The sequence below is a fragment of the Elaeis guineensis genome, chromosome 5, assembly GCF_000442705.2.
Source record: "Elaeis guineensis isolate ETL-2024a chromosome 5, EG11, whole genome shotgun sequence".
Taxonomy (NCBI): Eukaryota; Viridiplantae; Streptophyta; class Magnoliopsida; order Arecales; family Arecaceae; genus Elaeis; species Elaeis guineensis.
This window is the reverse complement of record NC_025997.2, coordinates 2,324,777-2,385,724: the sequence shown is the minus strand read 5'-3', so window position 1 is coordinate 2,385,724 and position 60,948 is coordinate 2,324,777. Positions and strand designations below refer to the sequence as shown.

At 37.1% G+C, this 60,948-nt stretch overlaps 3 protein-coding genes across 3 annotated transcripts; all 3 read left to right on the top strand.

Moving 5' to 3' along the window:
• Positions 1–7,767: 7,767 nt before the first annotated feature.
• Positions 7,768–17,288, top strand: LOC105044375 (uncharacterized). Its single transcript, XM_019850515.3, has 7 exons — positions 7,768–8,099; positions 8,865–8,961; positions 11,701–11,733; positions 15,181–15,241; positions 15,783–15,862; positions 16,123–16,184; positions 16,839–17,288. The coding sequence occupies exons 1-7, from the start codon at positions 7,915–7,917 to the stop codon at positions 16,924–16,926; spliced, it is 606 nt and encodes a 201-aa protein (XP_019706074.1). The 5' UTR covers positions 7,768–7,914; the 3' UTR covers positions 16,927–17,288.
• Positions 17,289–20,999: 3,711 nt separating this feature from the next.
• LOC105044374 (laccase-10) lies at positions 21,000–24,047 on the top strand. Its single transcript, XM_010922238.2, has 6 exons — positions 21,000–21,228; positions 21,326–21,477; positions 21,635–21,879; positions 22,023–22,148; positions 22,477–23,439; positions 23,601–24,047. The coding sequence occupies exons 1-6, from the start codon at positions 21,118–21,120 to the stop codon at positions 23,729–23,731; spliced, it is 1,728 nt and encodes a 575-aa protein (XP_010920540.1). The 5' UTR covers positions 21,000–21,117; the 3' UTR covers positions 23,732–24,047.
• A 28,608-nt stretch (positions 24,048–52,655) lies between these two features.
• Positions 52,656–55,333, top strand: LOC105044373 (zinc transporter 1). Its single transcript, XM_010922237.3, has 2 exons — positions 52,656–53,862; positions 54,806–55,333. The coding sequence occupies exons 1-2, from the start codon at positions 52,749–52,751 to the stop codon at positions 55,195–55,197; spliced, it is 1,506 nt and encodes a 501-aa protein (XP_010920539.2). The 5' UTR covers positions 52,656–52,748; the 3' UTR covers positions 55,198–55,333.
• Positions 55,334–60,948: the final 5,615 nt, after the last annotated feature.

The window sequence follows — 60,948 nt, the reverse complement described above, 5'->3', positions numbered from 1 at the left end:
CATATTTAACGTCTTCACATCTGAAATTAATTTTAGATCTGAAGCAATCATGATTTATTTTAGATCTAAAATAATTTTAAATCTAAAAAAATCTTATAATCACATTATAACATGCATATCAGATCTGAAATTAAAATTAAAATAATTTAAAAATAATTTTCAAAATCTGTTCAATGTAAACCTAAATCATTTTAATTTTAGATCTAATACTAATCATGACATATTAGATATCAATTTTCAGATCTAAACTTTTAAATTTTTATGTTCAAAAATAATTTTCAAAATCGATCAATCTAGCGCTAAGATAATCTTTTCAGTATAAGAAATTAACCCTATACCAGGACAACCTTATCTTAGCCCCAAATTAAAAATAACTAATCTTAACTTTCAGATCTAAATCAAAAATTAGATCTAAAATTTATTCTATGCATGTTAGATCGACATGGCTCTGATATCACTGTTGATTTTCAAGATGATTCGTATGTAAAATTTTTTTTGATTATCCTAATCACAGCGGAAGTAGATATAAAAATAATTTTTACATCTAAGTATGCGGATTCAAAATCTAAATCATAGCTAGGATTGTCTAACATGCATAAATAAATTTAAGACATAGATCTGAAATAATAAAATAAAAAAAAAATTATACCTGAATATTTTTTCTTTTTCTTCTTCGGATCAGATCCTGTGAATATCCGGGGTTCGCATTTAAGCACACAAATACCCGATCTTTGCTGGTATCTACACAGAGATGATCCCGATTAGAACTTTGAAGCTATCGATATCATCCTTACAAGCTTCGTTTCTCGACTTGGATCTGGATCTTTTTTTTTATATTATTTGAAGCAGTCGTTGGCAGGTTTCTGGGGATTGAACCTGATCACCAAGAAAGAACAAGAACCCTTCTTAATCTTTTCTTCTCTCTCTAAAACCTCCCTTTTCTCTCAAATCTGATCTAGAAGAGGAAGATATGGGGTGTGGAAGGGAGGAAACAAGGAGGGAAAAGGGCGTGGAATATAGGCTTGCGGCAAGAAAGAAAAGGAACTCAAAAACACCACACGCCCCAACACCCTTCTTTTATTTTGTCACACAAATCCCTCTCATCTCATGCCACAACCAAATAAAACCAATCCTAACTAATCACCAATTAAATTTAAAATAAGTTAGAAAAAAAATCTTATCAGGTTAGAATCCTAACAAACCAAGAAAGTGGGCACAACAAACTTTTTCATCCTCCCACGCATGCTTAAAAGAATTGCATGAGTTTTCCATCGCCCTTCCTTCTTTTGTTCAACCAAATTGGAGAGAGAAGCTCAGGGAACTTGGGCTTAGGTGGTTAGGTTCAATTGGATTCAATCTGGATTCAAATTGAGTTCAATTTAAGCCTGATTCAAATTAAATTCAAAAAATTATCAAATCTGATCCAATCATGATTGAAATCCAAATCTAATTTAGATTATTAAATCCAATTATTATTAAATTAAATCAAGCTTAATTAAATTAAATCTGATTTAAATTAACTAGAACTTGATCTATAATTTAATCAATCTCAATTAAATTATAATATTTTCAATTAAGATCCTCTGCTAGCAATTAGCAGTTGCTATATCTGTAATACTTATAAATTATTAATTTTCAAATTTAAAGTATCAATCTAATTGATAATTTGAATATGATCCAAATCATTGATCGAGTCAAGCTCTTTTTATGTGTGATCTCTCAGATTCTATTATGTCTGGTAGTGAGATATACCGTAATTTTTATCGCAGTATCATCGAAACTTCTTTCGATGGGTTGGAATGATTCCAGCTCATCCCAATAATGATCGTTGATCCGAAAATGATCCTAATGAGTTCTTATAATCTATCAGTGATACTTAGCAGCATATAGTGGCAACTTAGTAGAATAGAAGAATGAACTTATAAGTGCAGTTACCGTATGATACAGTCCTTCTATCGTGAGTCCCGATTAGACAAAGATCATGAAAAATTCGTCAAACTCCATCATCAGTCATATGCTAGATTGGATCGACTCGAGTTCATTTGTGAATCTCAAAAATTTTTTTTTTCAATATTCATATTTGCTCTGATCAAAGACTTTCTGAACTCGGTCTCGCAAATCGCATAGAAATACTCTTTTTTTCCAAGATCGATAGATACCATCTAGGTGCCTCCTACTTAAACAGCGAACCTGAACCTACTATAGCCAACATATACAGCAAGAATCCGAATGGCTAGAGACTAAGAAAATATGTAGTCAAATTAAGTAGCCTTGCTGTGAATAGTCAACATACCACAGGTCAAATGACTACTTACACCACTGCAGTATCGAAAAAATCACTAACAAATGAGTAAACATCTAAGTGATTTTTTATCTTGATCATACTCAGTGTAAGTTATTCTCTAACAATCATCTGTACTCTCACCTTAGTATTTTCACACTACAGATTTGAGACTCATCTGCTCGAAAAAAAAGTGATCTGTGCACCGATCTAACAAGATCAATTAATGTTCTTCATGATGATCCTACGATCGGAAGCATTTAGAAATTAACTACTAATGATGTATGTCTCAAATTCTCAATATCTTGAGAATATACAAAATCATCTTTGTTAATTTTTAAGATAAATCATAGACGTATACAATATGATTAAGAACAAAACTTGTCCATCAAGTACAAAAATATGTCCTAGAGATATGGTATACGTCAGCTAAAATTGACTTTTAGAGCATACATCTAATAAGTTATTGGTATTATAGCTTGAGTGGATGTTTGAACCATATTGCAATCAATTCATAACTTTTGGAGTTTGATTGAAAAAATTGAAACACTTAAAGTGTCAGTGCAAATGGCAAAAAATTGAAGAGGTGTTTATATAATTTTGTAGAAGTCTAGATCCATGCCTCATATGATCCAATCGATTTTGGGCATGAGGTGGATGTGAATTGGGCTGGGTCTTGGTTGGATTTAAATCTTTTTAACTCACACACATGGATATGGTCAAAATATAATCTAATCTTTATAGGTGTGGAAATAAATCATGATTTGAATCTAATCTTTCTTTCTTTTCTCTTTTTTTTTTTTTGGATGAGATACACCACACAAGTCATCACATTGAAACAATATAATTGTTGAAATTTAAGGTTGGGGTTAATGTATTGCTAGATGATTAACGTAATCATTTTCACTATAAATTAAAAGTGAGTTTTTTTTTTGGATAAACACAGTGCATTCAAACAATCCTTGTGTGGATACAATCTAGAAAATTAGAAAATAAAATGTTCCTAAGGTAGCCTGAGATTATCTCTTAACCTACAATGACTCTCTCGAGTGCTCTACAATATAGGATGCCATTCAGTTGGCAGCAATATTCGCCTCTCGAAAAGTATGCCTGGCGACCCATACACAACAGCCCAACAATAGAGCAAAAATATCCTTCAAAAGGGGGTGAATGTGACCTCAACAGGTATAGCCCTGAATTCGGATCACCATCATAGTCGAATCTCCTTCAGTGAGATGGCCGGCCCCTAAGGCTTGCCTAGAGTGTAGAATTCTAGCCCAAGCAGCACAAAGCTCCGCCTCAGATACTATAGGTGCGAAGAGATGGCTTCTCCCAATCATTACTAACCTAATGTTAGGTCCACGGATCACGAAGCCCGTCTCACCCCGTTTATCCCAGATATCGCTATCAAAGTTGACCTTCAGGTACCTCAGAGGAGGGGACTCCCAAGCGATAAACATCCGTCGGATCGCTGCACGAGCAGGATAGGAGTTCCAGATCTCCAAGGATCTGAAGGTCACATTAGTCATCTTTGCAGCCAGAATGCGAGCCCTCTCCAGGATAAACCTCATTGAGCTTCTCTTATACTCAAATACCAGATCATTCCTGGTAAGCCAGATGTGCTAGGCTATATACGCTGCATAAGGAACCACTACATCAGGGATAGCTCCTTTTGTCCTCCTACAAAGGTACTCCAAGAATGCCTGAGTAGGAGCTACAGTCTGGATGAAGTATTGATGCAGTTCGGCAAGATGCCAAACCTATCTGGCCCTTGAGCACAAAAACAAAATATGCTCCACCATCTCTTCCTCTAACTCACAGTAAGGGCAAATTGGTTGGCTCTCCATCCCTCGACCCCTCAAGATGGATCTTATCAAAACTCAACCCCAGACCATCTTCCATGAAAGAAGCTCACCTGCAGATGCACCATATCCTCCAAATTCACCTTGCATCCATATACCTAGATGGTCCCCTCCAATATAATTGCTAAAGATCCACCATCACCGCTCTAGAGGAGCAAGAGTGTCTCCAAACCCTGACATCTGAACTATTATAGATTGGAACAGGAAAGGCTAATACCCGCTCGCCCAATTGCTCCCCAAAAAAATATAAGCCACCACCGCTGGATCCCATCCACCACCATCTGCACCGAATAGGTTGCTTACCATCACAGCATCCGTCACCTCATGACTAACAAATGTCGGCCATCAGCTAAACAGAAGGTCGTCAATCCATTGATCATGCACGAGTCGCATAGAGTGACTGTCACCTATCAGCCATCACATCTGAGCAGTGACTTCCAAAGCATGTGTATAGATCTCTATCCATATGAAGGATGCACTCTGGTCAGATTGGATCTCCTCATTACCGTACTCCATATGCTCCCACCATCAATGTTAAATAGATATTGAGCTTTATTGTAATCAATTTTTTATAGTATATTTTTTTCACCAATCATTCGTCATTGGTTGACTGAACTAATCTTGACCACATGCGCCGTACACAAGAAAGCATCATCATTAAAAATATTCTTATATGTTAATTAGCTAATATATTTTCTTACATATAAGGCAGGTCACCAATCTCAAGCACCAACATTTGGTAGTCTACCTTTTTGCACAAATTAATGGTATCATAAAATCCTAATTTTTTTCTCAACTTTTTTCATAAAAAAATTGTTAGAATGGTGCTTAAAATTTCATATGCAAATTAAAAAAATTAATAAAAATTTTGATTATAAAAATTATAAATAACTTGCAATAAATGTGACCGTGGAAGGGATTGTTGGATTAGGTCCAAAGAGAATCTTTTATAGTCAACCTATTCTAACCGTGCCCAATATTCAGAAATTAAAGAGCCCAAGTTTAAACGATCAAATGTAAATGAAAATATTATACCATACCTACTACTCGATCCGACTCATATGCATCTATTGAAGATTTATCTTCAAACCTCTTCAAATGCCTTCAAAGACTTAGACAAATCATTTTCTTATGTAAAGGGTTAAAAAAATCTTTCTATTTTTAATATGGGACTAAAAAATCTCGATCAAAATAGTCAGGAGAGAAACACATTTAAAAAAAATATATATTTTAAAATTTTAAAAATTTTAAATTTAATTTTTTCTCCAATAAAATTATCTCGGAAACAACTCGGGATTCTCTATTATATGTGATCCTACGTCGGAAGCCCTCTAAGAATAGATGTCCAGAACTCTTCCTTTGCATAAAAATAGGTTATTTGGTTATTGCTTTTTTTTTTTTAAATGAATTCTCAAAAATTTAAATATAACAATTTACAATGATCATTTTTGTAACAATCTCTTGCTGTTGTACAGGTGCTCGAAATTATTGTCAGTGAAGCGGCCATAAGGAAACAAAAAGAGTAGTGGAAGTTATACAGTGTACATAGTGGAAGGGGAAAAAACATCGGTGATATAATTTTATCCTTTTTTTTGGTTGTTGATGTATTAAAAAATAGAAAATTTTAATTATATCATCAATATCAACATTCACTTAGTTGCACCAATGCCCGAGCATATCCGGCAAGGATCTAAGGTGAGGAAGGGTGTGTGTGTGTGGGTGGGTGGGGATGATAATGAATATATATATATATATATATATATATATATATATATATATATATATATATATATATGTGTGTGTGTGTGTGTGTGTGTGTGTGTGTTGTGGGGGGGGGGGATGATAATGAAAAAAAAAAAAAAAAAAAAAAAAAAAAAAATATATATATATATATATATATATATATATATATATATATATATATATATTGAATTTAAATATTTTATGTATCATAAAACCATTTGTGAGAGTATATGTATGCATATGTTTAGTTTTATATTGATTGTACATTAGGTAGATCTTAGATATTCATATAGGATTGAGGAATTTACCTTCTAGCTAATTTTTTTTTTGATCATCATGCTAATCATAAAAATAAAAATATAAAAATATATTTTTTTTAAATTATGAAGATATTCTTTCAAATTTAGACTATTTATATTTAATCTCAAAAATTTAAAAATATTAATTAGCCACTAAAACTTCAAATTTGTTGTAGTATAATTAAATTGCCTATTTTTTTTATAAAATATTATCACATGAGTATTGTTTGATAACTTAACTTATATAAAATCCCTAAAATGCTCTTTCCATTAACATAGCAAAAGACTTTTATTTGGCATGAATTAAAAGGATGTGTCGTAAGATTGGTACAGATAAATAGATAATGAAGGATAAAGTATTTTGAGATCTATGTAGATGGATGCATAATAAAGGATAGTGTGCTTTGATATCTATGTGAACAAATAGATGACAAATGATAGAGTGTCTTGAGATATGTGCAGGCAGATAAATGATAGAAAATGAAGTATTTTGAGACCTATGCATGCAGATAATATTGAGCATTTTGAGATTTGTGTAGATAGATGGATGATAGAGAATAAAATACTTTGAGATCTGTACAAGTGAATGAATGATAAAGGATATAGCACTTTGAAATCTGTGTAAATATATGGATGATAGAAAATGAAATGCTTTAAGATCTACGTAGGCATATGAGTGATAGAGAATAAAATGTTTTAACATGTATGCAAGTGGATGGATGATAAAGGACAGAGTGCTTTGAAATCTGTATAAATATATGGATGATATAAGATGAAGGGCTTTGGGTTCCGTACACATAAACTGATGATATAAGATGAAGTGTTTTGAGATTTGTATAAATAAATGTATGATAGAGAATGGAGTGCTTTGTAATCTATGCGAGAATAATTTGAGATCTATGCAGATGGATGGATGACAGAAGTTGAAGCGCTTTCAGATCTTTGTAGGTGAATGAATGATAGAGGATAAAGTACTTTAAGATTTATATATATTGATGAATGACAGAGAGTAGGATGTTTTGAGATCTATATATATAGATGGATGAGAGAGGATGGAATACTTTGAGATGACATGAAAATCATGGTATCACCTCTTCGAATCAAGATTATTTTAATCTTTTTTCTCACTATGTTAATGATTTTGTGTTTGAGATAGACAGTTGGGGCATATTACAAACAAAAATGAGGTTTTGGTGGTTAAGTGAATTTTTTTAAATTTTTGATGTCTAAATATAATTGGCTTAACTTTGGAAAGGTTTTTTATAATTTTTTTCTAAAAATTAAATGGTTATAGAAGGAACTTTCTTATAATATTAGCATGGCCGGTGGTTCCAACTTAATCGGTTTTGATGATACGTCCAAGTTGAGGGGCGCGTCGCCTGGATATATTATCTCACCCCTTTCCATCGTTCCCTCCCCTTGTCCTTCCCAAAATTGGTTTCCTGGTGCATCGCATCCCAGTTCCTAGGATGGAAAGTTTCCTGGGGCAGGTGAGAAGGGGACTCTGCGGTGATGCACCGAGGTTTAAATTTGGTTGTCTCCCGTTCCCTTTTTTAGTTCCCCGGAAATTTCCAAACTGCCGACAATTAATGCAATTCTTTTTCCTATAAATACCAAAAAAAAATCCCCTCTTTCGTCCCTGGGAGAACTCGATCTAAGAGGAAGCATAGGCGGCGAGATCTTTTCGAAGGCGACATCTGCTTTGTTTTCAGTCTGTTCTCGGCTCCTAATGGCGGAATCCGGGAATCCGTATTGGTGTCAAGGTGAGAGCAGCGGGAGTGCTGTCGCGAGTACTAGCTATGCCGTTCCGGGGGCTGCGATGTTCTGCACTTTGCCTTCGGCATTGACGCACGACCCAGGCGTGACGGAGTGGTCGAAGGAGGAACAAGCAACCCTCGAAAGAGGTCTCGTCGAGTGAGTTCTTGCTTTCTGGCTTCCATCTTTTTGAAGCTATTTTTTTTTCATTCTTCTTTTCGGTAAGCAGTTATCGTCCTAGGTATTATCTTGGGTTTGAGCGATGATTTGGTACAAGTCATGGGAGTCAAGTTGCTGGAGATGATATTTTAAAGATCATACCTTTTTCTTTTTTCTTTTTTTTTTTTTTTTTTGGAAAGGGAGGGAAAGTTAGAATTTCTATGCCGTATTTTCTGAAAAAAGAAACCTATTTTCTGTCTTTTATCAACAAGATGCGTAAGAGGTTACTCTTGGATAAGGACTTAAAAAGAAATCAAGGTTTTAACCATTACACCGAGGATAAATCTATGCAATAAAACTTGACGGAATCCCTACAAGTGAGGCCTTCTTATATATAGATCTGTGAAGGTCCACTTGCGGCTTATTGGAAGGAGATAAAAAATATAAGGCCTTAGCTCCTGTCGTTCAAATTGTGATCTAATGGCGGATAGTAGTTGAAAGGACAAAGCATGTACTTTTTGGGCACTAATTACGAAAACCCTGTATTTTTTGAGTGATGCTCCGGTCTGTTGGTTGATGTAAGTACTCTGATCCAGACATATTGCACTGCACCTGACTTTTGTATTTCTTCTTTTGTATGTTTAGCCATGATATTCCATCTATGTTTATTTCTGTTCTTCTCATAGATTTACTCCTTTGATGATAAAATTTCCTATTTACAAGACAAAGCACCATAACATATGGACTGTTGATATACATTGATAGATATGATGGCCATCCACCTCCTCTTCGCTACTTAAATATCTCAAAAGACTTGCCAAATAAAACTGTACGAGAGGTGGCACTCCGAGTTCAATGGATGGTGAGTCCCTCAATTTTTCTTTTTAAAATCTTGGATTGGTACAATAATTATGTAGAGGATGATCTTTTGGAATTGTCTGCATAATACAACACACCTCAATTGATTAGCTATTTCTTTGATATTGGACGTGCTCTATTATTTCATTGTTTTGCATATAGATTTCTCACTTATAATGGCAATGATAATAGATAAATCTTGGACTTAGTTTCTCAGCATAGTTTCAGGTATGCAATTTTATCGTTTCTTTATTTCCCCTAGCCCTTGATGGAGGTGGCTGGTGCATGGAGCGATAGACAAGGCTTATTTCCATGACCATGATCACCATCTATACTTATATTTGTAGCAAACTCCCAAGAGTTGTCCATCGATCATTTGTTGAACCACTCATGTGATGCAAGCAAGATAAGAAATTCTGACAGATGAGTATTTTGGTAATATGGGAAGACTAACCACAAGACACATAAAAGAGGGACTCTTAATAAAATATAAAAACTCCTATAAAAAAATATAAAACCATTGGAAAGTAGGGAGGCAATAGGTCGGGCCCGCCTATATCCATACCCGCCCTACAATTAAACATCCCAGATCCCATATCCGTCCCGTACCCACCTTGGGTCAGGTCAAGAAGAGATGTAGGTCAGGTCAAGTAAATAAGAGGGGCTGGGTTGAGTTGGATATGTATAAACAATACAAAATCATTACAATTTTGAAAGGGGGATATGTATTAAGGTTATATTGGATCAGGTTCAAGACAAGGCATACCATTACGCATATCTGATTTGAATCCGCTTCAGATATTTTTTTGTAGAACCCATATCCGCCATGCATTCTACTTGGGTCGGATAAAACCCGTCCATTTGGTTCGGATACCCGGTGGGTTGGCTAAAACTGCCATCCCTATTGGAAAATTGGTGGAGTCTATGAGGCTAGAACATGTGCATAGAATGTGAAGGATATCCGTCAATAGTAACTTATTTATTTTAACTGTTATGCCTCAATCAATCTTGATGATTATGCTTTCTCTTTCCATTGAACTATCTTACCTCCACCATGAGCCTTTTAAACAATCATGGTGTTATGATTTTTTTTTTTTGAATATGTGTTGACTTTGAATAGGGACCGTGGCACAATGGTAAGGTTGCTCCATTATAACTTGGGTGTCATTATTTCAAAAAATATGGAAACAACCTCTCTATACATGAGGGTAAGACTATGTACACTTGACACTCCCTAGATTCTACATTAGTGGGAGTCTCATGCACTAGGACACCATTTTTATGTTGACAATGAATAGCTTTTGCATGTAGAGTTTGGACAATTATAGTAAGTTGTTTACTTGTTGATACCTTGTAATCTAAATTGGTCTATGCATTTGGTAAACCGCAAAATGATTATTTATCATCAAAGTTCGCCATCTCGGTACTTGATTATTTGACTCCACATCGATACCATTTTATTATAGTTTTAGTATACCTAGTATAGGGGCCGATTGAGCATATTGAGCAGTGTTCATCGTACCACCCTATATTGGATGGTACAGAGTGTATTATACCATACCGGTATGCCAAATTGTCCTGTACCAACACAGTTGTATTATACTGTATTGCATATCGATACTATAATGGGATTTCACTGGTATAGGATTTGGTATCGACATGGCGAACCTTGATACTGAGTGTTTTTACCCACTTGTACTGCCAACTAGTTCGGTATGGTTGCTATGCATCAGTACCAATGGGTACAACAAACTTTGCTAGTCATCATGTCTATTTTTTTTGAATTGCGAGTTTGAGTGCATGTGTATATACACACATGCATATGTATGCATTTGTAGGACTTGAATCAAATGACTAAGTGTTTGCATCTTTATATGAATTCAAATGGATATGTTTGCTTGCATGTATATAGTTATATATAAATGTGTCTTCATTAGATAGGAGTAAAATCTAGTGTAAGGTCAGGGTGGTATCTTACCTATTTATGTTTGTGCATAGGAGATTTAAATACTAGCCTCTCATTTGATTTTCCAGTCTTTGACCTGCTAAAGTAGAGTATAACAACTGCTTTGCCTCTGCTAACTTCGGTGACATGATCTTGAAAAACCAAATTAGACTTGCTTTGTTGCTAGAAGAGATAAAAGTCTGAGCAATACTCTGTGCTTGGCCACAAAAATTCTGGCTTGGCTCACATAGCCCAAGTGAATGAGCTAATCTTAGATTTAATTGTCAGCTTTGATATGAAGTTCTGGCTGGCTTGGGATTTTGAGCTTACCGATTTGATGGAAATTTCTATACATGAGATAAAATTTAGGTGTAATTAAAGGAGGTATATTTCAAGCCCAAGCTCATCCTGGCTGTTAACACCCTTATTTATCACTACCACCACACACAAGAAACAACATATGGATGCACAAAATGTGCAGAGTCTCATGCTCAAGCTATATTACTGGATATTTAATTGTATAATATTTTGTTTATTGCTGATACATAATTTAAACACCTCGACAACCATCATGTTTTGTTTCAGAACTTGGATAGTTGTTTTTTTCATGAGGCATGCAATGAACATAAAGCTTTGCATTATTATGCGCAGAATTTTAATACTTTCACCTTTACCATTATCAAGGAGATCTAAATGCTTCCATTTTATTTTTTCTAGTTTTGAATATTATTATAAATGCCGTTCAAAAGGTTAAAAAAGTCCTTCGAGTAATATCACTCATTACATTTCTCTGTATAGGAAAAGAGATGTGGAAGGCGCATGAAGGACCAGGTAACATCTTATATATATGAATATTTAATGAGCAGCACATAATGATATTCCAGTGAAGGAAAGAAAAGAAATAGTTATTGCAGGTTCTCTGGATGTTTGGATCTTTATTTGCATAATTTTCTTCTTGCATAAGTTTTAAATTCCTGGTTGTGTAAATGATGCATTGTAGTGTAGGAGACATGAAAAGAAAAAAGTTTATTTGCAAGGTTGGCTGCAGTATCAGTTCCAAAACTGAATTGTTTGGTGGTTGAGACAGCTTGAAGTGAGCATTTACTGTGTAATTATAAAAGGATAATGTTAACTTTATTACATGCATGGTTGCTTTATCTCTTATGATTAAAATGATCTTCACATGGATCTCTTTTCAAACATAGCTCGAATGTGTCATCCTATCCAACATACTTTTAATATTATTTATTTTCCTATTCTTAGTTATCTTTTTTCCCCCTTTTTTCAGTCTTATCCTGACCTTAATAGTTTAAAGAGAAATATAAACAAGTGGAAAGCATGTTGTAACTAGGCACATGCGGGAAATATGAGTAGAGTCTCATATGGCTTTGCTGTTTTGTCACAAAGCACATGATGTACAATTTTTTTTTTGAAGCAAAGGGCCTTCAAACTATGTTACAATAAAGGCATCAATGATGGGTATGTTACAAAATACAGCTGGATGGTACATGGTTTGTTGGTTATGGAGCACTTTTATAACTTGGGAATAGCCCAATGTTCTGAATTATGATTTTAAATTGAAGAGAATGATCATGTAGTGTCAGGCCTTTTTCAGCTACACATGTTGCAAGAAATAATACTGGTATCTTTATCTATCCGCCTAGTTTTTTCCTTCCAAATAGTGTGGATTGAGTCATCCAATTGCTCCTGGACTTCCTGCATCCTTAAGACTAATTGTTAGATAGAGATCTAGAAGCTCCTTTTAGCATAGGCAATAAGGAATCATCGTAACTTCCTACAGTCGCTTACAGTTAGAAAGTTGGACATGTTTAAAACTTGCTGAGAAAAATATACATTTTGCTGAATATTCAGAGAAATGCATATGTTGGAGAACTGTAAGTTCTTAACTAGTAGTAGGATATATGACTTTTTTTTTTCCTTTCACTTTGTCAGTGAAGCAAAATCTAAAACTTCATTAGGCGAGAAATTTTTATATATTTATGTGATAAATTGTGCAATTAATATTTTCTTCTAAAAACTTGGAGAACTGCTATAGTTATTTGATGTTTTTATGCAACTTAAAAACTACTTCTAGACCTAAAATTGTCATTGTTATCTGTTGAAATTGTAGATTGATATTATAGGTCCATGTGTAGTAGATGACATGGTAAGTCTTTCTCATGGGCAATAATCAAGATTGCATCATAAATTTGTCATGAAAGGAAATTCAAAGGAAATAGTGACATATTCTGTTTGATTATTTCTAAAGTTCAACAGACAAGTATTGGACTGTATTTTCTTATTTACTCAAGGTCTTATTTCCTTATCTCCTTTCATTTTCATCTAGTTCCAATTTTCTCTCAAACTTGTCCTATTTATCTTCTCATAAAAAAGGTCAGGTAAGTCAAGAATGATTCATTTGCGCTGACCTGTTCTAATTTGAGATACCTTAATTCACAATTTAAGTTTCTTTTGATTCATTGATTTTGACTACTGCTACTATCCAGGTAAAATGATGTATTTTAGTAACCAAAAATAAATAGATTAGAGAACACAACAACAAAGTGGTAACATGATCTTGAGTTGAGAATAAATTAACAACCAGAAATAATAAACAATATAAAGTAAGTAAAAATTAATTAAAAATATAAATTAGTGTAATAATAAGAAAATTGAACCAAAAATAAAAATAGTTTATATAAAAAATAGAATAAGATATCTGATATAAAATAGATGATGAAAATAAAGCTTTAAATAACACCTGATATATGAAAAAAATGAAATAAGTGGGAAAAATTCAAAATTAGAAAGAACAGCACCCTTCTATGCTACAACATGAGATATTTGGATATTGCAATATATTGTCTTGTTTATCCCTTAGTCATGGAAAAGAAAGAGCATGCTTCTGACATTAAAATATCTATTTGCTAAATAATTCAAATCATCTTAGTAAAAAGGAAAGAGAAACTATAAATTCACAAAAAAAATCAGAAAATTAGGAACAGAATATTTAAACTTTAAATGAAAATAAAAGACAAAGTTGATTGAATAGAACTAGTAAGAGAGGAAAAGAGAATATAAGAAATGAAAAATATATGCTAATAAATTGCAGTGTACTGATCACAATATAACACAAATGAAATGTTAGATGTTTATAATCAAAAGGCTATAAAATATTTTAAAAATAATAATATTATAAATAAATGATAAATCTAAAATATAAAAATAAGAGACCATGAAAACTAAAAAAATATGAGACTCCTTAGTTGTGAAAAAGCCAATAACTTCTGATTATTGGTACATCTTGCTCTCACTCCCTGTTTCATGGTGAACTTTTAATCAGCACACTCATAACTGCATGAAAATTAGTACACCAACTAGGAAAGTTTGGGCAAGATAATAATTATTAGAAAAGAGGGGGAGGAAGAGATCATAGTAGTAGCAAGTGGTGGTGCTGTATACGTGCCTGCAATGGCATTTGAAATTTATAGAGAATGTAAAGAGAGAGAGGAGAGACCAATGTCATTACATTTCAGAAAAGGGTTGTTACGCTTACAAACAATCTTTTATACATCTGGCATTACATAAACAGCATAGATAATTGCCCCTTTTGTGGGCATGGGCTTTTCTGTCTAGGAAAGGCTGTAATATTTTTTTTCCTTAAGTAAATTTTGGAATCATGTTGAACATCATTGTTCACAAGATTTTATTGTGGGAATTTATGTAATTCAAAATAAATGTAGATTAAATATAATCATATCTGATTGACTTAAAATGGCTGGAGGAGAGAGAAAATTGGGATGGGATAGATAGGAGAAAATTTTTGTAATTCAAAATGTGGTGGATTAAATAGAAATATATTTGATTCGATTAAGGTGGTTGGAAGAGAGAGGATTCAATTGCAGTTATGTAAAATTATCTTAAAAAATGAAAATCTCACGTAATTGGAAAACTATATAAACTTCAAATTTACCTATTGATAGAATCTTTATAATATAAAGTTTAGAATATAATTTGACTATATTCCCAATATGGGCAAATTTGACAGATCCAAATCTTCCCTAATGCTCTTTTTAATATAGTTATCTTGTGATATACACTGAAATGATATGCACTTATATGCATTAGCCTGGGGAGAGACGTCTGGTATTACTTAATATTATTGTCATTTTCTTGGCTTTCCAACTATTAAATGATTTCTCTATTACTTTTCATTGTATAATAGACAAACCTATTGTCTTATTAAAGCTTGAGAAAATTCTGCTTTCTCTTCCTCAGGAAGGTATACAAATTCCCTCAACAGAAACAATGGATATTACGCAAGAACTTTCCTTGGATGGTAATGGTGATATTTCAAGTAACTCTATGCTATTTTGTTGGTCATCTTTCCCATTGATAAAGCATCTAAGTAGGATACTCACTACATCATTATCACTCACTCTTGAGCTGCCAAAGCCTTGTTTCTAGTGTCAATGCATTATCAAACCTAACCAAGTTGTGAGAGCCACTGGTATACTTCTGCACGTGTATGTTTCTTGTATAGGCTTCATGGTGGTCAGATTGTTAGATGGCTTTCATAATAAATTCTTTAGTAATAGGAACATTTGACATCTTTCCAACACTCGATGTTCCAATCATCATGCCAAAGAAAAACCTTTCACCATCTCCCTAATCCTTGGAATGCTAAAAAACAGACACAAGATAAAGCATGAGCCAGGCCAAGGTTAATTTTTCCAGAAGTCATTATTATGCTTTAGGCAGATAAGACATAATTGACTATGGTACATGTGGCTTTAAAATTGTGGGTCCCATCTTCTTATTCTTTCTTCTATTATTGCAGTCAATTTTGTTGATTCATTGCTCCATATGTTTTCATGCAGAGACTGTACTTCCAGGGAAAGAACTTGTACAAAATGAACAGATCTTTGCTCAAGTTTCTTCAAATCATGCATCTTTGCAGGTAAACTGTTGGAAGTTAAACCACTTGTATTTAGGTGTGAACCAACCTCTTAGCTTTAGCAATATGGAATACCTGAATTCAATCCAAATTCATGAGGTTTTGCCAAACATTTCCTCAGGAGCCTAGGAACATGTGCACCTTCACTAAAAACTTATGTTTATCATGCTTTTGCAAAACATATCAACTTGCATTGTCAAGTATGTTGATTTACCTCTCATCTTATATTATTTTATAAAGCAAGAGTTGCTATTAATATGCAGATTCATGAAAATGTCCAGCTCTTCGCCATCGCTAGGGACAACATCAACAAAAATCTAGACTGGTATGTATTGTGCCAAAACCTTTTGGTTCTCCTGTCGTACATACATACATACATGCAACCTATGAAGCAGGGTATCATATTAAAAGTTGTCCAATCTCAGAACTAGTAACAGATACAGCTTGGAATGGCCTTCTATGAGAGACTTGAGAATTTTTGCATCCACAAACAGTTCTTTCTAGCTTTGAATGTGCATAAAGTATGTGCTTTTCTTGCTGTATAGATATTATGGCCGATAATCTGTCCAATATGCCACCACCGTCCTCTGGAAATAATATAATCGGTCTCAAACATACAACCACCAATGTCTCCTTCATTCTTTATGTGTTTTTTTCCTATTTCAGTTACCTTTCATAGTCTCTAAAATTGTGTGTTTCCAATAAATTATAATGAGTTTCATCCCTAATTACGATTACACCAGAACTTGTACACTTTGATTTGTTCTTAAGATTTAGTAATATTTCTCAGCATCTTCATGTTGTTTTGTGGTTTACTTCAAATTAGTGGAGCAATATTCTGGAGAAGTTATTCAAAGAATGATTATTGTCATACAATTTTCATATACTGTAAGCAGGATTCATAAAAGCTGACTCAAGTTGGTGAGATTAGGTGGTGGGTGTTGGAACTTTTTTTGACATCATTCACTTCATCATGCAGGTCAAACAGAGTGTCCAATTTATGGGAGCGGATGGCACCTATGCCAGTGATAAATGAGAACTTGCTCAACTTTATTCTTAGAAAGTGACCTCTTATGGTTGGCGTGCTTCGCTTCAGATACAAGAACTATTATTTTTTTTGGAGTTCAATACTTGTGTGGTAGTTGTCATGTTAATTGAGCTTGACTAAAGTGATTTATTTGTTTCTTTCGTCACTTCCATTCAGCCATCCATGACTTGTTTGATTGTCTGAATATGACTGATGAACAGCAAGAATCTTGGTATTGAATATTTTTATGAATATTTCTAACCTTTATCTGGCAATAGTCAATGGAGTCATCTATGTGGTAGGAGGTGAAAGTGTGATTTGAAGGTCATGCAAGAGATGTAACGGTCTGGTTTTGGATCATTGTAAATTTGTATACCAAAAGTAAAGTGCAGAGCCTTGTTACATTTTTATCCCCTGTGCTAGCTTGGAGTGTGTGGTTGCATGTGAATGGCCCCCATGCTATTATAACAACTGCAATGGAAGCTCCTTTGTCCTGTTGAACGCATCAACAAGGTCAGCCTGAAAGTCTGCATAATGGGAATCAGACTGATCAATGGCAGTCAGTGGACATATGCCTGAAGATGACCTGGCTCATGTATCTATTTCAATCCACAAATTTTTCAAGGGAAACAGGAATTCAAGAAGAATGCCCACAGGTTCTGGCGCTTGCTTGGTTTTGCTTGGCTCCGCATGCATGAAAACACTCTGTGCAGTGATCGAGGTAGGCTTCATCCAAGTCGGCTGGCTCTATTTTAATGCGGTTTTGCCCATGTTAGCTTTGAAAAACTGTTTTTGAACCACTTACCGGAACATGATTTTGGCCATTGGTTATTGACATACCATGTCATCTCAATTACCATCTGTGGGTGAGCTTTGGAATTTGGACATGCATGAATTTTTGGTGGTGGAATTGTTTGTCATCAGGAAGCCTAGACTCTTCTGAAACTCGAAGAAGGTTTTTAAACCATCTTGTTATTGGGATGTCTGTATTAGAAGCAGGTAGGCTTGCATAATTTGGACTCCAGAATTTGGTGAACTGAACCAAACTGGATCATCGATGCGACCAGGAATCCCATCACTTTATGCAAAAAGTTGGAGGAGGAGTTAGCCGAACATTTGAAAATGCTATCCCAGTCATTAGAAAAAGAAAAAAAAAAGATGCACGGCTGGCAAGGCGGTGAGATGTTGATTTGAAGATGTAATTTGCGTCGACATCGAAATTTTATGTCTCTGTTCAAAAGTTTTATTGATCGAGTGGTCCATGTACCACTGATTGGTAAACCCAGCTGTCTTCCTACTAATGCGCGAGAGTTGCAGGCTTCTCTAACCAACCTGTAAGCAGAGAAGCACCATGTAACAAGCAAACATTATTAGTCCTTAAATAATTTTTTTTAGAACCAATCAGGTGTTTGATTAACACTGCCACTGTGAGTGATGGGCGATACAATTCTGATGTATGCTTGGGGAACCCGTGATCCTTGTCGCATTCTATTTTATGGTAATATCTAACATGCGCAAATGCACATGATGCTTGGACTTGAATAAACTTCTATTTTGTTACAAGTGCTCCCTCTTTTCTTTCTCTATCGCCCTCCAATCACTTTAGAGACCTTTGAGGAAGGGAATGAAAATACTCGAGGAAATGCATATATAATAAAATATGGAGGCACGTCTGTCCAATATCCCACAAGTTTGGAAGTCATGCGTTGGTTTGAATGAAACATTATCATGGAGACTCTTAATCCTCGTCTCATGCAAACCTAAAAGCTTATCTGTCATGTACATCAACTAGTGCGTAGCCTGGAAAATGAACTAACTCGATGCTTTTGATTAAAAAGAATTAATGATAGAGTTTGTTGTACTATCTTATATTATCTGGTATGGAATATATTGTATACTAATATTGATATATCATATTGAATCGCATATCGATATTATAATATGATGATACTAATACAGGGAGTAGTACTGAGACGACGAATCTTGATCAAGGACATGTATGGTTGAAGAAAGTTGGATTCTGAAATGGAAAAAAAAAAAGAATAACTCCCATCCCAGGGAAGAATAAAAATATCTCAATTTTTTAAAATTAAATTCTTATTCTCTTTTAATATCAAAATTTTATTTCGATTTTAATCATGAACCAAATATGTTACAGCAATTCTGATTTCGATTTCTGGTGGCAAACCAAACGTTCCGTAACTCAGACGCTCCAAAGCACGAACTCTCCAATTATATTCCAAGAACATTCAACTTACACGCTCAGTCCGTGGCTGTTCAAAAATAGCAGTTCTACCGAATTGTTAGCATTCGGTTCACCCACTCCCACTGGGAAAGTGCAAGGGGGAGAGCCCTGTCATTTTGGAATCTTTGGATTCGGGTAGGATTTCGTTATCCTGGCAACTACCAACATGCCCAACGGTATATCTTATCACCAAAACATTATGGTGGAGGGCTTCTGTCGGTCGAATACAAGTGATTCATAAAATTCCCTTCCAAGTGACACAACCAAGAGGTAGAAATGGTTATAGAGAAATTACATCAAAAAAAAAAAAAATAGAGAAATGGTTCCAGAGGAAATATATGGCGATCAGGATAGGTTTGGAGCATGGGTTTGTTTGCCTGGTTACTCAATTAATCAAAAGTTGCTTCCTTAATTACTAAGACAAATAAGATGGCTTAATTGGGGGCCCCAAGGAGAGGATGAACAAAAGCGGACGGGAGGGATCCCTTCAGATTGTGGGAAGCGTAGCTGTCTCAGCTGGTCGGATCACCAGCCCAGCGCTGTGCATTTCAAGGCTTCACCTCCAAACCAAAAGGTTTGCTTCGGAATTACAAAAATAACCCACACACAGAGAGAGAGAGAGAGAAAGAGAGAGGAGGGGCGGCTGCACTCTGTGCTTATTCAATGGAAGATTTTAAGATACACATGCAGAGCTTGAATCAAGTCATATATAGGACAAGGAAATTAACACCGAAGGATATGTTGCATCACACGTTATATGCACCACAAGAATAAGTACTGCACATTTATTCATGTTGTAGCTTGATTTTGCTAGCCATCAAGCTACAATTTGTAGTTATTTTCTAATATATATAGTATTAGTTTATGGAAACGTAGATTATCACATTCTAATTTGCGAAACCTATACATAAACAGATAGTCTATTAACTAAAATGCTTACCAGGATCTGTTTTTTGGAACTTTCTTGTTGAAATGTGCGGTCAATTGAACTAATGATTACATCGGTATTCTTAATTATTTGTTTTATGGTTCATATATAACACCTAGATTAAAGGTGAAGCCTAGAATGCTAGTTTGGATGAACTTTTTGCAATAATTATTTTTTGTAGATACACCTAACGAGCAGAGTTGATGAGAACTGGTTCTTTTTAGAAAACTTTTCTTTGCGAAATTAAAAAGTTCTCAGGAGAAATCAAGCTCATGGAAAAGAGTTAGGTGCAATGAAGCTTGTAAGGTCAGACTGCTACTCCTATCGACTTTTTAACATGTGTATATCCATAGCCTGACATATCTCATGGGTCCCTTTGATCATAAGTGAATTGTTGAAACAAAGTGCAATCAGATCCAAAGGTCAATCTATGAGCCCCATCCATTGAGATGCCATGAAAGAAACGGGATGGCAGCAAGGCACCTAACCAGCTTCTAGGGTCAACAACTCGGTGCTTTTTTGTGAACAAGAGCATTAGCTCCAACTGGATCCTTGCGATGTTGAAACTTTAGGGTATATGCCGAAACTAAAATGAATCCTTTATACGAGTGTAGGTGAACGAGCCATTATAAGTGACTCTAGAAGATGTTACCTGGGTTACTAATGGAAGGGAAATCCATGGTTAGATGATGGATTCAACAAGATTAATGATATATTTTAGTATAATAAGGGTGCTTTTGGCAATGCAACCGAGGGAAAAGTCCCCTTAAAAAGGCAATCTTACTTTATCAGCACTCTAAAATTCAGCTCGACCCAACTCTCAGGGCAACCCGACAAGACTCGACTGTTGAGTTAAAAAAAAGAATGCCAAAGTGAATGCATTAGTATTCTATATAATCATGTCATTACCTAATCAACCAAACACACCACTATATATCTGACCTCCAATGCTTCCATGACTTCTGCGCCCATATTTGAAGAAGATTCCAACTAGCATCTCCCAGCCTTTCTAGCTTCCCATTACTGCTAGGTATATAGGGGAGAGGAGATAAGGTGAGATGGATGCTACTTCAACAATATCCATGGCCACCTTACTGCTGGCCTTGTTCACTCTCTTAGCACTCCCGGGGCTTTCGTTTGCGAGCATAACAAGGCACTACAAATTCGACGTAAGTTGCTTATCTTGCTTCAGATGAAGATTTGCAATAATTGCAACGCTGCCAGCAGCTAATGGTTCATATGATTAATTTTGAATTGCTTCTCTAGATACAAAGGAAAAATGTTACGCGACTGTGCCACACCAGGAGCATCGTGACGGTGAACGGAAAGTTCCCAGGGCCTAAAATTGTTGCAAGAGAGGGTGATCGTGTAATCGTTAAGGTCATCAACCATATCAAGAACAATGTCACCATTCACTGGTAATGTATTCACTCAAGAGGTCTATCATTACTAGCATAATTAGTTGTAACATATATAAGAAGATGCATGACAGAATATATATATATATATGTTGTTGGTGACTAATTAATTATGACTTTGGTTATTGCCTCAAATTGTTTGATGGTGGGATGACAGGCATGGAGTTCGGCAGATACAAACTGGATGGGCTGATGGGCCAGCATACATAACCCAATGCCCGATACAGAGAGGCCAAACCTATGTTTACAACTTCACGATCGTGGGCCAGAGGGGCACACTCTTGTGGCATGCCCACATCTCTTGGATGAGGGTCACCCTCTACGGAGCCATCATCATCCTTCCCAAACGCGGCGTTCCTTATCCTTTCCCCAAACCTTACAAGGAAATCCCCGTTATATTTGGTAATGACCTATCTAATTCTTGTCAAATTAACCATGCACTGATGAAATTGATCGACGAGATCATTAACATATGTACTTAGCCTTTTTCTTTGCAAGATTAGTGTACATAACTTTACTAACAAAACCTGGCTTTGGAATCGCAGGAGAGTGGTTTAATGCGGACCCTGAGGCGGTAATAGCGCAGGCTCTCCAGACAGGTGCAGGCCCAAATGTCTCGGATGCTTACACCATTAACGGCCTCCCCGGTCCCTTGTACAACTGTTCAAAAGGTAACACACTCGCATCGCAGCAACAAGACTAACTAATTCTAATCCAGACCTAAAGCGATTTAGCTAGCATGAATTGATCGCTGCAAGGGCTTAACCTGAAGTCCTAGACCACTATATATAACAACTCATCAACAAACTAAATATCAGCCAGAATGGACCTTTAGGACTCTGAATGCATGACAATCCAGGCTAGCTCAACCAAATCCACCCCTTCGACAAGCATTGGATCATTCTTGGAATTAAGAATCGCATTCATCTTTCTAATTAAATATCTCGTCACCGAGGATACAGTGACCATTATTTTTGTTTTTGCTTTCATTCATATTAGTGGATACGTTTAAGCTGAAGGTGAAGCCCGGGAAGACGTACCTCCTCCGCATGATCAACGCTGCACTCAACGACGAGCTCTTCTTCAGCATTGCCAACCACACGCTCACCGTTGTCGAAGTCGACGCCATCTACACGAAGCCATTCAACAGCGACACCATCCTCATCACGCCAGGCCAAACCACCAACGTTCTCCTCAGAACCAAGCCCAGCTTCCCCGGCGCCACCTTCCTCATGGCCGCCAGGCCCTACGCCACCGGTCTCGGGACCTTCGACAACACCACCACCGCCGGCCTCCTCGAATACAAATACACCCCCTCAACTCCTTCCAACAAGAACCTTCCACTCTCGAAACCGACTCTACCATCACTCAACGACACCGCCTTCGCCGCCAACTTCACCGGCAAGCTACGTAGCTTGGCAAACGCTCAGTTCCCGGCGAACGTGCCGCAGACCGTGGACAAACGATTCTACTTCACGGTAGGCCTCGGAACCAGCCCTTGCCCCAAGAACCAGACCTGCCAGGGTCCCAACGGCACGAAATTTGCCGCCTCTGTGAACAACATCTCCTTCGCGCTGCCGAGCACCGCCCTCCTGCAGGCCCACTTCTTGGGGCAGTCCAAGGGGGTGTACACGACCGACTTCCCGAGCAATCCTCCGTTCCCGTTCAACTACACGGGGACTCCCCCGAACAACACCTTCGTGACCAACGGGACCAAGGCGGTGGTGCTCCCCTTCAACGCGAGCGTGGAGCTGGTCATGCAGGACACCAGCATCCAGGGGAACGAGAGCCACCCACTGCACCTGCATGGCTTCAACTTCTTCGTGGTGGGCCAGGGGTTCGGGAACTACGACCCATCAAAGGACCCGGCCAAGTTCAATCTTGCAGATCCAATCGAGAGGAACACGTTCGGAGTTCCGGCTGGCGGCTGGGTCGCCATCCGATTCCAGGCCGACAACCCTGGTGAGTTAATATATAGTTATATAATCCATTTTTTTTTGTATGTTTATATTTAATGATAACGAGGCCTGTGGGATCGTTGTTTTGGGCTGTGGAAGACCCATGAGATGGTCTGTGGGCTATGTGTCAAAGACGACAGAGAATTAATGACTTCGTTGTGACAGGTGTGTGGTTCATGCACTGCCACCTGGACGTGCACACGAGCTGGGGCTTGAGGATGGCGTGGGTGGTGAACGATGGACCCCTCCCCAATCAGAAGTTGCTGCCTCCACCGTCTGATCTTCCCAAGTGTTGAGACCTTTGACCATCTCTTCCGGATTCACTAGTCTTTTCCAATTTTCCCCCTCGACATTTGTTATGCCTTGCGGTAACTTTTCCCCTCTCGTGGTTACCCACTGATCATCAAAGAGTTTCATTTGAGTGTGGCTTCTGGAATTAACACAGGACAGCAGAGTGAGACGCTGTTTTGAAAGGGAAATATGTTATCGATTGGATGGCATGCGTTTCTTTCTTTCTTTCATCTTTTTTTTTCCCCCCATTATTTCTCGCTTTTCCCCTTCCTTTTGTAATTCTTCGCTTCTCAAACAATAAAACATGCCTTCAATTGTTTCTCTTGTATTCTTTTGATGCACAAATATCTACGGCTAAAGCAGTTCAAAATTTGAACCCGCTAGCTCGACAACACGCTGGGCGAGCCCAGGTCATTAGCATCGCCAGGTGGTTGGGGACATGATGGCACAACTCGAACAGGAGAGAATTGAGGCCAACCTCCTACCTATGTGTCACAACTAGCAAAAGTCTCTATCTATACAAGTATCATTAGGTGCAACAAACGAATCGTATCTATGTGCCATGGTGACATTTCATATACATGCATGATGCATCCTTCCCTTGCATCGATCTTTTTCTATGTCCACATTGGCATGTCTGAGCGTGGCTTGATACGCACACACTCTCTCATGTATAAGCACGTGCAACCGATAAGATTTTTTTTGAATAATGTTTCATTGATACTGTTAAGAGGGCTTTTGCTGCTCAACCCGATTCCCAAAGAATGAAGCTGATGCGCAACAGATATAGCCGTAAAGGCACCCGTAGTTGAGCTCCATAAGAGGAACCCACCCAAGAGAACCTTGAGATTCATGTGAAGGTTAGATTGCCCGCCAAGATGACTAGTTAGAGAGGCACACCACTACACAAAGAAACATGACATGAAACTTGGTCATAGGTGCAAGGGTTCCAGGGAAAAGTCAATATAGACAAAAGTGGGTTGACCTTTCATTGGCATATATTACACACACACATGCATGCATACATAATAAGTGTGTGTAGATGTATCTATATCTCAAGGCCTCCAACGAGAATTCCTAGACAACTTGGTCAGTCTACATATGCAGATTGCAGCTAGTAGTGAATTATCATTCTTGCTAACTACAGGAACCAACCAGCTTTTTGAGCTATTGGATGTGTTTTACGAGAATATTTTCATTGATATCGTGTCAAACTTGTAACAATTCAATCGAAAATCAAAAATCTGTGGGACAGTATATATGGGATATCATCATAAGAATCAGTGAAATATATGACAATCGATGAAATACAAGCATTCTTATTGAGTTGTGATAAATTTGACATATCATCATTGCAACCAAATTTTTTTCATATTTTACAGCACAACAATACTATCAAGCACCAAGATTTACCTTCACGAGAGTAAGCATCATTTGCATGGTATTCTCCCTGTTAATTAGAGCGTGCTTTTTCATTCCAGATGTCTGTAATATTCCACCACAGCAAAGCTTGTTTGCAAAGCATTTCTCTTATTCTATTAGAAAACATGCCTCGTAGCCTTGTGCATTAAAATTAAAATTGTTCGCATATGTAAAGGTATAGATCAATGATCAAAATCTGTTGTAGAGGTTTTGATCTGATTGATATTTTTCTTCCCGCATTTATTGGCATTCTTATGATTTTTCTTTCAATTTCAGTTAATAAATTGACATGAACCGGCTCAGCCATTCTTTCTATACATAAGCTTGCAAACACAAGTCCTTTCCAATCCCTTCCTTCTACCAAAAAAAAGCACAGGTCCTTTTCCAATCCCATTCCGGTTGAGCTAGAAGATAGCTTCTCATTTTGAACACCAACTTTGGTATCGTGAGAGTTGAGATCGATAGTGAGACATAGTAATGGATATTGGAGACAATTCTACCCACATCGAATTAAGTATTAATTATAATCCATAGTTTTTACGTACACTAGTATACATTGTGCCACAACAAACCAACAAGTTCACGTGAAGTTGCACATCATGATTCCCCTCTAAAAATATAATCATATTCACTCTTTCACAACCAACCAAGGAAAGGGAAGCACGCATAAACCAAAAGATAATAACATATATTTAATCAAATGCACTCCTGCCAACAATGATAGATGGAATGAGAATATCATTCATCAGATACTTCAACGTACCACAAAAATACACCACATTGAACGCAAGCGAATCAGGATAAGGAGGGGTTTCTCACATACCTTTTTCTCTTTTTAACTCTTGGGGTGAGCCAGGACGTATAGTAGATTATCAACGTGAAGGGATATCCTATTCCAGAAAGGAAAGGGTGCTGCCGGCCACCACCAAATGCACGTAGCCCCCACCCGAGCAAAATGGAAGATCTGAGGGATATGGCTCGGGAGCAGCGGGGAAGGCCGCGAGAGAAAGAGAGAGGGAGACAGTGGCGCTTTTGTCCGGCTATGCGTTGGTCCGTGACAGGGGTCGTGCAGCAATCGTCCTCGGGCTTGGCTTTGTTTCTAGCTCTGCTTCTTAGGGCTCGTCCGCGGGACCGGACGTAGGCTGGAGACGGATGATGATGGCCAGGCGGACGATGCGGCCCTAAAAGCCTTGCAAAAGTGCTGACGTGACAAACCGACAGGGACGGGGATAGATGGATGGATGGATGGACGGGTACGTAGAGATGGGTACCAGAAGGATAGTTTGATTGCCAGATGCCAACCCAACACCCAGCCAGCCAATCCGATCCGGTCCGATCCTCGCAGAGATTTCTTCTCTCAGTCTCTCTCTAGCTCTAACTGGGTCTAACTAGCTAGGGTGTATAGGCCAGATGCTTCTCATGACCCGACACCCCCAGATGATCTCAGCCTCTCACAGCTGATTGTTCCCCGTGGTATACGTATATCCAATATACACATGACTCAATTCCAAAAAAAAAAAAAGCTGAGAATGTTCATATATTATATATGCTAACCAATATACGACAGCAACAAGAACAACTTCTATAATAAATAACAATATTTGCAGTATCTTAATTTGCATGTGCATTGACTGGTACGTCTCTCTCCTTCTCTCTCGGTACGGACTGCTATATATCTCTTTTAACATAGGTAGCAGGTGGAACCACAACATCTGCCTTTCGATGATTCTTGAAAATTTTCATACGTGGTAGTATAAACGTCCTGGTCAGTTTGTGCAAAAACAACACAGGTGATAGAGCTAGTAAGTGAAGACTTGATTATATGGTCTTTACTTCAAAGCTAGCACTTATAATTGCAATAAAAGAATGTCATAACGGCGAAGGTGTAATACCAAGTGAACAATCAGATGATGCTAGCTAGTTAGCCCAGTTGATGGTAAATTATTCTGATACGAGCACGAGCATATATGTGCAATAAATGGAGCATAAATCTATCTGTCTATCTATCTATCTATCTATATACATATATATATTGAAGACAGCCTAGCTATCTGTTAAAAGAGTAAACATAGCAGTACGTACCAGAAATGCTAGATAAAGGTGTCACACGAGTTAATGATAAGAAAAGATGCAAGACGAATCATGTTACATGTTTAACGGTAATAGTGTGACGCGCAAGAATTCTAATTAATTTGTGGCTCATGACCCGCCAAAATCTCCAGTCTAGAATTTGCAAGAGCAAAACTGTTACAAATTAATTATCAGTCATATCTTTTGGCTGATGCAAATCTATTCAATCAATTTTGGTCTTCGGATTTTAAAAGACATTTAGGTACAGCTATTTTCAATTAAACTAGTCTGAAAGAATCTCAGAATTATCCGCAACGTGGCATCTACGTTAGAAAAGGCGTTGCTGGTAAGTGCTAAGTTGCATATATATAGGCTGCGAATATTTAGGCACTGTCTTCCCATCAAAAACTGCCGTCCTAATTTGAATGACCAAAGAACCAATAAAACCGTACCTTTGTTGATGCAAGATAGCTGAGCCCTAGTGCATGCTTAATGCTAACTTCATCACTTTCCACAGACACTTCCCTAGTGAAAAACCATACATTCTTATCCCTGGCGATAATTATATATGCCCAACAAGTCTTATCCTACGACCCAGCAGTATTCAAAACATGCCATCTTTGCATGGACAACATAACAAAAAGCATTACTTCTAAGAGGTTGTTTTGGTTCTGTAAGTGCGCGTCTCCCATGGAGACTATCAATTGTCTAGTTTATGCAAAAACAATTACAATTGCAATTCCATGAGCATCAAATATTTATCTCCCTTGGTCTTCCTTCTATCACGGAATTTAGTTGGACTGATCTCGCCACCGAAATTCCAAATATCCTCGTCACCACAAGGCCACAAGGTAGCTAGCTCTCACCCGTGACTTCCAATTTGAGCAAGTTACCATCAACACATCACCTCACCAGCAGTCCATTGCACTGCTCAGCTTTTCATATATAAGCAAGATACTAAACTTATACTATCAAATAAATTCGCCTTCTTGAAGCAGCTTTCAAATTATTGACCATCTTAAAGAGCAACCAAGGGAATTATTCGGACATTGTTTTTGTCATTGATCTAGCCAGAGGGACCCATGTCTAAGCCTAGAGGTTAATACCTGGTGACTGGTACTATCAAATAAATTCTCCTTCTCGAACCTGCTTTCAAATTATTGAACATCTTGAAGAGCAATCAAAGGAATTATTCTGACATTTTGGTCATTGATCTAGCCAAGTCATTGGGACCCATGTGTAGGCCTAGAGGTTTTTATACCTGGTGACGAAGAATCGACGAAGCTATCTACCGAGTATGAATCTTGAATTACCAAAACGGCAAAATGAAACCCGAACAACACAAAAGGGTACTGGAACTGTCGGAAAGGAAACAGGTACATATAAAAGCCACACCCCTCTTGTGCGGGTTAGTCTATTATCATTATGAGAGACTTTTTGGCTATCTAATGTCACACTTGATATAGAGACCGGAGAGAATAAAGATAAAAGATGGGGAGAGTGAATCAAATAAGACTAGCTCAAAAGAGTTGATGGAGAAAAAAAACCAGAGGTGGGAGGAGGTGCTGAGGGGGATATTTTGGTTTGGCGGTTTGGTGTCGTCAATTCGTTGCAGTCCCACGTTTGAATGCTTGCGGGAAACGCAACAGATCCTCGAAACCTAGAGAGAGAGAGAGAGGTGAAGGGCGTGGAGGGGTGTCCCTTTTTCTTTTTGCTCTTCCTGTGGTCCGGCGAGTTTCCATTCCGGGAAGGTTCTTCTCTCCCTCCTCTTCTCTCTTCTAATCGTTGGCGAAGGGTGGTTGGACGCCTGTGGCAAGTGGCCGAGGTCAGAAAGGAGTAAAAGTCTTGGGGTCTTTCGGGAACCATGGATTGCGATGTATAACTGTTGCTGTTGGGGTACACTACTTCTCTGACACCACACACATCCCACACAACCCCCATGACGACATCACTCCTACTCTCTCTGGTTCGCACTTCATACGCACCAACCAGTCCATCCACCACCACCTCACATCAGCCTCAGGCACTATATTTACACCCCTCCTCCCCTCAAGCTCCTCTCCACCCTTCTTCTCTTCTTCTTCCTCTCCTTCTGGCTAGTACTAGCTCCATAGAGTTCTTCTTTTAGCTCTTCTAGGAGGTCGGCCTTCCATTCTTTATTCTTCTTTTCTCATTTCTTGTGTTTCTTTTGCCACTGTTCCCCCTCTTTTCTGTTTCTTTGTAGCTTTGAGCCAATGAAGGCATTCTTTGTTTTCCTTTTCCTAGTGCTAGACTCTGTTGATCGAGCAGGTCATTTTGGCTTTTTTTCCACTGTTTGCCTCCTACCTCCACTTTTTGTGCTCTAGGGTTAGGGTTACTTGGAGGAGTGTTAGGTTTTTATCATGGCTGATGGTGAATGAAGAAGATGTTGATGGAAAGCTGCAGGTCTATTAATATGCGAAAGCATCAACAAAGCATCAACAGTCACTGTTTGCTGCTGTGGCATCATCAAGATTCACAGGCTCTTGTTGATAAAACTCCGCTCGATTCTGAGGGTTTCAGTGCTCGGAAGAGAGGTTGAAAGAGAGATGAGAATCTTGATGATGCTGCATCGGCAATAAATGACTATTTCTGATACCTCCAAGAGCTCTTCAATGCTTCCAAGTTAATGGAAGAGGAGAAAAGAAGCGTCAGATGCGCACAGGCAAAACTCTGGCTTCTTGTCTTCTTCTTCTCCTTCTGAGTAGAAAGATGCATTATCTTTATTAATTTTATTGAGTAGATTTATCATGATCTGAACGTTTTCTTATTTGAATATTATATGATTTTAATATTGTCATATAAGAGCAGTGCCACTTGCTGAGATCTTGAGCAGGTCGTTTTGGTGGAAGTCGGGCACTGTGAATATAAGCTGGACGTGGTGAAATATTATAAGCACAACGAGATTATACATCAAGGGAGCATTCTTTATTCCACGGACACTCTCATTCCTGCATGGACTTTGAAGTAAGAGATGCTGGCCTCCGCCCCTCCTCTCTCTCTCTCTCTCTCTCTCACAGAGGTAGTAGCAGCTTTTCCGGGTTAATGCGTGAGAAAAAAGCGGTCTCCTAGGCAATCATTCCTTCAGGATTCCGTACCCTAGAATCATGGGCTTTTGTTTGTGTGCTTGTTTCTTGAGGAGCTTTGACACGTTCTATTGCTAGGCGGTTGTGGCATGCCTCTAAAAGTCGGATATGTATAACCTTTCCATACCATAGCCACATCATGTACTTGTTGTTAAGAACTACATTACCAGAGGCGGTCTCATAGGCAATCATTCCTTCATGACTCCGTACCCTAGAATTTGTTTGTGTGCTTGTTTCTTGAGGTGCTTTGACATGTTCGATTGCTAAGGGGCTCTAGCATGCCTCCAAAAGTCAGATATAACCTTGCCATCCAGAGGTGCATCATGCATTTGTTGCTAAGAACTACATTACCCCACAGAGAGAGAGAGAGAGAGAGAGGGTGCTGCCTTACATAGTTACATATAATGTTCTCAAAGGAGATTTTTTTTTTTTCTTAGTAGCAAAGATACCCTCTTATCTGACATTATGATTGCTTCACTCGTGTGCGTAATTTGACCCAGATATTCCATTTGCAGAAGAGCACGGCTGGCATTGCTGGTAATATTTTCAACAAGTTGGACCACAAAAAATGCTAGCCTCCTCAATTGCCTTGAAGTACTTGGAACACTCGTCCATTGTGGCAATAATCCATTCCATCTATCTATTAATTTCATATCGCATAAACATCTGAAGTAATAATTTGTCGTGCGCATGGTCTATGATTTAATCACTTCCTGGTATTTTGATCAATGCCCTTCTACTCATGCTTAATTAAACTCATTCTCTTTCATGGCAAGTAATTTTATTTTTATTTAGGAAATTTCTTCTACAATGAATTTTTGGTCGCAAGTAATATTTTACCGATAGTGTGCTAAAAGATGGCTTGTCTGACAGTGTTCCAAATACATCACTCTTGTTTACGTTCTTTGGTCCAGAAATGTATATATATTCCACTGGCGACACCATTGAGTAGAATTAAGAGCTTCTGGCAATATGTTTTGAGACTTTGGACCTCAAAAAGCTGTTATAGAAATACTAAGGGAGACTTATGATGTCGGAAGGGATTCCAATATCAATGCACTGACTGCGTGTTGCCATTAAAACATGATGTACTTTATAAGTCTCCTGATTATACTGAGTCACTGCACACGAATGCTCTATTTGATCTCTTGCAGATTCTTGATCAAATTTATGTTTTTCTGCTGTTTATGGAATTCCTATTTCTTACAATTTCGTATTTTCTTTAGGAAGGAAAAAAGGATTTTATCTTAAGAAGCTATTCAAAAAATAATTTCATGATCAATCTAAATTTTTGCATTATTTTGTAGTTCGTGGTATGCATGACTTCTTACATGCTTTGTGAACACTTTGCTATCGCTACACCTGCATGCCGAAGCTACAGTGAGCTTAAATATTGTTAAAAAAATGCATGATCAGTTCTATATCCCGCATTTTGATTGGTATCATGTTGTTATTATGCTGTGACCATATGACATGCATTTCTTGCTTGAAATATCTTTCTTGAAATATCTTATGATATTGTTAAATAGTATAAGATATATAGTTTAATATTAAAATCGACGCAGCAGGAGTCGGCACGAAGCCTGGGTTTTGTATTGCATAGGAATTTGGAATAAATCCCATATTTAGAGCACCACTATCTATATATATATATATATATAACCTGCCTGAGCTGCTTCATAACCTGATCAACAGCATCCCTCTCCCTCTTGGTCTAGAGCTATGTGCACATGTGCCTTTGGGTTCGAAAAATTATTACTTCGTGGTTCTGTGGCAAATATCACCTCCCGATCCGGTAGAAGTTCTTCATGGAAACTATGAGAATTTAAAAGTTTAAAACGATTTCTGTAGATCAATTGGACATTAATCCACTCTCTCTTGATTTTTTTTGGTAAGCACTCTCTCTTGATTTGTACGTGGGCTAACTACTCTCTACGAGGATCGTAGCGTGCTCAATTTAGAGCCCAGCCCATCCAACCCAGTGATCGATGGCTGCACTGGATTTCGCATCACCCAGTGATGGGCTGTCTCGCAGTTAAATTTCCTGACGAGAAAGCAACGTGAATTCCGGAGGCTACGTTGAAATTGCCGCCGAAGATGATAAAATAGAGAAACATTTTTTTTTTTTTTTTTTTTTTTGGAAGCGAGACACCTTTTTGAAAGCAACATTTTTTATAACAAGGTGCGTTTGGTTAGTCATAAAAAAAAATATTTTTTTTATTTTTTGATTTTTAAAAAATAAAAATCAAAAAGCGGATAACATCATAAAAAATAAAAATTAAAAATTAAAAAAATCAAAATAATTACTCTATATACAAAGCAAAAAATTTTTATTTTTTAAAATTTATTTTTCTATTTTTTTTGGGAGCCTTAACTTTTCTCCCTCGTCGAACTCTTCACCTCCCCATCCATTTTTCCCTCCCTTTTCGAATCTTTTTTTCTGGTCGAACTTTTTACCTGCGATCTCCAAATATTACTTTTTGCTTTATAGCAATATAGTTATCAAATATACCTATAGATGTTATCACCTCCAAAAATGAGGTGATAACATGCACCGATCCTATAAAAAGTCACAAACCTTAGAAATTCCCGGGCTTAGAATCCATCACAATTTATGTTTTTAATCTAGGAATTTGGTATCTTAGCAGCATATAACATGTCGTTCCTAAAGACTTAATGCATGGACTTAGTGGATACACGGTGGTCGTAGAATATCTTTTTTTACAAACTAGCCCTTTTTCTCCCTGACAGGTCCGGTCTGTTGGTGATGCAAGCCTGAGAAGGTTGAGGACCAAGATCAAGTTAATTTCCTGATCTTGTTCCCTCTCTCTTGGTAGTTTAATAAATTTATATTTGAACGTCACAACTATGTCGTACGTGGGATAGTAAAATCTATATGTACAATTAATTTATAAGCAGAAGCATTTTTTGGCTAGAACCTTGTAAAATAGGATCTATAATCTAAAGACTGAAGATAGACCAGACAGACAGTAAAATGCATCGAATTTTAGTGTATAGGACTTGTTAATTCTCACCCATTCTCCAAACGTTCTAAATCTTAGAATGAGAAGAAGAACCGAGACTTGATTTCTTAGTCCATAAAGAAAGCATTGGCTGGTCCGGTTAATTTTAATATCAGATTTCAAATTGTTGGCTTGAATAAAGTCTGAATAGATTATATAATGCATCAAATTTAATGTCCATAGCCATTCTGCCTTGAGAAAAATAATGTAGACTAGTAATATCTTCTCATGATGTAAGTTTTTCTCTGAGAAGAATAACCTATACTTGATTTCCTAGTTTTCGTTCATCAATAGTTAATTTAGTAAATATTGCAATTCTCTTAGTTCGATTCAAATGTCTCTCCCCCACCACCCCCCATTATAAGCAACTCAATAACTATGAAAACCCATAAGAGTGGGGGACTCTCATTGAACCATGGCAATATGCATTCTGTGCAGACCCTCCTTCCTTTACTACTTTCTTTTTGCAGGGTAATAGAGTTTCAGGCGGATAGATAAGTTGGGATCACAGTCCCAATAGACTGACCAGGCTAAGGCCTGATAGGATTTTAGCCGTGGGAGGTGGTCCTGGCTTAACCATACCTTTTATAATTTGTCAGGCCCCTGAGAGTAAAGTATGGACTTTTCTTCTTCTACTTGCACGCCTTTATTCCAATAAAATCTAGCTATGTTCATTGTGCTGCTTAACTTGTTTGCTATTATGCCTTTGCGCTGCCTTACGATCTAGACAAATTTACAATCACGGTTCTAGGTTTGCTAAGTCAGCATTACCAAGAAAATAAGTGGTCCTGGTCCACACGACACGAGGAAGATTGACGAGCTGGAGCCCACCTGCCGATCAGCGGCCCAAAGATCGTCAAAACTAGATCTACCAGGTCTCATGATAGCTGGAGTACCGAACTGCACGCGCGTGTGTGCTTGGTGATAAAGTTCAGAGTAAATTACAAAAGTCCTCTTTTAGTTTATTTATATCAACCGCATTAGTGATATTGTTTATTTCATATAAAAAAAAAATCAAAAGATTAATGCCCTTGGATGGAGAGGGGGATGCATATGTTCCCTTATTTTCTTGGATGATTGTTATTATGTTGCATTACTTGAGGTTATTTTAATCATTTTTTTGAAATTTTTTCTGACATGCTATTTAGATCCCATTTTAAAGCTAATGGTTTGACTAATATTCTGATAAATTATGGATGGTAATGTTGGATTAAGGAAAAAAAAATCAAAACACATGTTTAAAAAATCCAATAAGGTTGGACTGAAAATTCTATAGGAATTAGACTTGTTGGCCTAACCACTTTATATTTTCTAAGATTCACTGTAAACTCAACTCATATTTTAGCCTTTGGGCTGCAGGAAAAATTAAAAGGCCAACGGAAGTCTTTTCTATTTCCTCTCATAGGATTTCTATTGGGAGCTTAGGTGGTATTTGGTTCATACAGGGTCATGTTTGAATGAATTTTACAGAAATTTCAGTTCGATCTCGTAGGAATATCCAAACACATTCTGATAAAGTAGTAAATATAAAATTTTCAAATTATTGAGTGAAAAATCAAGTTACTCCTAAACTCGAAAGGTTTTTTTTGATAATTTATTCTAAAGTGTATTAGCTTTAAGAATGCATGTACCGAAGAACATAGAAATGGCCAAGGGATTTCTTCCTTAATTCTGTCAATGAAAAATTTTTTATGCACCGTGGGTGGTACAGAATCACGTGCACTATCCGCAGTGATTGATTTCCGCATGGGGTCGACGAAATTTTTTTTTTTTCATGCATTGCACTCCAACTCCGCACAAGAATTAATCACCATCGATGGTGTGCAACGGTTTTGTACCACAAAGAATTTCTCTTCTGCCAATTGTAAAGCTCACTGTGGGCTTCCTCGATAGGCTAAGACCAGGTCTCGTTGAATAGAATTGGGTCAGAACACATGTCGGCCGAATCTATAAAAAATTTACAAAGCCCATATTCTCCGAAATACATCTCTCTCAGAGAGAGAGAGAGAGAGAGAGAGAATTAAACTAGCAGAAACTACTTCCCTCGGCTAAAGAACAGATTCTCCCTTCCATTTAGTCTATCACCGCAAAGATAAAGAAAAGTTCTACAAGTCATATTACATGTCTAGAAGGTTCTCGACCTTAGTTAAGAAAATCCAACTTGATCTCATTCATGTTCTGCGATGCCCAAGTAAATATTTGTTCTTTTCTTTTGTGCAGCTTGGCCCATCTAAATTATTAGCGTAGGTCTGAGTTTTTGGGTGAGAAGTGAGAACTTGAGTGTAGGGTAATCCCTACTGCAGGAATATGTATCATCTCATTGTCCCATGTGGAATCTGATTGGCTGCTCGGACCCCACAGTGGCTTCATGCCCCCTGCAGCACATGCCAAACAAAAACAATGATAGCTGCTAATACTAAAGCAAAGGCCATGACTTTGTCATCAAGCAACCGTTTATCTCATGGCACTGGGCAGGGAAAGAAAATAGGACCATGCATGTGTTCACATGCTTCATGCTTCTTCGCGGTTGTTGGGGGGACTAAAGAAAATAATGTACTATTCACCACTTTGCATGTCAAATTGGTGTTCAAATTAAAGTAGCTCCAAGAGTTGGTTGTATATGGCTTGTTTGTTGCATGAGCTTTCTAGAAAATATGGATTTTTTTACTATCTGCTCCTCAAAAATAAAGCATGCATGATGAATTTATAAGTTCATGTCAAAATGTTAGAAGAGAAGCATAAATAATGTATCTCCCTAATTTTATTTTCTCCAAAAGTATTAAAAATCAGACACTACTCCATCCTCCGTGGGAAACTTTATAGAACCGTATGGGGCAGCCTGATTGCTAGATTCAAGAAGGCATAATATTCTTTTACAGCAGAAAAAAATGTTTAGTAGCATATGTATCATCGAACTCTAATTGTCTTGGGAGAAATTTATAATAATTTAAAATTTCATCTAAAAAAAATAGTTGCAAGATATTATCTTGATTTCTTGTTATTGTATAAGTATCTAAGATCTTTTCAATGAATACCCGATGTGGAACTAAATATACGTCCATATAGATTCTCATAAAATTGATCAAATTTTGCTTTACGTTACCGCAACTTTCTTGAAAATAGAATTAATTTTCTCCCAAAAAAAAGATTTATTAATTTGGACTTAATACTATAGATTGATCATTTGAAAGATAAAAATAAGGTTGGAAGTTCAAAACCGTCATTTTCAAGCATCAAATGACTCTGTTGTTGCTGGATAACCAACACGTAGTTTAATTCTCATTTTTTCTTTTCTTTTTCAAGCATGAAAACAAGATCTCGGCATTTGTAACCCTCCATATATATACAAAATATCACGTCCCGTGGCTTAACTCAATAATTTGTCTGCTTGGCAGAGCTCCATATGAGAGCTAAAGTGAGAGAAGGATCTACCATTTTAAACGGATGCTGTCACATTATTAATAGCCGGTAAGGTTTTTCTAACAATGGAAAGGACATATTCCATCAAAAACAGCGGGTAATGAAGGAATCCCAAGCCATAGGCTACAGTTCATGCTTTCAAGAACGGTTTTTTCTTTTAAATTCTAGACCAACTTCAATGGCCACATGGAGGAGTGAGGTTGGAATCTTAGGTTTCCTCCACTCTCGTAGATGTCCATGCATGTATCGGAACCGGTTCTTATTTTATCATCGATCAAATCAAAATATGTTAAGATGCATAGATTTATGTCTAATTTTGAACTTTGACTGGTCAAGGTAGGAATCTTTACGTGCTTATATTTTAAGAGACCCACAAATATAAATGTAGAAGAAAGGAAAAGGATTCAGTCTGAGTTTTCACATAAAAGGAACACGAAGGAACTAATCCATTGAACATGACAGGCTCGTTATAAACTCTTCTTTAATTATCTAATGCAACATAGTATGCCGGTCAAAGTTTCATATTCTTTCAATCAGCTAGGCGTGAAATGCGACTCAATTCCCAAGTATCATTGTGTATTGTGTAGGCTTAGATCCAAGCAATGATCTATGTGAAGACCCAAGGAAACTCGGAGTATTGGATGTGCCCCTTGCAAATATCCATGTTACTCATTGTTGCGGCCAATCGCCTCGTCGTCTGATCGTCGGGGAGCGTGCACCTGCAAAAGAAAGTCCGCACTGACCGGAGGCGGCTCCGGCGGGGACCCTCCGACGATCAAGTTAGAGAGGTGACTGGGCAACAGTGAAATGTAGACAGAGAGCTCTGAGAGAGAGAGAGAGAGAGGAGCGAGCCTGCGTTTTTGGGAGAGACGGAGCGGATCCCTTGCACTGTTGCCTTCCCCGATTTATATAGTGGAGCACGGTATGGCGCCGTCATTAATGGCGCAGACAAGTGAGGAATTGTCAACTCACTGTAGATTGTCAGAGTCGCCGTGAAAGTGTCATGTCGCCGTGGAGCCGTCAAATCACTAGGGTTGACAAAGCCCTAGGCGGGACAATGCCCCTAGGTGGCAGCGCCGCATGCCGCTGTCAGAACTGACAAGGTCTGGCGGTTGTACGACGATCAGAGGAGTCGACCGACCCTAGATCGGTGGCCAGCTGAGTGGCGTCGGGGTCGTCCGTCGGGGTCGTCCGTCGGAGTCGGCCAGTCGGAGTCGGCCAGTCGGTCGGTCGGTCGGGGTCGGGGTCGTCCGTCGGGGTCATCCGTCGGGGTCATCCGTCGGAGTCGGCCAGTCGGTCGGTCGGCCAGTCGGAGTCGGCCAGTCGGTCGGTCGGCCAGTCGGAGTCGTCCGTCGGAGTCGGCCAGTCGGTCGGTCGGTCGGGGTCGTCCGTCGGAGTCGGTCAGTCGGTCGGTCAGCCAGTCGGAGTCGGCCCGTCGGTCGGTCGGTCGGGGTCGTCCGTCGGGGTCGTCCGTCGGAGTCGGCCAGTCGGTCGATCGGCCAGTCGGAGTCGGCCAGTCGGTCGGTCGGCCAGTCGGAGTCGTCCGTCGGAGTCGGCCAGTCGGTCGGTCGGCCGGGGTCGTCCGTCGGAGTCGGTCGGTCGGCCGGTCGGCCGGGGTCGTCCGTCGGGGTCGTCCGTCGGAGTCGGTCGGGGTCGTCCGTCGGGATCGTCCGTCGGTATATCCCAACACTCATATTTTGAAATAAAAATATAGATGTCAATTTTACTTGTTCAAGTTACCATTTACATATGGCTTGCGGAGTTTGGTCCCCTGTGGATGTGCATTTTGTACCATCGAAAAATGTACACCTATTAATATGGAGATTGCGAAGGTGGATTGCCATCAAACAAGATAAGATGGGTCTTATCAAATGGTGTACCATGCATAACATGTCTTTGAATATTTGACGGTTCTCTATCTCAATAATTGAATTGTATGGTGAAGATCAGTGAGTATGCAGATTTCTACAATACAAAATATGCATTGCAAAAGATTCGCCTTCTGCATAAGAGAGAGAGAGTGTGTATGTGTGGGGGCCATAGCGTGTAAGGACGTGGACAACCATAGCACCGTTTATAGCTTAGTCATCAAGAGGCTCTGGAGGTTTGTGTCCCCGAGTGGGCCATGGTGCGCAGTGAGAAAGGTAAAGAAAATCTAAATATTTTGCTTTGCATACTCCCTGTTGTAACTCTATTGTAAATGTGACCTCAAATGTACATCCCAGCACCCTCTCCTCGCCCTCTCTTCGCTGACCGAACAAAAATCACATAGGATGGGCATTATAAGCCGCCATATATGGTAGGTCTAATTTTATGCCACATTTCTTTTTTTCACATCTTAAACAAGAAACTAGAAGTCAAAAAAGAATTGGATTTCTCCTACTAACGGGATCCGTTAGTTCCATAATTGAAACAATGAAAAAAAAAAAGATAAAATGCACGTCTAAGAGAGACCTTTTATAACCGTTCATATTCTCTTTTTTCCTCATTAAGTCTGTCCATCCATTATCTTTTTCATCAAGCCATTTTTTCTATCTGTAAGATCTTTCTCGTAAGTGTCTTTCTTCTCTTTCAAACCCCACACACCATCTCTCCTATCTATGAGGGCTTCTTCGAGTCTTTTTTTTTTCTCTTGCAAATCTCTCTTTTTTTCTAAGATCTTTGTATTTAAAAGTTCGTAAAAACTATGTATCGTTTTATCTAGAGATATGTATTAGGATGTTGGATGAATATGTTACTAGGTGTATATCAACTGACTATGTATAATATATTGATGGTTACTAAATTCAGTAAATTATATATCAATTTATCTATAGATGTGTATTCGATCGTTGCTAAGTGTATATCAAAAAAACTTACAGTATGTATCAATATACAATCTAGTATGTATTATTTGCTCATATACTGTATACTGATGAGTGTAATATTCTGAAAATTATGTATCATTTTATCTAAATATGTGTTTTAGAATGTTGAACGAATATTTTATTATGTATGGATCAACTAGTCATATATTGTGTACTGGTGAATACTAAATTTAATAAACTATATTTCTATTTAGCTATAGATGTGTATTAAGACGTTACTGATATATATTAAAAAAACTTACAGTATGTATCATCTGGTTATATATTTAATATGTATCATATGGTTATATAGTATGTATCGCTAAAAAATTTATGTTAAAAATAAAAAGGAAAGAGAATGTTTTAATCACGAGACTAATAATTTTATTAGTAAATTTTTTTTTGACTTTTAAATTTATTCTTTAAAATTGATATTAAAAAAAATATATCAAATTATGAAGTCCGTTCCATATGATTTTGTTTTCGCTGACCAATCAGCTTTGTATGAATAGGTTCTGTATAATTTATTTAGTTAATGGATGTTTGATGGGAAGCTATCTTGGTTTAGAGAGAGGGGTTGGTTTAGAGAGAGGGTGTGGGGGATTACACTAGGAATAATACCAAGATTACTCAAAGTTATAACAGATGAGCACTGATTCTCCTTTGGTAGTTATAATTCTCAAAACGGGGAAATATATGAACTTAATTATACATTATGTACTGTTGGTCATTAAAGTAACTTACGTTGTTCGCCGCAAGATGTCACGATGATCCAAATACTGCTGTGGCCTGTGGGCACAGTAGATTGGGCAATAATTGTATGGAGGCAGAAGGACACTCGGTGGTTGGTAAGGAAGATTTAACAATAATTGTATGCAGACTGCGAAGACATGTTAAGTCATGTCATAAATATGTTCTTTTTCATGATATGATAGATCTTTACTTACTTCTTTTGAATCGGTCAATTGGTCTTTTACGTGTCATCTCAAATCTATACATCATAGGCACTTGGTGCACCGTTTATTATATAAGCGGCCAAAAACTACTGCACCCGTGATTCACGTAGACTGCATTTGTAAGCATAGAACTTTTCACTTCTTGGAACAATCACACATTAAAATTAGATGTGTTTGGCCATTAAAACGTCTGATGTTAATGTTAGACGACAACTTAACTACAATCACTTACGCTATATGACAGCATGCTTAAGCATTCACTTAACAACGCTGGCTTGTGTTCATATCAAGGTTTTAATCAGTGCTCGATGTGGCTGTCCTGGTAATTGTATAGAACGACAATTCTTTTTCAAATTCTTGCATGAAAATTTCGTAATTTTCCTGTGATTTCTTTTGTGCTGATAGATGATTAATTAAAAGATTAATCGCGTATACAAAAACGGCAGCCGTCCGATCAAACTCAAAAAAGGTGGTCTTTGCGGGTACACCATACGTGGCAACTACCTGTTTTGGGCCCCTATGGAAACAGAAGGCGATAGAGGCTTTTGGGTGTGACGTTGCGTCTGGGGGCATGTGCTCTCATGGGGACAGCGTCAAGTTCCTAATGCTGTGGGCGCCTGTATATTATATTACCTAAATGGTCCCCCCGTATGATGCCGACTCCACAAATCATGTCCGTGTATCAGCCTCACGCCTTACCACCCCCTCTGGAACCCGGACGCCTATGTGGCCCCACGATGGTCGTCCCATGTGTCGTGGCGCAAGCTCCACATACACCATATATGGGACCCACAACTTCTCTGTTGACCGTTGAATGACGTTGTGGACTCTCGGTCCAACTTACCCGAGAGAGAGCGGGAGGGGGGATCCCTCCTTGCTGCCGTCCCACACGTGTGAGCTGGGCCGCACCTTTTCACCCCCCACTCGTGTGGCACTCTCGCCCGCTCGTGCGGTCCCCGTTGGTTGGATCACCTTCACGGGCGAGCGAGACGGGCCAACAGTGCATGATCTAGAGAGCCCAATTTGTAACGCAATCGGAGAGGGGGGAATGTTACAGTTTTTGTTACGTGTTAGGCAGGGGGTGGACCCGCTGATGGAGTAGTGATAGGATCTAACAGCTGCGATTGGGTACCTTTGGGTTGCTCCCTCGTGTGCTCGGACGCACATCGATCGGAGGGCCGTCATTGGATCACCATGTCACATCATCGCAGCAGGTAGCTGGAGTAGCTCACCTGTCATCATTTGCACGACAGGCTGCTACACCTTTCGCATCATCACGCTATGATTTTTTCCCCTCCACATATCACCACCTTATCCTATCTTCTCCTGCTGTTTTTTTTTTCCTCCTCCTAATTTCCTAACTTCTTTATCATCCTCCTTATTTTCTTTCTTTTTTTAAATACTAAAAGAAAGAAAGAAGTAAATAGTATTGAGCAAAACTTGGAAATGTTTCATTTTTCTTGACTTACCAAATCTACTGAATTCTAATATCTGGGTGGGAGGAACAGCAGTGGAGTGGATTCTTCCAGGGAGAACTCGAGAGCGGCTAGTGCCCTTCACGGAAGTAAATTCCCTGTCGCGCAGAGTAACAATGGGAGAAGCAATTGAGGACAGCGAGACGCCGCTATATGGTGAATTTAAAGGAGTTTTGGATGGAAGGAGAGAAGATCCTTTTTGGCCGTTTACTGAGAAAGCGTTAGAATATAGTTGGTATTTACCGTAGGAAACTTGATTAATTATGGGTGCCGTCCCACCCGACAGGTACGCGCGACGCCAAATAGTTGGCATTTGGCAACGAGATGGGTCCGTCGAGCTAGAGCATAAATCCTGGTCGCAGTTGCTAGCTAGTCCAGCTACTATTACGTATGTACCACCTCACGTGGCCCTGGGTCCTACTGAATTTACTTTTACCCGCACGGGGGTTCTGTAGCTGATTGAGCTTGATACGTTATGGCAAAAAAAAAAAAAAAAAGGAAAAGCCTTCATTAACTGATGATTTTAATAACGTTTTATTTATCAAAAAAGATAATTCGTTTTGAAGGTAGATGTAGGAGGGCCGCGTCACGCTTGGGAGACGGGGCCATGCAACGAGGAAGAACAGTAGGTGTTTGAGATCTCGATGTCTTCTCTACTCTTTAGTTTTAATCTAAACCCTTGCGTTGGTATCGGGACCAGACTCCATCTCGTTCAAGTAATGGAAAAGAAAGCAGAGTAAGAATGGCAAAGGTAAGAAATAGTGGGGCTCTCGAGGCAGAAGGACCCAGGCGATACCCACTTCCCACCACCTATCTCCAGCGCCTCTTATCACTATACCCAACCCTACCCTTCTCTACCCCTCTATAAATATCCAAACCCCGCACTTCCCACTTCTCCTCACGGCACCTTAACCAGTCCCAAAGGCATAAACCAACCCAAGTCGTCTGCTAGCTCCTCCGCTCTTTCTCACTCTCTCTTTCTCTCCTATTCTCTGCCCATTTCTCTTACACCCCGTTCTCACACTCTTTCTACACCAAATCCATTCCACCTTTTATAAAACCTATCAAAAAGAAGGGAAAAGAGATCCGATCCAGATCCAGTGAAGAAGCAGGGGGGGAGGAAAGGAAGAGAAGGGTAGATCTTATATATGGAGCTGTACATGGACGAGAAATGGAAGCTTCCGAAGAAGGGGATCAGGAATAGCAGCTGCAGCGCGAGCAGGAGGGTGGTGGTGGGCGAAGGCGGGCCCTTCCTCAGGGGGTCCGCGAGTATGAGAGAGGGCAAATCGAGCTCGGGCTCGCTGCGGTCCTTCTCGAGCCGGTGCGCCAGCCTCGTAAAAGAACAGAGGGCCAGGTTCTACATCATGCGCCGCTGCGTCATCATGCTCATCTGCTGGCGAGACTACCCTTGAGAACAAGCACTTGTTCGATCATTCCCTTCTCAACGCCGAGAAGGAAAGAAGCAAGATCGGCAGAGAGAGAGAGAGAGAGAGAGAGAGAGAGAGAGATGAAAGTAGAGAATGGATGTGTTCCTTTTCTTGTACATAGTTTATATTTTGTTATTTTTACCTTGTTTTGGGGGGTTACTAGTGATTTCGGAGAGGTTTTTCCGGGTCTCTCATTTAAGGTGCGGGAGATGGACGGATCTGCTGTGATCTCCGGTGGCGACACGATGTGAAAGCTGGAAATAGGAAGGGAAGGTGAAGCTGTGGATGAGGATAGAGCGAGTCATATTAGTTTTTCTTTTCTGGCATCCGTTTGGGAAATTAAGAAATGGATTTTTGGGTGCTCTGCCCACTCTTTACCATATACTTTGGCTTCTTGGCTACCTCTTCTGTTGCTTGATTTAAATTATAGGTCGATTGATTGATGGATGTGTGAGAGAGAGAAACAGAGAGAAAGAGGGAAGAAGACAGAAGTGAATGAATGAATGATACTGAGGGTGCTGGTGATGGCATCACTCTGCCTACGGCTCTGCCGAGACCGGCGTGACGCACTGACACGTTGAATTATTGCACTGCCTAGTTAATTTGTCATTTATTTATTTCTCCATATGAGATGTAGTATTTCTTTTAGTACAATAATACGACAAAATATTAATGGGTTTCGTCACTTCAGTGTACGCGAGTGAAACAAATTAAATAGAATGGAGTTACAGATATGGAAGGGAATCAAACAACGTGGGGGGGGGGGGGGTTGAGCCGGTGTGGATGCCCCTCCCATTCCGTGATCGGCCATTCAATCTTTCCCAAATTCGTTATTGTTATTTTTTTTCTTGAGAATAAATAAATTGTTCCTGTTGATATTATTAAATATCATTTAATAATATCTTAAGTCAGGAAAGAAGAATAGAATTGGTCTATAGTCTCTGGCATTGGACCCAGTTGAGGGGCTCCCCTACGGGTTCGGGTCGAGGGTCGCAGAGGATGAGATGGCGAGAGCCACGATGGGTGTTCGGGGTTGCTGGAGAAAGCTGGCCCCGCTGCTACGTGCTTTGGATTCCTTTAGATTTGACCTTCAAAAAGATGCATCCTTGACCTCTCCAAAATATGAGTAATGACTGGCAGTGAGAAAATGCTAGCTCAATTTCCTACGGGTCCAGCATTCTGATTTACACCTAAGTTCCGCATTAGATATTAACGTTGATCAGCAGCACTTTTTTTAAAAAGCCAACGGGATATTGTTTTGTTTATTTTTTAATTTAATGGATATTTACTCTATTAAGATTTTTTTTTTGATAAGAATATTCTATTAAGAAGTTACTCATCAATATTGGCATGCTTGGAGGCATTCTTGCTCTCAAGGAGCGGCGACGGTGGGTCACTATAGCTTATACTAGAGGGGGCTGACAAGATAGATGGACACTAGGTGAATTTGGTGGATGAAGGTGCATCTACGAGTGTATCTCTTTCTTGGAAAGGTGATCTGGAGCCGGCTTTTGATGAAGTCCATTCTGAAAAATCGAGATATGGATATCCAACCGATCTTTCCGTGCTGTGGTCTAGAGGATGAGACAGTAAAGCACATCTTATTTCTGTGTCCAAGAGCTAGATAAGTCTGGAATTTCATAGAGTTGCATCAGCAAGTCATCCAGGCTATTATTCGTATTCAAGCATCCCTAGAGTATGTACGAGGAGCACTGAATGAGCGGATCCCAGTGGGAGATTCTTGGGCGGCATATATAGCCTATCACATTTGGCTTGTCAAGAATAATTTAATGTTTGAGTCTAAAGAACCTTAGCGAGGCTTATTGTGGAGTAAGCCTGTATGTTGATTATGGAGATAATGGATGTGACCTCCAGGTGTTCGAAAATTTGAGACTTTCATCTTGCTCATGTAGCGATCTGATGGACATTCATCACTTAGGAGCCTGCTCCTCCGAGATATTTGAAGGTCAACTTCAATGGCAGCATACGACATTGACAAGATGATGCTGTATTCATGATACGTAGTTCCGACTCTAGGTTGATTGCTGCTTGGGAAATCATCTCTTTGCATTCCCAGTTTTTGAAGCAGAGGTGCAAGCTGCTTAGGCTGGGATTTTGCATGCTAGGCAAATTCTGGAGGCAGACCATCTCATCCTTAAAGATGACTCGGCTGTAGTGGTGATTTGGATTCAGGATTATTCTCCTGATAATTACGCTCACCCCTTTTTGAAGGATATATCTATGATGTTATTTAGTTGTCGAGTGTATATTTGTAGGCATGTCTATCAGGGGTGAATATGCTGTCGATTGGATGGCTGCCTTTATTGCTGATCACTCTGGAGGGTATCTCTGAACAGGGAGAGAGATAATTCTAAGATCCTTTAAGGATATTTTATTTTCTGATTCTCTTGGCTATATTTATTTTAGAATTGTTTGAATGTACCGATTTTATCCAAAATAAAAAGTAGATGATGAAAATTTGATGGGCTTAAAATTTCTTCAAAGAAAAGAATTTTTCAAAGTGCATAAATCCCATGAATGAGAAATATCACCGCATTGATCTTTTAGTGATAAGTAGAAAACGTCATCGACTATATATATATATATATATATCACATAGAGTAGTGCTCCGAGCCCACTAAATTAAGACCTCTCAATTCATCCAAGAAATGATATATAGTCAGGGATTAGTGTCAAACATGATGAGACTAGTACTATTAGTGAGGCTTTGTCTACATTCGGCCAATCACCAACTTCTACATCTCCCAATGAACTGGTGATAAGGAATGCCATCTCTGAAAACGATAATATGAGGGCATAGATCTTAGTAGATCAAATATAGTACTGTGTTGAGATGGTGAGATGATGAACTCAAAAATCATTTCATAATTGACAGCTTTGAACCCTTTTTTGGACTAATCCAAGGAAAGACCGCCCATGTGAGTTCAAACAAGACGTTTGCTGGCATGTCACTATTGCCATCAACCAAAGTTCATGTGCCTCCTTATTTACCTCATCTCCCTAAAGAACAGAACCATAAAAAAACTCACTCCATTTCACTTCCTCATGAGACAACATTAGGAATGCTCCACGGGCTCCCAGCTGGCCCGGCGGTGACCCAACTGCCAACCTTTTACTCCCTTCGTTTTTTTTCCCACGTCCATCTCACGTGCAAGGTATCCTAACCTAAAAGACTATAATCCTGAAATGATGGATGGTCCTCTCAAAATGGAGAAATTCTTGCCTGGACCACGTCGAGATAGACCATCCAAATCCTACGGTGGATAACACGTCATATTAATCCTTGTATCTCACGGATTTCCGATTGCACGTTATCCACCGTGCACATGCTTTGAGATTTGCGCTGGTCAACCGACGCGTGGTTCAGGCAATGATTTCTCCCCAGACAGGCAGTACAATTGCTTATAAGGTTTCAGGATGCTTCACACGTGGCAAATGGACGCCACACACCAAGATGAGTTGAAGAGAGAGAGCAAGAAAAAACAAAGCCATTGCCAAGAAAAATCGAAGCTGCTCTCCGGCTGGCGGAGAGCGACCCGTTATTATTGAACGGAGTTAGCTTACTTCCCTTTGTTTTCAGCTTTATCTAAACTCGAGGTGCTCATCACTTTTTACCGCTAATTTAATTTAACTTGATTCGATTTAATTAACCAGAGAATAGATCGATCTGCGGATCTAAGATCTAAGCCGTTGGCTCGCATTGAGAGAGGTGTTCCCAGGGACAAATGATGCGGATCCCAGTGGCGGACTGACAACAATTCGTACGAACCCGATCTTCTGCGATTGAGACTCGTCACCGATCCCTCGGTCCCGGAGACTCGCACGTGACAGATGAATCTGGACAGCCTTTCTTTTCTGTTTTTTAAGTTGGTCCGGGTTCCGGGAGAGGGAGGTGCATCGGGCATTGAAGAGCAGACCGCACGTGGGGGTGGGACCCGAGACCAGCAATAAAAGGGCGGGTCGTGCACACCCAACTACCAGACCCGGATCCATGATTGCGATTTGACCGCACCCGGTTCATGGGGGGCAAGGCGCGACCGCCTGAATGGGACGGTAGCGGCTGGGATCCGGTATGGCCGTCGCTCAGCGGAAGCGCGCCGGGTAGTGGGCAGGGGTCCCAACGGTCACATCAGCGCGACGGAGCCGCGGGGCTGTCCGGGAGGCATTTTCATTGATCGAATTATTACTTGAATCAGGCCCAATGGACCACGCCAAATCGCGCAGTGGATAACACGCAACCTTACCCGTGTAATTTTTTTTTATTTATTAAAACGGTTCATTTATACAAAAATACATCTAAAAAAAAAATAGAAAATAAAATACATCTTATCCTCTATATTTTACCAATTTTTCGCTTATATATTATCCATCATACATATGCTTCCAAATTTGCTCCGGTCCACTTGGACATGGTCCATGCAATAATTTCTCTTCTCATTGGGCCATGGGAGGTGTCATGCTGGCTGGCATTCGATCGCCAATCGGCAACGAAAGGGGTGGGCTTGGACAATGTAAAATATGTTACATCCTTTCATAAGCCCAAAATAGTGTCACATTAGAGACACATGTTATCAGAAAATTATGCATGATTTGCAGTAGACTTCAATTAGACACAGCTATATCATCATTAAATTAAATATGGAGCAAGCATTTGATAGACTCTGATAAATTTCTTATTTATATCTCTTCATCAACTAGGCTTCCATCAAAGTTGGATTGGTTGGATTCGAGGGTATACCGTACCTCTTTGGCTATCTTGGCCAAAGAAACTTCCCGAAAATCGTTTTTCCTTCATCGGCCTAAAGCTAGTATACCCTCTTTCCTCCTATTTATTTATTATTTATGCATGTACACTATCCAAGAGGTTGTAAATGACAGTGGAGATTAATGCACAACTGACTCGCTCGTACATGTCGATTTTTCATCTTCCCTTTGTTAATGATCGTATTTTATTTGTGCTCGCTACGTTGCCTAACGCTATGGTGTTCTCTAACATGGTAGGCGGTTATCATTTCCAACACATTTCTTCCCCCAAGTAAAAAAATTATTTGGTTGTCTGATAAATGTTTGGGATGGTAATAATACGTTGCATTTGTTTTCGGATGGCGTGAATGGTGGCTGGTGAAGGCATGCAGGATGCTTTAGAAGGTCCAACACATTCTAAATTACTAAGTTAAAGCCGAAACATTTAATCTAGCAGCTAATTGTCATGAGCATTAACACATCTTGATCAGATAAGAAAGCACCACCATCTCATTACATGGTATAGGGGAGAGTTATGAAATAAGACCAACCATGTACAAATAGTTGGAATTAAAATGATGAATCAAATTCATAGACGGTTATGGGCTTGCGTGCATTTTAAAGTTTTAGCCTTTGAAACTATTGACAATGTTTCAACAAACAAGACATGTATGGGCCGATAATTACTCAGAAGGGATAGGGGTGCAGCATACAAAGCGGTGCTCGCATGACATGTTTATTCATTCAACAGCTACAGTATTACATGCAAAGATATTATTTGTTAGAATGGTTCTACCACGTATATTTTAGATCATTTAATAAGAAGCTAGAATATCATCTATTATTAAAAAAAATATATATTGTTATTTAAGTTTGATTAAAAATTTTAAATGAAAAAATTTTCATTATTAATGATGATTAGCCAGCTAATAATTTTTACTTTTTAAATGAAAAAAAAAAAAATTTACTTGCTTGGATGATATATTGATTTTTTGTTGGATGGTCTAAGATACACACGATAGAATCATTCTAACCAATAATTTCTCTTACATGCAAATCTGTTTCTCCAATCTCACATCGTCCGCCGGTGATAGTGATGGTGGAATAGGTGACATGGATCATAGACTTATAGAGCCTAGGCTTCTCATAGGGCTAGATGGCTATCATATAAAGATATTATATTAAAAAATATACCAAGATACCGGTAAAGTAAATAAAAAAATAAGACTAATCTCATTCGGGATGGTTCGGATTATCTTTTTCTAGCAAACGGGAGAGTTATGAAATAAGACCAGCTACAAACAGATATCTCGATTGTATTATTATTAGTATTATTATTTTATGGATAATTTGTCTCTTAAGAAGTTATTGATCAGTATAGGCATCGTGGAGTGGTAGATGATGAAAATTTGATGGGCCTAAAATTTGTTCAATGAAAACATTTTCAAATTGGGTAAAGCGAAATTCTTAAAGTGAGTGAGAAATATTCGGTGGAGTGCTGGAAGTGGGCTGGACATTGGGCCAGCCCGTACCCCAATTCGAACCTGCCTCATTTTTTTTTTGGATTTCGGGCTGGGCATAGGCCCAAAAATTTTTGGATAATCCAGATCCGAGCCTAACTCAGTACAGGCTTGGGCTCAACCGATTTGATTGGACCAGGCCAAATTATCTATGCAAGCTAAACATATATCTGATCTAAATATGATTGAAGTTCAATATTTCATACTGTTACTTCTCATATAAATGGACAAGCCAAAAAAATTAGGTCCTTTTCCATAACACCAGTAAATGATATTATGATACATCATTCTCAGTTCCATCCATTCTATTTTATCTTTTACTTTCTCATCATTCTCTGCAAATAACAACATACAAAAATGAATAAGTTCAAACCTAAATTTGGGTTTTATTTTGGGCTTTGTTTGGACTCAAGCTTAGGCTGGGCCCATTCCGAGCCGATGATATATCCAAGCTGAGTCGGAAAACAAATGAACTATACATCTAAGCCTAAATTCAATTTGAACTTCTTCGGGTTTGGCCGATAGCCTAATGTGGAGCTTGCCCGATTCAAGCTCGTTTCCAACCCTAATTCCATTAGCGGAAAAGTTTACAATCCAGAAATGATAAGTAGGCTTTAGGAGGCTTCAGATGTGGCCGACGGATGCCACAAAATCAAGATCTAGTCAAAGAGAGATAGCAATGGAAAACAAATACCTTCCAAAAACAAAAGTCATGATGAATCAAACCCACAGAAAGTTTTGGATTAGCCAAAACTTAAAGATAGATGCGAGCATGTGATCACTATTCTGGGATAAACAGGGGCCAAGCATATGCATGGGCTGGATGGTTACGGGTGCACCGGGGGAGCCTTTTCTATGTAGCAATCAACCATCCGCTTCGAAGAAGGGAACTCGGGATCAATGCCTGGCTTAATATATACGGAATATCGGTGGACTACCGTGATATAAGGAGGTGTATCGTACGATCCGGATTCGACCTAACAAAAAAGCTGGGGAGGAACCACAAACTAGCGGATATTCTGGGCGATCATCGTAATAACACACATGCTTTCCATCCACTGGGCATGGCCACAAAAGCTGGTTCCGATGTAGCGTTAATTCTAGCTGGTCAATGTGGTAAAACTTTATTATTATTATTATTATTATTATTATTATTATTATTATTTAAAATGGATGCTTTATATTAAATTAAAGATGAATAAATATATCCTCAACAATCAAAAAATAAAATATTTTAAAATAGAATAGGTAAAGCAGTTGTAGAATTCGAGAATATTGATTCTGAATGTTCAAAAAAGAATCCAGCCAATAGTACTATTAGTCTTCTGAAATATATGTGAAATTTTGATAGGATAAAGATCATAACATTCTCCAACAATCATATAATAATAGAAATCACTTATGATCATTAAGTGGTGGGTCAAAAATTAATTTAACAACTATCATAGAATCATCTTCCATCCAAATATGTGAAGTGCATAAATTGTAGACAGCATATAGCAAACCTTGCCGAGCAACATGCAACTTCGTCAGAGGAACTACTGTAGTATCGGCAGGGGTCTTGCACTGGAATGCTTATTTTCCTTTTGTATTCAATATGTCAGCTGTTCACCTTAATCTATTATAGAATTCATTTTATTTGTAACGCAAAGACCGCATCTGTAGATTTGTGCACATGTTTCACCAAAAGACATGAACTACCTTATCAACATTCTTGGCGTCTTTCAATAAGTTTGAGAAGATCATGTGCCAAGATATGAGTAGGGACGTAAAATTATAATATTTGGATGAATGAGTTTGGAGTGAGATATGAAGATTTTGACAGGTTGATTAATGATGTACATGACTATTACATGCTAGCATTTGAATAGGTATATAATACACAAAAAGTTACGGTCATAAATAATATGCCAACTTTCTCATAACGTACGTGATCTCAGGTTTTTTTTCCTCCCAATGTGGAATGACAATTTTTGAAAAATTGGTGCAAACTTGACAATTTTAGTTTTCTTTTTTGAGAAAGAACTCAGGAAATTAGCGATTGATAGCATTTGAACTCATTTTATAAGAATTCAGAAGGATTCTGAAGGTGGATAATAATAACTAAGGATTGCTTCTGGTGGCTTCAGAAAGTTAGTAATGAAAATTATTATTGATGCAAACTAGTTAGCAAAGATGAGCAAATCCCATTTGATTTAGTAAATGGAATTGAGAAGAATTTCTCCAGTTTAGTGTTAGAATAAAATTTCTTCAATATCATTGTAGCTTGAAGCCTGCATAAAGCATGCGTCACCAAGACTGTTTGATGGATTAGTAAGTCAAACATTTTGGTTTTAGAAGCAAGAATAACCCAAGAAACGGCTCTTCCGGAACCGTTGGGATATTACTGGGACAAGATTTATATACATACTAAAATAAAGTCAAGACTTTGTACCGGAAATAAAAAAAAAAAAAGAAAGGTCAAGACTGTAGTTAAGAAGGGAAATCGATCTGATTTCTATCATTACTTAATACCTCCTCAAGTCTTGCACTCCCCCCACAAACAGAATAACAGAAGAGGAATGTGCAGTACACCCTTCCAAAAGTCAGAAGTGTACTGCACACCAACCAAATGGAAGTACCAATTCTATTCAATCGTGCATGAATAAACTACCTCTCAAGAACGAAAAAATATTCATTATAACGATGATATCATGTCAAATTTATAATAAACTTATAAAAATCTTTATATTCCATCGATTATCATGTATTACATCGATTTTTGCAGATAATATCTCACATTATCTCTATGTATTTTACCTATTTTTAATTTTTTATTGATTTGTTACAACGGTGACGTGGTATCACCGTTGCAACGTATATTTTCTCCTCAAGAACGCGTTCCCTAAAATTAGCAGAGGTAAACAAGGAAGAACCCATTAAAAAGAGAAGGAAAACAAAAGAAAGATATGGTCTCCGCCATCCCCAAACGTGTCCATCGCTAGCTTCCGCTCCAATGGTGAAGGCCTCCAGATCTCTTAGAAAAATCTTGGTCCTCCTCTTCCTTTCTTTGTTCACCTTCCAAGTAATCGGCCATGAAGGCCACGACCATGGTGCCCCATCACTTGCCCCTGAAGGTGCCCCAGGCGTTTCATCGATCGCTACAGCTTCTATGAAAGCCTCGAGCCCTCTTTGGACAGTATTGCTCCTACTGCTCGTTCAATCTCTGTTATCCTTCCAAGCACGCGCCCATGAAGGCCATGACCATGACACCCACCCCGGTGCCCCTGCACGGGGCCCCATCAGTGCCCCCGGCTCCCCCTCATCCCCCACCACATCCATGGCTTCAGTTCCTATCAAAGCCTTGAGCTCTCTTTGGGCAGTCTTGCTCCTCCTCCCCTTCCTGCCCTTCCAAGCGAAAACCAAATCATGCCACGACCACGACGCCAACTTTGATGCTGATGCAGCAAACAGCGGTGATCACCAAGGTACCAGTGCCTCATCGGTATTTTGGGTTCCCATGAAGGCCTCAAGGCCGCTTTGGAAAACCTTGCTCCTCCTCCTCTTCCTCCTTCTGTCAACCTCCCTAGTGAATGCCCATGGAGGCCACGACGACCACGATGCCAATGGAGATGAGCAGGACAACTTGAGGTCGAGAGGTCTGATCGCTGTGAAGATCTGGTGCCTTGTGATCCTTTTGGTGAGCACCTTCGCAGGTGGAGTCTCTCCCTACTTCTACAGATGGAACGAGAGCTTCCTGCTCATGGGGACCCAATTTGCTGGTGGGGTCTTCTTGGGGACCTCACTCATACACTTCCTGGCGGATGCCAACAGCACCTTCGCTGATCTCACGTCCAAAACTTATCCTTTCGCATTTATGCTAGCATCAGTCGGTTACCTGCTCACCATGTTTGGGGACTGCATCATCGTCTGGGTGACGCAGGGTGGAAGGAAGGAGGCGAGAGTGGAGGTGGAGGGAGCTGGGAAACGCCGCGAAGAGCATGGGGAGGAGATGAGGCTGGATCTCCATCCGGCTTTCGTGAGGACGACGACGCTGGGAGACACGTTGCTGCTCATCCTAGCCCTTTGTTTTCACTCCGTTTTTGAAGGGATAGCTGTCGGAGTTGCAGGTACGTTGATGATCGATAAATTTCTATTGGAGTCATATGCGCAGAGGATGAAGGTGAGAACTCGTAAGGTAACACTGTGATTTATAACAGGAGTTGCTGTAAGGAAGTAACATTCGAAATTAACAAAAAATGAGAAAAGAAGAAAAGGGTCCAAAGGATTCAGATTGCATGAACGACAATGGGCTGAATTAATTTGCTATAAAATATTGTTTGATTGAACTATTTGATTCAAAAGGGAAGTGCAAAAGCCGGTAGTTAAGATGAATAAGAAGTTTGATATACAGAAAATGACTATGTGAATGAACCAAATCTTAGTTCTAAGAAGTTATGCAAAGAATTTTGGTTTAAAAACTCGCTCTAGTCAAGTGAAAAACCAACAGATCGAGCTTGCAGGAATTCATGTTGAATTCTCCTGTTTGAGGCTAAATTTCCTCCACTTGTTGATTTTATTTGTTACTAGGTGAACATGCCAGGCTAAATAACTCCCTCGAAGCGCAACTCGTCTTTGTTGACGGTCGACCAGCTTCCAAACTCGACGCTAAGTCAGGTTAAAAGCTGACATTAGCTTTTTACGAATGAAAAATACATCTTGGTTTAATTAATTGCTGTGATGAATTCAGAAGAAATGGAAATCTGAAATAGTCCTTACTGATCTTTATGCAAAAAAATATACTGTAATTTCCGGCTAGAAATAATTTACCCATCTTTCTTGTAGAGCATCTCTAAATGTAAGAGAAGTTAATTCTATTTTGCATCGATGTTCCCTGCGGGGATCTTTTTCTATGAGTGAAGTGTGAGGTGGATGGTCACCATATTGCATCCTTTTTGAGAGGAGAATAAGCTTATGTTATGCACCATAAAATTTCCAGCCACGGAGAAATTTTCTTGCTTTAGACAACGTACGCCACGAAGCATATATAACTTCTATGGTATTCCATTCCAGATACGAAGGCCAGTGCATGGAGGAACCTATGGACTATAAGCCTGCACAAAATCTTCGCAGCCATCGCCATGGGAATTGCACTGCTTAGGATGTTACCCAAGAGGCCATTCTTGATGACGGTGGTCTACTCACTTGCCTTTGCCATTTCGAGCCCCATTGGTGTTGGAATTGGCATTGCCATTGATGCCACAACGCAAGGACCAGTGGCCGATTGGATCTATGCCATCTCCATGGGTCTTGCCTGCGGGGTGTTCATCTATGTGGCCATCAACCATCTCATTTCCAAGGGCTTCAAGCCGCAAGAACCAAGTTACTTCGACACTCCCTTCTTCAAGTTCTTTGCAGTACTCATTGGGGTTGCCATCATAGCTGTAGTCATGATATGGGATTGACATTGAGTGCGACTTTGCTTGCTGGTCTTTCATATTATTCCCGATTTAAATAGACTTGGGTCTGTGTTGTGAAGTTTGATTTGCTGATGTATTTATCTTGATTTACATGTGGTTTGCGCTGTGGAAATAGACCATAAGTTCTTTAATAAGGAGTCAGTATATGAGAAACCACCTTGGTTTTATTGATAGCTTTTAACTTTTTTTCTTGAGATAAAAAATATTTCGACGACCGTGGTATTTGAACTATGAGGGGCGTGTAACTTTGAAATTAATGCTTATGATATTAGAATATATTTGTTCTCTTAGTCCTATAATTTTGCATTTTTGGGCATGCATGACTCATCGATACGAAGAAAGAGAGCACGACAAACATATGGAGTACATACATAAGACGATTTTGAGTAAGCACAATTAATGCACGTTGAGTTCTTGGTCTTCTCCAGCATAACTGTTTTTAACGATCATTACCCATGTTTTTCTTAGAATGAAGCACTTCTTATTAAAGAGTGTCATGTGAGCTAAAAAAGTATGTGTATGATAGTAGATCTTGTTTAACCATGAAACACATGCAACGGGCTTTATCTTTAAGTAGCTCTGATCCTGTGCTTAAGGAGTAATTGTAGATTAAAAATCAATTTTGTAGGAAAATTTTGGAAGTCAATCAATTATTTTGAATGATTCAGACTTTAAAATAATATTGGCCGAGCAAGGATTTGGATTCAATGGCTTTTTTGAGAAATTCGGTTTGTTTAGGTTTTCCCATTTGGACATTTGGATCCAAAGTTCCAAACGCACGCTCAACATCCTTCGACCAAAGTGAACATAGGGCTAGGGCCGCCCAACAATGATACGACCGGTGGGTGGCTGCGGGCCGGCAATTTCTTTCTTTTTTTTTTTTTTTTTTTTTTGTGGAACCTTTCAGTCGTTGGTCCTTTGTTAAAACGTGCAAAATTTGGACCAAGCCACCAAACTCTCATCCACTACGATACCTTCTGTTTTTTTCCTCTTTTTTTTTTTTTTTGAGTAAATAACGGCACCTTTCTTTTACGTGGTCTTATTTATTTGGTGCTGTCTGGCATGTTTCATTAAGTTGGTTTGGTAGCGTGGAACCGAAAAAGAGTGCAGCGAAAACAATCACAGATTTGTTTAATTTAAAAAACAGGCAAGCGGTTAAAGAGAGAGAGAGAAGAAAAAAAAAAAAACCTAATTAATTTAAAAAAATTATTTATAAAAATAATCTAACTTTTAACTTATTTACCCAAATGATGTAAACAGGATAAAACGTCATTCAAAATGATGTTTTTTGATTGCCACCTCACCACCCCATTCCACCCAAATTTCCACGAAGACGAAATAAAATAAAATAAAATCGCCATTTGAAATGGTATTTTTGAAAACACCATTTCAAATGACGTTTTTAAAAACGTCATTTCAATTAGCGTTTTCAAAAATATTATTTTTTTCCTTTTCTTCATTTTATTCCAAAAATATCATTTTATCCAAAAAATATCATTTTATCCCAAAAATACCATTTTATCCTTTTTTTTCATGTTATCCCAAAAATGTCATTTTATCCCAAAAACGCCATTTTTTTTCTTTTTTACGGTATTTTTTATTTTTTTAATTTTTTAAGATATATTTTTTTGAGATATTTTTTTATAAAAATTAATTTTAAAAGAAGATTGTAATTTGAAATGATAATTTTTATTTGAATTAAAATTAATTTTTTTTAAAATTTAAAATTTTTATTTTTATTTTTTTCTCATTTTTTTATTTTTTTCTTTTATTTTTAATTTTTTTAATTTATTTTTTAGGGATATTTTTTTAACAAAATTAAATTTAAAAGGGGATTGTAATTTGAAATGATGATTTTTATTTGAATTAAAATTAAAATTTTAAATTTTTTTCTTTTTTTCATATATATTTTTTAAAAAATAATTCGAAATGGGGATAGTAATTTGAAATGATATTTTCTATTTGAATTAAAGTTAAAATTTTAATTTTATTTAAATTTTTAATTTTTAATTTTTATTTTTTTCCTATTTTTTCATTTTTTATGGAATTTTTTATTTTTTTTATTTTTTTGAATTCAAATTCAAATTTTAATTTTTTTTATAATTTCAAATTATAAGTTTAATTTTTTTCTATTTTTATTATTTTTTTCTATTTTTATGGTATTTTTTTAGGTATTTTTTTCTTTCTTTAGAATATTTTTTTAAAAAATTAATTCAAAATGGAGAAAGTAATTTGAAATGACATTTTTTATTTGAACTAAAATTAAAAATTTTATTTTTTAAATTTTTAAATTATAATTTTTATTTTCTTTTTTTATTTTTTATTTTTTTCTTTTCTATGATATTTTTTATTTTTTTAATTTTTAAATATTTTTTTTGAGATATTTTTTTAAAAAAATTAATTTGAAATGGGGAATGTAATTTGAAATGATATTTTTTATTTGAATTAAAATTAAAATTTTTATTTTTTCAAATTTAAAATTATAATTTTTATTTTTTTCTCATTTTTTTCTAATTTTTTATAGTATTTTTAATTTTTTTAATTTTTTAAGATTTTTTTTGGGATATCAAAAATGCTATTGTTTCCTTTTTTTTTTTCATTTTATCCCCAAAATGCCATTTTATCCCAAAAACACCATTTTATCCATTTTTTTCATTTTATCCCAAAAATACCATTTTATCCCAAAAACGCCATTCTTTCCTTTTTTTTTTACAGTATTTTTTATTTTTTTAATTTTTAAAGATATATTTTTTTGTGATATTTTTTAAAAAAAAATTAATTTTAAAAGGGGATTGTAATTTGAAATGATGATTTTTATTTGAATTAAAATTATTTTTTTAAATTTTAAATTATAATTTTTATTTTTATTTCATTTTTTAAAAAAAGAAATAAAAATAAAAAATATAATTATAATTTTAAATTAAAAAAATTTATTCAAATAAAAATTATAATTTTAAATTAAAAAAATTAATTTTAATTCAAATAAAAATCATCATTTCAAATTACAATCCTCTTTTAAAATTAATTTTTTTTAAAAAATATCACAAAAAAATATATCTTAAAAAATTAAAAAATAAAAAATACCTAAAAAAAAGGGAAAAAAAGACTTTTTTGGGATAAAATGGTGTTTTTGGGATAAAATGATATTTTTGGAATTAAATGAAAAAAAAGATAAAATGGTGTTTTTGGGATAAAATGAAAAAAAAATAATAACTTTTTGATATTTCTAAAAAATCTTAAAAAAATTAAAAAAATAAAAAATATCATAAAAAAATCAGAAAAAAATAAAAAAAATAAAAATTATAATTTTAAATTTAAAAAAAAATTTAATTTTAATTCAAATAAAAAACATCATTTCAAATTACTTTCCCCATTTCAAATTAATTTTTTAAAAAATATCTCATAAAAATATTTAAAAATTAAAAATTAAAAAATACTATAAAAAATATAAAAAAATAAGAAAAAAAATAAAAATTATAATTTTAAAATTAAAAAAATAAAATTTTTAATTTTAATTCAAATAAAAAAAATTATTTCAAATTACTTTCGCCATTTCAAATTAACTTTTTTAAAAAATATTCTAAACAAAGGAAAAAATACCTAAAAAAATACCATAAAAATAGAAAAAAATAATAAAAATAGAAAAAAAATTAAATTTATAATTTAAATTTATAAAAAAATTAAAATTTTTATTTGAATTTAAAAAAATAAAAAATATAAAAAATGCCATAAAAAAGTGGAAAATGGAAAAAAATAAAAAATATAAATTGGAAATTTAAATAAAATTAAAATTTTAACTTTAATTCAAATAGAAAATGTCATTTCAAATTACTATCCCCATTTCAAATTATTTTTAAAAAAAAATATATGAAAAAAAGGAAAAAATTTTAAAATTTTAATTTTAATTCAAATAAAAATCATCATTTCAAATTACAATCCCCTTTTAAAATTAATTTTGTTAAAAAAAATATTCCTAAAAACTAAATTAAAAAAAAAATTAAAAAAAATAAAAAATAAAAAAAATGAGAAAAAAATAAAAATTTTAAATTTTAAAAAATTTAATTTTTAATTCAAATAAAAATCATCATTTCAAATTACAATCTTCTTTTCAAATTAATTTTTTTAAAAAAATATCTCAAAAAAATATATCTTAAAAAATTATAAAAATAAAAAATATCGTAAAAAAGAAAAAAAATGAGGTTTTTGGGATAAAATGACGTTTTTAGGATAACCTGAAAAAAAAGGATAAAATGGTATTTTTAGGATAAAATGATATTTTTGGGATAAAATGATATTTTTAGAATAAAATGGAGAAAAAAGATAGTATTTTCGAAAATGTCATTTTCAAAAACATCATTTGAAATGATGTTTTTATTTTATTTTTTTCGTCTACGTAGAAATTTGGATGGAATGAGGTGGTGAGGTGGCAATAAAAAAATATCATTTTGAATGACGTTTTATCCTGTTTGCATCATTTTGATAAATAAGTTAAAAATTAGATTATTTTTATCAATAATTTTTTTAAAAAATTAATTAGGTAAAATATTCAAAAAAAAAGAGAGGTGCAATTGATGCGCGGGGTTAGATTCTAGAAGATATCTTTTTGAGAAAAAAAAATTTCTCGTAAAATAAATTAGACGGTCTGCCAATAGCTCACTGCCACCCAATTTTTTACTGTTCAGTCGAGGCCATTCATAAAATATTTTAATTTTTTTCAGAAGCCATGTTAGACCTTGATACTCTCTATAGCCATTTTCTGGAATCTCTCTCTATCTATGTAGGGCTGTCAATTGGCACGTAGCCTTCGTGAATTATAACGATGGTAGTGGATTGGTCCCAGCGGCGAGTACTAAATTTCCATAAATCATGATATTAAATTTAAATAGCAAAAATTTGCTATTTTTGGTAGCCATGTAATCGATAACAAAAAGAAATTTGTTATTTTAGCTGTTCACTGGCCGAATGTGGTTGTATGAATCTCAATGTTGTCACGTCTACATTCAAAGGCAGATTAGATGATATTCATAATTGACCTGAGGTTGCTTTTCTAGCCTGTCAATTAGATAAGGAAGAAAAGGGATAGTAGCACCACAATAGAACAAGATATTAGCGATACAAAAAAATTTATTATTAATAATAGATTTTCATCGATAATAATTATTAATGCTAAAATTATTATCGCTAATAGTTCATCATAAATAATGACGTCGTCGATAATTTTTTATGATGAAAAAAAAATTTTATCATCAATAATCTATATTACCGACCAAAAATTTTTATCGTTAAAAAAATATTTTTTTCGAAAACTATTTACGATGAAAAATTTTAGTTGTAAAAAATAATAATTTGTGACAAAATATTACGTCGCTAATAAAAAATAATTAATAATAATGAATTATATTCATGGCTACTAATTTAATTAAAAAATTTTATGAAAATTAAATTTAAAAAAATATTAGTGACGTAAATTTTTCATCGTAAATATGTTAAGTTCCGATATAAATTTTTGTTACTAATAAATTATTAATTATTTACGATTAAAAATATTTTCATCCCTATTAATTTAATAAAAAATTTTAATATTTTAAATTTATTAAAAAATTATTTATGATCAATTTTTCGTCGGTAATATGTTTTTTGGTGAGTAATATTTCGTTAAAAATAATTTTATCGCTAAAAATTTACATATATTTTTTAAATATAACTTATAAATATATATATTTAATTTATATTTAT

What these genes read in the sequence shown, in the direction of transcription:
- LOC105044375 (XM_019850515.3), top strand. Translation starts at nt 7,915, where the DNA reads ATGGCGGAATCCGGGAATCCGTATTGGTGTCAAGGTGAGAGCAGCGGG. An exon ending in CTCGAAAGAGGTCTCGTCGA is followed by an intron (nt 8,100 to 8,864) that starts GTGAGTTCTTGC and finishes ATACATTGATAG; the next exon opens with ATATGATGGCCATCCACCTC. An exon ending in CAAATCATGCATCTTTGCAG is followed by an intron (nt 15,863 to 16,122) that starts GTAAACTGTTGG and finishes ATTAATATGCAG; the next exon opens with ATTCATGAAAATGTCCAGCT.
- LOC105044374 (XM_010922238.2), top strand. Translation starts at nt 21,118, where the DNA reads ATGGATGCTACTTCAACAATATCCATGGCCACCTTACTGCTGGCCTTG. An exon ending in AACAATGTCACCATTCACTG is followed by an intron (nt 21,478 to 21,634) that starts GTAATGTATTCA and finishes GTGGGATGACAG; the next exon opens with GCATGGAGTTCGGCAGATAC. An exon ending in GGAAATCCCCGTTATATTTG is followed by an intron (nt 21,880 to 22,022) that starts GTAATGACCTAT and finishes TTGGAATCGCAG; the next exon opens with GAGAGTGGTTTAATGCGGAC.
- LOC105044373 (XM_010922237.3), top strand. Translation starts at nt 52,749, where the DNA reads ATGGTGAAGGCCTCCAGATCTCTTAGAAAAATCTTGGTCCTCCTCTTC. An exon ending in GATAGCTGTCGGAGTTGCAG is followed by an intron (nt 53,863 to 54,805) that starts GTACGTTGATGA and finishes ATTCCATTCCAG; the next exon opens with ATACGAAGGCCAGTGCATGG.